This window comes from Ricinus communis, chromosome 10 (genome assembly GCF_019578655.1).
Source record: "Ricinus communis isolate WT05 ecotype wild-type chromosome 10, ASM1957865v1, whole genome shotgun sequence".
Classification (NCBI taxonomy): domain Eukaryota; kingdom Viridiplantae; phylum Streptophyta; class Magnoliopsida; order Malpighiales; family Euphorbiaceae; genus Ricinus; species Ricinus communis.
The window spans coordinates 18,723,219-18,794,462 of NC_063265.1; the positions used below are offsets into that span (position 1 = coordinate 18,723,219).

A 71,244-nucleotide genomic window follows, 5' to 3' on the forward strand; every position below is an offset into this window, starting at 1 on the left:
ACTTTTGTACAACTTACTTGTAAGTACAAGTAACTTGGTATCACATTTTCTTCAAATACTTACTTTCTTTCTTTCTTTCTTCTCTCCCTCTCTCACTTTGAAAATATGGCAATTATATTTTAGCTATACCAAATTGGAGGATTTAACTTGTTTAAATATAAACTAAAGGTTCTTTTCTATATTTATACGGATCACGTTGCCTTTTTTTTTTTTCAAATTAATTTAAAGAGTTATAATATTATAGAAGGGTAACTCGAACTACTAAAAAATTAGGCTAAATATAATTTTTTATGATTTTCAATGTGTATGAATTTTTAATTTAATCTACTAGATACTTGAATTTTATTTTTTTTAATATTTAAATAATTTTAATTTTCAATTAACCTACATACTTATGAACTTTATTTTTTAGTAATATTTAAACACTTTTTTATAATATATATGGACGTATTGAATAAAAATATATTAAAAAGTGTTAAAATATTATAAAAAATAAAATTAAGTGTTTATTAGATCAAATTGAAAGTTATAGTGCTAAACTGATTAAATAATTAAAATTTAAAGACATAAAATATATATTTACCAAAAAACTTTATATTTACTTTAAACACTAGATATTCAATGAGAATATAGTAAAATATACAAAGTTAGTTTTCATTTTGATATTGTATGAAAACTATTTACTTATTTTATTGTATTTTTTATTATTAATTCAAACCTAAAATTATTACAGTTTATTATCATGTAAGATTTGTGTTCATGAGTGTAATATATAAATTATTAATTTACTTAAACTCGTGTACAAATCCAACTATTTAAACTTATTGATAGAGTTGATAGAGTATATGAGATATTCGATTGATGAATGATTAAAAGTATATTCAATTTGTATTCTTTACATTAAAATTTTTAATTAAAAATTATTTTCTTTATGTTAGTGCATCGTAAATGATGAAAGTAATGGTCAGGATTTAAACATCTCCTATATATATAGGATTAAGAGATTGTATAAATTAGTCACACGAGCAATAGGTGAATAATAATAATAATAATAATAATAGTAACTGATCGGTTCAAATTATGTATAGATATTTAAGGGTATTTTAGAGCTTTAATGATATACTTCTATATATAAAATGATGAAAATATGTGTTATTGCCTCACTTAAACTTAATTGTCTATTTCAGGAATATTAGCAAAAAGAGAAAATATGGAGCTAAAAGAAGCTTAATGAGACATATTCGTGTCAAGGCCCAAGATTAAGACGCATGGACTGCTAATTATAAGGCCTGAGGGATATTTTAGTCATTTGTATAATTATTAAAATTTATATTAAGAGTTATTTATGAGATAGTATTTGGTGGAGATTAAGATACTTAAAGTCTTATCTATTAGATAGACTTATATTAGTATACTCATCTCTATAGAGATTTATTTAGAGGAGGACTCCCTCTATATAAATCTCTGTAAAACTCTAAAGGAAGGAAGGAGGATGGGAGTTTTCTCCTACATGCTCTCTACACCTACTACAATTATTCTCTCCATAATTCTCTACAGTTCTTCATAAACATTTAGTTTAGTTATTATTACTCTTTTTAGGATCTAAGGAGCTTTTCAAGAAGTGGAGACTGAGGGCCAATCTTCTTCCTACTTGAAGAAATTCTTGATCTAGAGGGAGTTTTTACTATTTTATGTCTTTCTATTTAATACCATGATCATTGAGTTAAATATGTTAGGCTAGTTTTCATAAGTATTTAGTTTAGTCTTTTTACTTTTGTATAAACATTGTTGTTTCTTTATTTAATGAATGATTTCTTTACCTTCATATTTTTATTAGTTTCAGTTATTATTGTTAGTTAACCATCATATTAATTTAGCAATAGTAATTACTATGAAAATCTTTAGGTTTAAAAGTATTAGAAACATCATCTTTACTTTAATCTATGTTGGTATAAGAAACTTAGGTTACATCATTAGCTTGAGTGACTTAAGGAAAAAGGCACATCACCATCTCATTCATTAGATCTAGGCTTAAAGTAAAACAAGGAGATTACTAAGTAAATGGCTAGACTAAATACTATTTTTAGCATATAGTTTTAGATCATAAGCATTTACATTTGCATTGCATACTGATTTAGAGTGTTTAGATTTATTTTTATTGTTTTGTGTTGATAATTAATCCTTATAATAAGTGGTCTCATAGTTCCTTGAGAAATCGACATCGTGGTGAATTTACCCTTACTATAGAAACGGTTCGTGCACTTGCGAGTAGTAAAAAAGACACATTAATAATAATAATAATAATAATAATAATAATAATAATAATAATAATAATAATAATAATAATAATAATAAACATTAAGATTTAAAAAAAATTATGTAATGTTAATTAAAATTGGATTAAAATTCAACCAACTATTTGTGGTTTTCAAACATTAGATTGGTAAGCCAACCATTAACTGTTTTTATCATTGTAAATCCTGTGGTATAAATTAGATAACACAATTAACATAAATATTATATGATAAATTTTATACAATTTTTGAATTAAATTTCGTATTTGTAAATCTACATTAGATTATGTGATTTCTTCAAATAATGTATCAAAGTTTTTATTATTGCACATCCTATGCTAAAAATTATGGAATTGAAAAAAGGCTATAGAGTTAATATAAAGTTATTTACTAGACTCTTTTTACATAAACTTGAACTAATTCTTATAAGCAAATTATGTAATTATTTCTAATAATTTGTTAAAATTGTTATCATTGCATATCCTAGATGTAAATTATAGATTATAACTACAGAATGATATAGCTAACATAAAAATTATACAATTAAACTTTTTATTCAGCTTTGGACTAATTATTTATAAAATTATGTAACTTTTTGAATAACTTATAATTGCATATTTTTATGTTGTAAATTATGGAATATAATAAAAATATTTAGCCAACATAAAAAAACTACATACTAAAACTTTTTATGTAAATTTAAACTCATTTATGTAAATTTAACTTCTTCATCTTTTTAGTATTATGTATTTGATGGTAAAAATTATATAAAAATATTTAATAGTCATTTGTAGTATCAATTTTAGTTTCAAACTCATCTTCAACTAATCGTTGTACTGACTTAAAAACATTTGCAGTTGCAATATGTATTTGATTTTCTGGTGAGATAGAAATGGAGATGCTACTAGAGAAACTCGTTGTTGATCTATACTTGCTGAAGTTGTAGCATTTGAGGAATACTTGAGGATGACTGCCATAACAATGGCGAGGTAATAATGATTGAATATGATGGTGTTTTTGTGTTTAGGAAATCCACATGAAATGGAACTCTTTTTCATTAAAAATAACATTTCGAGAAATTTATATTGTTCTTGTAGAACTGAGACATTTATAATCCTTAAAAAACTCACTATAACCAAGAAACACATATTTTATTCAGTAAAAATTAAAGTTTATGGGATTGATATAGACAAAGATATGGAAAACAACTATAATCAGAAGTTTTAAGGAATGAATAATGTGAGAATTTATTAAATAATTTTTTAATTGGTGAAGTATTTTAGAGAATTAGGGTTAGTAATCTATTTATTAAGTAAACAACACTCTCAAAGGCTTCCTACCAAAACTTTAATGGCATCTTAGCTTGAGCTAGGAGGGTTAATCCCATTTTGATAATTTACTTATGTTTTCGCTCGGCTCTACCATTTTGAATGGAAATATATGGGCAGGTATATCTGAAAATGATTTCTGATTGTTGAACTATTTTTGAAAATGGAAGATATTTAGTTCCACAGTCGAAATACAATTGTTTTATTTTGGTTCTAAACTGATTTTCAATAAGATTTTTGAAATGGCTAATGGCTTGAACAACATCATTCTTGAGTTTGAATAGATAAATCCAAGTGAAATGACTAGAGTCGTCAATAAAATATATATAAAATTGATATTCAAATGAAGAAGAGAATAATGCAGGCCCCTAAAGATCTGTATGAACTAATTCTAAGACTGACTTAGCATAAGATTTAGAATTTTTAAAGCACAAAGCATGAGATTTTCCAAACTAACAAGTGTTAGAAAATTTTACTTCATTTGATTTAAAATTAATATTACATTATTTTAGAATTTGGACTAACACTCTTTGTGATGGATGGCCTAGTCTTCTATATCAATATTCCTTTGTAGAGAAATTTAAAGAGTTGACACAAGACTTTGAGCTAGACATATTTATAGAAAGAGAAACAACATTATTGCACAAAATGATTTGACTTTTTCACATCAGACTAAATTGGAAAGGGACATCTTCAAGCTTGTACAAACCATCTTCAAGTTCTCTCGTAGCATCATTAGTCCTCTTAGCTTGTCCTTTACAAAAAACCAAAATTGTCAAACTCAACTTTCATTTTATTATCAGACGCCAATCGAGATATATTCAATAAACTCTTTGTGATACTACGCACACATAACATATTTTTCAGTATCAAATTCTTATATTGAGGTACCTATATGACTAATAACAAGCTTTTTTCCATTGCCTACAGCAAGAAATTTCTTACTAGTATATTCTTGATTTTGACGCAGGTCGCCTAAATCACAAGTGACATGATGGCTTGCTCTAGTGTCTGCATACCATAAAGGACCTTTAAGTGTCTGGCGATTGATTTTTGAATTGATTGTTTTGATCAGATGTGTTTCCCATGAAATTACGATCAAATATGTTCCAACACACAGAGGCAGTGTGGCCTTTTTTATTATAAATTTGGCATATAAGTCTGTTGTTATTACCTCTTCCTCCTCATCCTCTAGACATGCTTCTGAACCACTATCATAGCTGTTTGGAGGCCGACACTATCCTCTTCCTTATTTGAAACTAGAGAACTTGATCTCAGTTTTATTTATTATAAGATTGGCAATAGCTTGGCTTAGATTAATATTTATTGTTTGGTAGGCATTGAGTTGTTCTAACCTACTCTCAAATGTCAAAAAGATTATTTGCAATTCAATTAAGATTTGAGTAAATCAGGTAAATATATTGGATTACCTGCCAAGACAAGATTATTAGCAAAGGCTTTTATTGATAAAGTATTCTTCTATCTCCATTCCACCTTTCCTGATTTTCTGCAATTCTCCTTTATAGTAGACGATCCTTAATTTTGTGTGTGCACCTAAAAACTCTTTTGCAACATCCCACAACTCATTTTAAGGTCAATTTTTGCAAAACCACATTTGAATTCATGGTGTTATATAGCCATCTAACAACAGTTGATCATGTGTGATACATTCTTCATACTCTGAATTTGGTATTTTACCTGAGCTACCTACTATAATTTTTAGTAAAAATTTAGGAGGGCACGGTTTAGTGCTAAGGATATAACTGTCCAATTGTGGCCTATAATTATTGGCATGATCATTGCTTTTCATAGAAGATTATTAGTTTGATCAAGCTTGATTGCATTGTACTGAGTAAGTGCAAGTTTGTTATGCGGATTAAGTAAAAGAAATGATTCTTCAGAACTTGGAGTGCTTGGAGGAGTTGTCATGGTTATTTGAGTTTCTTTTAGTTGTTGATGTTAGCCTAGGTAAGGCTCTGGTACCAAGTTAAAATTAGAGATCATATGAGTCAAATACTATATCAGGCTGTAGAGATTTTATTAGTTTTTATATCAGTTTATTATAACTGATTGATATCAGTAAAATAAAATAAAAAGAAAATAGCTATAAAAGAAGCACAACCGATCAAATTTTAGAAATAAGTTGAATATAAAATGAACTATCTCTATTAAATATCTACAACTATCACTTCTAAAAGGTAGGAAAGTAGTATAATTGTGAGTTGAATCAGTCCAAGGCTTTTTAAACAACTCATGTTGTTGTAACTAGATAATATCTCAAAATATAGAAAAATAATTACAGCACTATAAAGTATACTCTAAAGTATTTACCTATATAGTGAGGTTCGAATAAAGCATATGGCTCTTTAATATTAGCACTAATAAGGAATATTAAAAAAAAGTTGCTTTTTTAATTTATTGAAACATCATTTTTCTTGACACATATCAAATGATAAAGTTTGCACATGAGTAATTCTTATATATGCACTATTGGTCATGTATATTTAATAATAATTGGCAAGTCAATTGCAATATTGTGTTTCAAACAGACCATAAAAAGAATTTACTTTATAATGTCTGGTCAAATATAATAATTTTTTTTCAGAATATAGAATTATTATGTCAAAGTAAACTCAAATAACAAGATAAAATTTTATTTAAATTTTCATACAAATCATACTCTATATATATATATATTTTGAAATACTGTGAATACATAACTAATAATATATTGAAAATGTTACAAGGGCCAATGGTAAAGTAATATATTTTTAGATTAATAATTTTCATATTTAATATTCTTTTGAAGCTAGTCGCATTTTATAATTTAAAATTTCTGCTATCCTATAAAATATTAGGAAAATAAATTTTTTATTGAAGGCATATACTTTAATAATATTTTTTAATATTCTTTGCATTTAATTTTTAATTTGAAGTATGTAATTGTATTTAATATTTTTTAAGTATATATATTAAGCTCATTGATAACATAAATAATAAATATTTGAGATTGAATTAGTATGATATTTAAGCTTTCTAACTGACTATTATAAAAGTATTTTATAAATTAATAAATTATCTTACAACTGATTGTATTAATTCATAAAGGGATTACTGTATATAGAATATGAGCTAAATTTAAACTATTTAAGACTTATTAAATATATATTTTTGTTATATATTCAATTTAAAAATAATTTTATTATTGATCAAGTTTTATGTTTTTTTAATGGAATGGAAGATTTGTAGTTTTGTATAAAAAATTTATTTAGTTAAATAACATTGTAGACAAAATTTATGATATATACAAAAATAAACAAAAAGATTTAAATTATTATTTTCAAATAATATTATTTAGAGATTTATCTTATTCCACTTATATTTTTTAATTTATATTTTCATAGAAAATTAATTATTTCATATTTTACATGAATATACTATTTTTCCATCCAAATGAGAAAGTAGAAATGGGATCTACAAATTTGGAAGTTGATTTCTAAAAATTAAATATTTTTGACAAATCAAAGTATCTTTAAGCTATTTTTTGAATGATTTTGCCAATCAAATGCAATTTTTAAGGCTTGTTCGGTACCAATTTTTTTATTTTGTTTTTAAAGCAGAATATATTAATATTTATTAAGAATATTAATATTTCCTGATTTTCTCAGTCTACTAATTAAAACAAATATTTTAATATTAAAAACATAAACTAAAAAATAATAATAGCAAAATAGATTTTTACTTCCACTTAATGAGGAAATTTTTTAGAGATGGTGATCCTAATTTCTTTAGTTTAATAATTTCTGATTTATTTATTTCAAATATTACGTCACAGATTTTGGTTTTTTGTACTCGGTTCTGTTGGTTCTTAGAAATTAGGTCCATGGCATCTGATATTAAAAGCACTGTGGTCCTAACAAATAAATAAGCTAAGCAAATGATAACAGAAATCACAAATTGTAAAATTTTACTATTCACAAATCACAAGCAAATCTGTTACACACGAGAAAAAGGAAAAGAAAAACAAAAATAAAATCTATAAAATTTAACAAAAATTACTTTAGAATTATATATATATTAAAATTTATATAAAATTAATTATATAACTAAATTAGATATTAATAAAATAAATAAAGTTTTTAAGTAAATTTTATATTAATTTATTATTACATTTTATAATATTAAAATATACTTTATTTATTTTATTATTTTTATTTTATTTTAGATAAGTTATTCAATAAATTCTAAATTTTTTATATATTTTTCTCAAATCAAATAAATTACTTAATAATTTCCAACCAGAGATAGTATTAAGGTAAATCCTACTGCTCTAAATATATTCAAGAATCTACTTTTGCATAGGCTCAAAAAGAAAAAAAATAAAAGAGAAGAAGAAGAAGTCGGTTTATGTTTATAACAAAGTAAAGAAAAATGTAAAGGCAGAACTCATGAACAGCCAAGAATCCATCTTCTTTTTATTAAAAAAAGTTATTCACTGATTTATAATTTCTGTGATCGTTTTCTGAATTTATTAAATAGAAAATCTTTTACCATTTTTATCAACTCAAGTTTCCACCTTCCTCAATTTTGCAGCTCCTAAATGTAGAGAAAAGAACAATATTTTGGAAAAGAGAGAGTTAAAGACATCAATCATCAAATTACCAAATCAGGGCACCTGTGTGGACTTAAAAGACAATCCTGCTGCTGCTAAAAATCTGTGGCTCACCAACCAAGAACAAGAATGAAGACGATCAACAAAGAAAGGGTCTTTCTGACCTTTCACAGCATCAAAAATCAAGAAAAGGAAAAAAAAAAACATTAATGTGGGCACCCAACAAACCCAAGAACAGTATCAGTCACTTCTCAACTCTTTGATTCTTGGAAAAAAATGGAGAAAGCAAGCAAGAAAGAAAGACAAACTAAGAAACAGGAAAAAGCTCTCTCCATAAAAAAAAACAGTTGAGAGTGAGTTTTAAAATTAGTTGCTATGTAACCAAAGTTCTGTGCTTTCTTCCTTGAACTCATCAAAGTGCCTGTTTTTTTTTTTTTTTTTTTTTGGTTCTCTGTATTATTGTTCTTGTCTATAATTTTGAAAGAGAGGGTCTTTCTTGGTAAGGCCAGTCAGTGTACTGATACTCTATAACCCAAGCTGTCATGGGCCAGTGTCAGGTGTCTCTGCTTTTCACTACTTTTTATCTGTCCCTCTCTCTATAGTCTAAGCTTCAATCCCTCTCCGTTTCTTTTGTTTTCTTTCTGTACTTTCTTTTTCACTTTCATTTACAATCACAAACACACATACACAAAGAAAAAAAAGAAGAAGTATCCACAAAAAACTGCCATGAATGAACTGTAAGCAACAGTTATGGAAATGGGTTCAGGCTCTTTAAGTGAGTCAGGTAATTCCAGCAAAGCTTCTTCTCCACCATCCGAGTCAATAAATGGGTTAAAATTTGGCAAAAAAATCTATTTTGAGAATGCAGGGTCCGGGGCTCCGGTTAAGTCTTCTTCACCCGGCTCATCATCATCATCATCTGGGTCTGGGGCCCCGGCTAGGAAGGTTCATGGTGGGCAGCAGCAACCACCTAGGTGTCAAGTTGAAGGGTGTAAAGTGGATCTGAGTGATGCTAAGGCTTACTATTCAAGGCATAAAGTTTGTGGTATGCACTCTAAGTCTCCTAAGGTCATTGTTGCTGGTTTGGAACAAAGATTTTGCCAGCAGTGTAGTAGGTCGGTTTGGTTATAATTCTCACTTTCTTTCTGTCGTTCTTTACTGTTTTCTCTCTTTATGCTGTTTACTTGTTACTTTTCGTACATATAGATTTTGGTGGATCTTCAATAATGTCTATTGGTGCCGTTGGAATGTCCTTTTGCTGCATTTGTTGTTTGAATTTCTGTGTGTTCCTTACCATTATTACAGTGTGTTCCCTGTGGTTCTGGATTGATGTTTTATTTTACTCATCTTCTCCAAATTTTTTAAGGAAGTTTATAATTATGCTAAGGTATTTTATCAATTTATTGAGGTGGTAGATTTAGGTAGAAGTGGGGTGTTCACAATTAAGTGGTAAGGTTTTTTAGATTTAGGTAGAAGTGGGGTGTGCATGATTAAGTGGTAGCTTTCAATGACTTTTCAATAGGTTCATGGTTATCTTTCTTTGCCCTCAGAGAAAGTTTGTTGCTGTCAATTTGGAAAGTTTTTGAACTTTTCCTCCCTCTTTTTTATCCATTTCTTTTCTAATCATTGATGGGCTTTTGGATTTATTAGGCTAACAAATTAATTACAATTAAACATTCTTTATGGAATTGGAATGGGTTCTATTTGGGTGTTTACATTGTGCTTTTTTTCTTTTGGTTTGTTTGTTTTGGAAGTTACTATTAGTCTTGAGTTCAGGTTGTCGATTTGTCCATGTCTCAATTATATTTGTGGGTTACGATAGGTGAACTGGTTGGTTTTAGGTATTTGTGTATAATGGAAACTGCTTTGGCAATAGACTCTTGAGGTGAACTTATTCAGCTTTTGGTTACTGCTTTACTGGTAAGGCTTATGTTTCATCAGCTTTTTCCTTCCATTTTTTTGCTGGGAACATCTGTTTTGAATCTTTACATATTAATTATGTTTTAGTCTTACAAGGGGTTTTATGAATCTTCTGACTTCTGTTTTGCTGGAATTACTAGCCGTCTATGGCTTTCACCCTTCCATAAGCTTCCCTACTCAACTAGTGTGATACAAACTTGAGACTCCTAGGCAAAATTTTGTTCATTTGGGACTTGATAATTCCTTTCCCTTTTCTTAAGCTTAATTTTCCCTTTTCTTTTTGGAAATTTTCATAAATTAGCAGAAATTTATCCTTTTATGACAAGTGACAGCAAAACTAATGATTCATACTATATGCTTTTTGCTCGATCTAGAGACCATTGGATCTAAGGCTAAATAGTCTCTTCATCCTCATCAGAATTTGGGATGGTTTAATCCCAAATTTTAATCATTGGGAATCTCCGATAAACAGGGACACATTAGAATGTATTCCTTCTTCTCACAAAAGAAAGAAGATTATACTGTTTTCAGCTTTTTCTTGTAGGTCTGGCGTAGGATTTCCTCTAAACATTTTCGTGTGCTTGTGAAATTCCCGACTTAGAAAGGTGTAGATCTTTTTGTGTTAAGTTGTCAACCAAAAAGGTGAAAATGGTCTCTTGGATCCCATACTTATGTGTCTTTGATCAATGGAGGGAGAAGGGAAACCAAAGGCATAAATCTTTCATACGTTGTACTATGGAATATGTGAAGTACCACTTACATGCAATTTTTAATTGTTATCTTGCTGCACAGTATTGTTATATATTAAAAATGATCCAAAGGATAATACATGCCTGCTACACCTTCCGATTGTCCAGATTAACATTGATAGCTTCCAGATTCATCTGACATGTGGGACCTTGTATTCACTGATGGCTATATGAGGTGGTCCAGAATTTTATATGAAGAAGTCATCCTTCCATCATGTCTTATCCTTTGGCTTTTTCTTTAAATGTTCTGAGAGCATGTGCTTCTGGTATGACAAGAATGACCTGCTGGGATAATTTTTTGTTTCTAATCTATGATGAAGACGAGTGCTTTTAGTACACTTTTCTGTGATAGTATTGGGATCAGCTTCCATGTTGAGATTTTATAAGCTTTGTAACCTCATTCTGAGATTTATTCCTTTGTCTTGTTTAAAAGGTAAATATGGTCTCTATCGCTGGTAAAAGAACAAATTATGATTGTCTCTGGGTATACTATAACCGATATGCCAAACTTGATTTAAAAAATAAAGGAACACAAATACGGGAGTTAGACTTTTTCTTGAGCTAGATCTACAGACATTCAAGAATTTTACCTTGCTTGCATGGGGACAGGTTTCAGTAGGAATTCAAATTTACAGTATATGAGATAGTTTGCTTACTTGAACGAGTTTATGCACCTTTTCTGTATATTTAAAGCTTCATGAAACATGTTGCTACCACCTTTTTTTATGAACCAAAGCATGAGTTCTAAAACTGTATAGATAGGGATCCAGATGATGACTTGTCATTAGATTGGTCTCCTATTTGGAGATTGGCTTTTGGACCACTTGAAGTCAATATATTTTAATGCTAGATGTGAATGCTATCTTCTAGCATTCGTCAAGAAATATAGTTATCGTTCTGGGTATAATGTAAACCTCATCCTTAGCCATTATGGAAGCTCGTCTTCCCCAAAACGTGATGTAAGTTTAGGTGAAAGATTCGGTAGGTTAGATGTTTTGGAGCCTTCATATATAAATTTAACATGATTGGACGCTCTTGTGTTTGCATGCAAGATACTTCATACCATTCAAAGACAAATGTGTCAAAATATTCATAGATGTTGACTTTTGGTATTGTGGGTCCATTAGTCCTGTGCCTCGATGAGCAAGAAATGCACCAAACATCTTGACATGAATATGGTGAAAAGGTTTTATTCACAGGAATTATCAGTCAGATCTGCCAGATAAAAATAGTTGTGTGATGTTAATCCTTACCTTAAAGATTTTATGGAATATTTCAGTATTTATGATTATCCTTGTCTTAAGTTGATTGAAGGATAGGTAGTTCAGATGTGAAATGTACTTAGTAAGGTGCACCAATCTGAAAGAGTTTAACCACAAAAAAAGCTTTTTCTTTCCTCCACCCTTCTCATCTTTAGCCATCATATATCTTGTCAAATATTAAATTAAAATCATTGGGTATGACCATATCTCACCTGAGATGATATTAGAGTCCTTTTAACAAGTATTGAATGGGTGGATGGTTCAAATTTAGATTTCAATAGTTATGACTTGGTAATGTTGTTCAAGCAGGACCTCTATTATGTTTCACATTTATCCTAATGGGATCTGAAGTACCTATCACTTAGCAACTAAAAGAAAGCTGCCTTACATGCCGGCTGGATATTCTTCATGGTATATATGGCTAAACTCCCTAGTAAAATTATTAATACTTAATCACGTTAATTATTTTTCATTAAAAACAAAGTCCTTAATATCTTCAAAATGGGAGTGGAGTGTATTGATTGTGAAGGTGAGAAGTTGATTGGTCAGTAATTTAAACTCAGTGAAATGAATGGAATTGAGGACAACTTGCATGAGTTATCTGGTGGAAGTTAGAAATGTCTGTGAATAAGTTTCTTGCTTGGTTAGCTGTTTACTAAAATATATTGTTGGTAACATTTTGATTTTACTATCATTTTATGTAATATTGTCAACAACTTGTTCTCATTCTGTTGTCGTGTATGATAAATTGTTGTAACTAAGGCCTGGAATTTTGTTTGTTTAGCTATCAGAAGTGAGAAATTTTTTTAGTTCAATACTTCAATTCTTGGTGGCTTTAGTTTGATGTTATTTAGCTTTAGTGTCCTTGAAATTTGTGATAGAAGTGTTTTAAATAAAATGCTAGCCTAGCTTTTGAATATGCACTGAGATGTATTTGGGGTTTACTGGCAACTCTAGACCTTGTTCATCCACATTGTTGGGGATTCTTCTTTGATACCCAACCTGCTCTTGTTCTAGGGTAAATGACTCGTACTTTTCATCGACCACTAGAAAATGGTCATTGATCTGTACTAAGTATGTTAATATGGAGACCTTGGCTGGGTTGAACGGGCAACATGTTTGCTGAAGTTAGGATGGGACACCCTTACTGAGCTATGGGTCTTCATCCTAAAGTTATTGATGGCTTTTCTTTTTGTTTTTGTATAATTCCGGTGCTTAGGCTTGGGATAAAGAAATTTTTGAACTGAGATACTGCTCGACTGCTTATTTCTTGTTTATTCACTTGATTTCCACATTGGCTGTATGCAATATATGGAGAGATAATATTGATGATGTTTCCTATCAGTGTCTGCTAATAACTTACCTATTAGTCTGTAATCAGATTTCATCAACTTCCTGAATTTGACCAAGGAAAACGAAGTTGTCGCAGACGCCTAGCAGGTCATAATGAGCGACGGAGGAAGCCACCGCCTGGATCACTGTTGTCATCTCGCTATAGCCGACTCTCTTCAACAGTTTTTGGTAAGACTTCACTAATAGAAATCACTTTTAGAGGTCCTCTTTACAACTGCCAGAAGAAATATTTAACTTTCTGATGTGCATTATGGTTGTAGTGTTATTATCTGTTTGTTTATGTCATGACAGACAATAGCAGCAGAGCTGGAGGCTTTCTTGTAGACTTCAGTGCTTACCCGAGGCTTTCTGCGAGGGATGCATGGCCAAGTGCAAGGCCATCTGAGAGGGTGCCTGGGAACCATACCACTGGCGCAGGAAGGTCTATTCCTAATCCATGGCAGACTAGCTCTCAGAATCCTCCATCTAACCTTTATCTGCAAGGTTCAGCAAGTGGGACTGGTTTTTCCAGTTCTGAAAATCCTTCAGGAGAATGCTTCACAGGAGTCAGCATCGCTGACTCATCCTGTGCTCTCTCTCTTCTGTCAAATCAACCATGGGGTTCAAGAAACCAAGCATCAGGGCTTGGGGTGAAGAACTTAGTTGATCCCCAAGGAGCACCCCTGGCTCAATCAACAAATCCTCATGGTGCAGCTGTCAATCAATATCCAAATCCCTCTTGGGGTTTCAAGGGCAGTGAAGCTGGTAGCAGTTCGCATGAGATGTGCCCTGATCTGGGTCTTGGTCAAATCTCGCAGCCTCCTAATGGTCATTTCGCGGGTGAGCTTGAGCTGTCTCAACAAAATAGGAGACAGTATATGGAACTTGATCACTCTAGGGCTTATGACTCTTCTACTCAGCACATGAACTGGTCGCTTTAGGCGGCCCTCTTTCTCTGGTTTATAGTCTTTCAGGTATTCAATTACCCTAAATAAGAAAACTGGAATATCCAGAGGCTGGGCAGTAATGTTATACCTGATCTTTTGTTGGGATAAACCCGTTCTAGTTTGGCAAATCAGAAACCAATCGTATTTTGGTTCTTGGTCTGTAATCACCTATTATAAAGACAACGTAAAAACAAGGGATTACCTTTGTTTTACCAATTAGCAACTTGCATCTGCTTGCTGTTTTAATATCATACGATAGATGTGCTTGCATGCCCTTATATTCTAATATAGTCCAAGCGCAAACGCTGTTCTGCATTTATTGCAGCTAATTGCAAGTGGATAGAAAATAACAATAGAATCAATTAGTTTTCCAAGGGTAACTGAATTTTACATTTTTAACGATTTTTTGTTCAGGTTTTAGTTTACATTTGAATGAACTTGTTAATTCAGGAGAGTAATAAGAATAACTTATTCTATTACTATTGCTTAATACAATGTTCAACAGGATAATTTTTTTTTAAGATATTCACTATTTCTTTTGCATGCCAATCATAGACATTGCACACTAGAAGGCAGCGGAGCTGGTTCGTTTAACAGCATATGCTGCAAAAAGGAAACATCCCAGAACAGTACTCTTCTACCCAAAACCAAAATCCTACTTGTGCCTGAATCTCACTGGACCTTCAAATTGCAACATGTTTCTACGGTATACCTTATCTGTGTCAATCTAATTGAATCAGTGAAACACTGGTATAGAATCATGAACATCAATATTTGGACTCAGCTCTTGGAAAAGATGAAACTCCATTGTCTAATTAACTAACTATTGTATGTAACTAGTTGTATGGTACAATTAATGCAGCTATCCAACCCTAATCATGGAAGACCCTAAGACAAACGTTTACAAGGTATACCATGGATATAATCCCCATCTGCAGCATGTGAACTATAAATATAAACAACCTGTTCCCTTCCTGCATTTTCTGTATTTCAAATATGATCAGAACGAAGGCAACTTTGTCCACCATAAAATATGAAAAAGAGCCTGATTTTCCAATCTTATAAAAGAGTTTGCATCTGAAAAGGCACCCTTAAACGGCAAAATTCAGTCTAATGGTCATCTTCGTCTGTTCCAGGGCAGTCAGATAGAAGCGCTTCTTTTGTTTCATACTGGAACAAGCACAAAATCTAACGTCAGGTACTAGTTTTTCAAATTTGCAATGCCTACGGGCATATGCATTGATGCACGATTAATTTGGACTCCTCTGACTTCAGGTAGAAAGTGAGATATTGACATACCTGAAATCCACAAAACAGGCAGTATCTATGTTCATCTCTCAGTTTCATTAAAATTTCTTGCAAATCCTGCATCCACAAGTTTATTGCGAATTACAGTCATAAAGAGTAAAATTTCTTTCAGGAAATAGACAAATATTTACAGAGTGAAATGAATATAAAAGAAGTGAAAAAATACAAGATTCTTAACTATTACTTGGAGACTATTTCACTTGGCCATTGACAAAATAGAGATGCGGCAAACATGTACTTTTTGCTGAAATAAGGTGCATTTATTGTTCAACAAACTTGTTTACTAGAATTTATTATAACCAATTAGTAAAAATAGAAATAAATCTTATAATTTTTACCATGTTTTATGAACTTAATTTTCCTTTTCGGAGTGTGTGTATGTATGTGTATATGACTGGCATGAGAAAGAATTACAAGGAACCATAAAAAGAATTCGCAGACAATTTCTGTTGCCAAAACTGACACATTAAAATGTTAAACGCTAAATAAGCAACCAGTGCAGCCTAGTTTCCTAAAGCCAAAATCAAAGCAAGGGCTGAAAGTTCAGAGATTAATGGTTCACTAAAAGTAATTCAAAAAGAAAGTTTTAATAGGCCTAAAAGATTGAATTTACTTATCCAGTTCCTCAAGCCAATATCCTGTTTATTATCTCCATTTTGACAAGCAAAATTTTTCAGATGCTCAAATGGTCCAGCCCTAATGGCTTCACTGGAGTAAGTCAGGCAACCTTCAGTAGATGAGTGCTCTATAGCTTCAGTGTGCACCTAACCACCAAAGCAAGAAATGAAAGCATAAAAAATGAATGATTCGGGAAGAGTGGTTGGAAATTGAAAGTCCCAACAGCCCTGAAGCTTTGCAATTTACTATCCAAGTCCCAAGTTACCTCCAATCCGATAAAGCAAAGTTTTAAAGGCACAAGGTCCACATGGATTGGTGCAGGCCTTGATGTCTTCACAGAAGTAAGGCAGGTGACCTTCAGTAGGTGAGTGCTTTATGGATTACGCGAGCACCAGTACAACGCACTGGAGAAGTGAAGGCGCGTCTCACAAACCTTCACCACTAACATGCTGACCCAGTCCATAAATGCCATATCAGCTGAACAATGATAAACTTCTTAGCAAACCACCACTAATAGACTAGAAACTTATCGAGCCACCAGAAACTGGTGTTGACATGCCAGTCACCAAAATGACGAATAGTAGCCAACTCTATCTTATATAACTTAAGGGCGTAAAACAAAAATCATCAACATTCAAAATTTAGTAGCCATTTCTTTAACATTTTCATCACAAACTATTACACAAAACATTGAATTTTCACATGCAACCATTAACACTGTTATTAAGTGAATACCAAGTAGTTTGGTGTGTCTACCGCCAACTAGCATGAACAATTAATATATTGGTGGAGCACATCATTGGCACAACCTGAAGACACTCAATGATTCCGATCCCATTTATGTATCAAAATCCATGACTAGCTAAGAAACTTCTAAAGAGTAACAAGAAAAATCCTTTTGAGAACATACCTCCTCTGTTATCTCTTCCTCTTCTTCTCCCTCTTCTTCACCCTCCTCCTCATTCTTTCTTATCTCTACAACTTCTCTGTTCTCCAACTGGTCAAGCGCTACTTTTGCTTTTCGGAAATTTACTACAACCCTCTTACACCGCCATTGTGACTTCTGCCGAGAACCAAACTCTACCATCAAATCCTCTTCCTTCCTTCTCTTCCACTCAGCCTCAATCTCCTCTCTTTTCCTCTTCTCCTTATGTGGATCCTCTCTTCCAATCCCAACTCGTGTCCGCCGAATTTCAATCCCCACTGGCTCAGCTCTCCCTGAGCCCTCCTTACCAAGAGCAGCACCGGGGACATAACCCATTTGCTTTAACAACTTAAATCCAATGTTCGATTGTGGAATCGGAGCCTCTATTTTCGCTAAGGTTTGCTCGTCCTCTTGTTGTTGCATTCTCTCTCTTTCACGTCTACGCTGCTCTTGCCAGCTGAGGGTTTTGGACTTCTTCTTGAATGATTCACCAGCTGAGACTTTATTGCTTGAAATCTGCATAAAATGACAATGAGCACTCTCTGCCTCAGTGGCTAACAAAATAAGAAATGAAAACTACCATAAAATCGAAGCAAATTCTTTGCAAAAACACAATCCCATTGTTAGTCAATACTCCCTACAATTATATGTAGATGCCGCACATGTTCTTATAACATGTGTAATAGATGTGCATAAATTTACGCTACACATAATACAACTATTCAATTCCATTAGTTTTCTTATCTTTTCTTTGTTTTATCATCCAAAATTGCTTTCTTTACTAACAGAACCTTCTTAAAAATCATTGCTAATTTTCAGATACTGAAAAATCAATTCTTAGTTCTTATTGGCCTTGTTAGGAATTATTCATATGCAAGAGCTCAATTGGATTGAATTCTTCCAAAATCATGTTACATTTGGCATGATTTTTTTTTTTTTTTTTTTTTCTAAAAAATGCCTGGTTTTTTTTTTAAGTTGAAACCAAACCATTTTTTCTTTAAAAAAAAAAAAAATTACCAAAACGAAAGAATTCAATTTAAATTCTTCCATTTTTACACGTTCCAAACAACTTTCAGGCTTTTTTATTTAAAAAGACCTGCAATGAGTCTAAAATGCTTAAATCTAGTAGCATATAAAATAGGAAATAAAATTACAGTTTCTCTCTAGGGTTTATCAGAAAATAAAAGAAAACAAACATATGGAGTTTTTAACCAAAAAGAAAAAAAAAACAGACCTTTTTGGAAGATAATATAGGAGAGTTGGAGGTTTCAGGAGGAAGAAATTGAGAGAGGTCTCCCATGTAATCTTCCTCTTCTCCATCTTCTGTTAGCTTATTTCTTGATTCAGCCATTATTCTCATCAAACCTTTCAAGAGACGAAAGCAAGAGAGAATTAGCGCAAACCAAGAGCCAGAATAATAGGCCAATATTGGGCCTGTCAATGTCCACAAAGCCCAACGATGCCAATACGTGTGCACGGCACGAGTCCTAAACGACCATAACGGTTTTCTGCTGACGTGGAAGAGCGATTATATTGTTATACTCATTTCACGTGATCGCAGTCAAAATCAGTCTCTCTCTCTCTCTGTGCAAAGAATGGCTTCTTCAAACAAAAAGCAATTCATGAAAACCCTACTTTTCTTTTTACTGTTTGGTTTCTAAGAAAAACACGAAGGAAAAACAAAAAGAAACTTTATAGTCTTGAAATTCTAAAACTGTAACTCTTTCAACTTTATATTGTATCTTTCTTGAATATAACATTTTGTTTCTTCCGTACGCACGTCATTTTCTCGGCAAACAAACAGGTCGCATTTTTTACTTCTTGTTTAACGAACTTACACTGTTCGATCTTTCGTAGAAAATTAACATCTGAGATAGTAATAATGGCTAAAGAGATACTACAGTTTTATTTCACTGTAATCGTCTTCTCGGCGATTCTGGTTTCACAGGCTTGGGCAGTTACTGATCCGTACGATGGTAATAGCGTTTTCTCGTGATTTTATATTCTCTTGCTTAACTCATTAGGATCTGTATGTTTCTCTTGACTAGAATATCCTTTTTTTTTTTTTTGAGTCGGTTAGACTATACAGTTAAAGCAATAAAAGTTGCACTGGCAATTCTTTAAACTAAAGTGTGTTAGATTATATATTTTTATTAATTATTTAGAAAACTAATCAACAGAAATTTGAATATGATGTTTTGGTTACTGGAAAATGACAAGAACAGAATCGGCTCAAGATTAAGAATGTTCGTTTCTTTTACATATTTTCTATGCAACCAAACAGAAAGTCCACGTATTTCTGAAAAGAGGAAAAGAAAAAAAGAATGTCCACATAGGCCAGGAAAATATCTCTTTTCATTATTTTATTATTATTATTATTATTATTTTTTTTGGTAAACATTGTTATTATTATTTATTAACGCTCTAGGTAGAAGAAATGGCGGGAAAATAAATGAATCAGGTTTAATTGTTCAATCATGGAACACATGCGGATTATTGTATCATTGGCATTACTTATTTATTTATTTATTTATTTTTGCTGGAATTGCTATTGTTATCATTTTGGAGATAGTACATGAAGACCAATTAATCATGCATCATATAACAAGGATGGGATTTTCTTGATCTGCTACTTGCAAGTTATTGATCTGATGCAGTAACTATGCGGGATTCTCATAAATCAGATAGTGGCCGATGGCCAGAAACTTTGATCCTTTTCCAGACATAATTTTGCTTTGACTTGATCTTCTTTCTGGCAATTTATTTTGATCATCTATTGACTATTGCTTTTACCTTGGTATAAACGTTATAGTGTTTTTCTGTGCTTAATTATCTGCCTAATTCTCTATGAGATGATGAGATTTATCTTTATAATAATGGTCTGGTCCTTCAAAATTACATGCAGTCATAGCCCTTGAAAATCTTTATTTGGCCCTGAATAAGCCCCCACAGCTCAAGAGTTGGAAATTGGAAGGAGGGGATCCATGTCAGGAGTCATGGACTGGAGTATCATGTTCTGGATCATCTATAGTACACCTGTAATGCATCCTATTATTTATTTATTTTGTCTATTCTACTGGACAGTTGCCAGCAGTTTTAAGGCCAAATAATATGTTCTTCTACGTTATTCAGTAAAATTCAGGGACTAAACCTTAGTGGGTACCTCGGAACCCAGCTCCATTATCTCCACAACTTGAAGTACCTGTAAGTTTAAGTTTTACTTATTATTTTTTCCTATCAAAGTACTGCTTTCTGTCGTCTTCTCCTTTCTTTTCTTTTTAATCTGGTTTCTTGTTTTAGGGATGTTAGCTCCAATTATATTCTGGGCGAAATACCGTATAGCCTACCTCCTAATGTCACTAACATGTAAGTTGCTGCTTTTGTATTCTGGTCATACTCATGGTTAGACTCTGTATTCCAGATTACTAATTTCGTCTATTTATGAATGGTTTTATTTGAAATGCAGCAACTTAGCATTCAACAACTTGAGCCAAAATATACCCCATTCGCTGTCAAGCTTAAAAGTTCTTCGACATTTGTACGGTGTTAAACTCCCTTTTCCTTTTTGATATCTGAATAAGAGTGGATTCATGAATCCTCTGATTGTCTTTTTCCAGGAATCTAAGCCACAATTTACTGTCTGGGCCCATTGGCAATGTGTTCACTGGCCTAAAGAATCTAAAAGCAATGTATGTTTCTGCACCTTTTTGGGTTTAGCAATTGTAATTAAGCAAGAGTAAGGCACTCATATTGCTACTATATAAGCATTCAAACGAGTGTCTGGCGCTTATTATTATAGGAGGCCAATGCACAACTCTGAACCTTCTTTAATTGGTAATCTGTTACCAGTTTTGTGTAATTAGATGCAGAAGTAACTATAGAACAACTCGTTGAATTTCTTTGTTGCAATATAACATAAGGAAATGTTGTATCTAAAGAGTTGAACTTAATCTTGGGTCGAAACTGTTTATTCTTATCCACTTCTTTGGATATTTGTTCTTTCCAAATTAAAGTGAATATAACAATTGAAAAATCATGGGTTGGGAGGATGGATTCTTTTGATATTCAGTTTATCATGCGTTTCAGTTTTCCTGTTCCTTTTTAAACCCTTCACCTTTTGGAGTTCCTAGTTCCTGACCTTTCTTTGCAGAGAATTTCGTGAAGTGATTCCTCATAAAAACTCAATATACTGTCACAGGGACCTATCATACAATGACTTCAGCGGAGACTTGCCACCTTCATTTGGCTCTCTGAAAAATCTTAGTAGATTGTGAGTTTATACAACTTCCCATAAATTGACCTTGGTCCACGTTGCAGTGTGTTTCTTCTATTGTATGCCATGTGGTTCCTATTTTTGCTTCGGCTGTATTTGCAGGTTCTTGCAGAACAACCAATTCACTGGATCCGTTATCTACCTTGCTGATCTTCCCCTAACCGACCTGTATGTTCCTCCATGTATTTTACGTTTTTTGATTGCATTTTGCTGCTGATATGACCCATTTAATCCTTTCCTTGCTCATTTCTGCTCTCAGGAACATCCAATCTAATCAATTTAGCGGTGTTATTCCTACTCAATTTCAATACATACCAAATCTGTGGTAAGTGATCAAAAGGTTCTAACTGTTGATAGATCTGATTTCCTGCACTAAGCACCAATCATCAATTTTTGGTTGTACTTTTTACTAGGATTGATGGGAATAAGTTCCATATAGGAGCCAACTATCCACCCTGGAATTATCCTCTGGAAAATGTGACCATTGGGCAAAATTTTAGTGGTCCCCCGTCAGCAGAATCAAGTGCCCTTGAGAACTATCCCAATCACAAGGCAGCTGAACACAAGAAGAGAAGGCTAGGTCCCGGAGGAATAGCTTGTGTTGTTGGTGGGACAACTCTTGTGGTGGCCTGTGCTGCAATTTTTTTTGCAGTCCGTGTTAAGCAATCCGTTGATTTTCCAGTTAGAAACAGAGGTGAGACTCCCGAGTATACACTACAAGTATTAATATGACCTAAGTGACTATTGAAAGTTAAAACTGCAGGCTTGATCTTGATGTTCAAATATTTATAAATTACCTCTTGTCTCTGGTACTGTCGTAACTACAAACTCTTTCTTCTACTTAGTTCCCAGTTAATCAGTGTATTTCCTGAATTAATATGAGTGGATATGATGGTGATAAGAATTTATCTCCTATATATGTTCTTATTTTTTAATCCAAATTCACCGACTTCCTTGGGCTCTTTGTTAACACAAAATTCCAGCGTAATTCTCCGAACTTTTCAGCCGCAATGATTAGTTAATGTATTGCATGTACTTTTGAATCTGTTTAGTGTCGATATATTGGACATGCATAGACTTTTCTAATGTTTGAAATTCTATCATTGTAATGATGGCATAAGCATGCTTGAGTTTGTCCTGTATATTTAAAATGCATTGGCTCACAGGTTAATTACTTTTCAGTTCACTGCTTCTTCTGCATCAACAATTCTTCTATATTTCAAATAATTTTTTTGTCCATTTATTCTATTTGCACGCTAGAAGACTGTTCGCCAGCAGCATATGATGCAAGCCCACAGCTCTTGCCAGTCAAATCTCCACCTACTCTTGGACTAAACTATGTACCTCCCGCTTGCCGTACAAGAAATGAAAAAATGTCCAGAAGAAGAAGCTTTGCAAAGAAATACAAAGCCCCTGCAAGTGCTAAAATTTATACCGTTGTAGAACTTCAATCAGCAACAAACAGTTTCAGTGAAAAGAATCTAATCGGAGAGGGATCTCTTGGTTCTGTTTACAGAGCTGAGTTCCCTGATGGCCAAGTACATATTTCAGAATTTTCTGATTGCTTGTACAATTTTCAAAAGTGAATCAAGTATAAGAGGTCTTTGACTCCTAACCAACCCCGCTCCATTTATTTTTTTCAGATATTGGCTGTGAGAAACATCAGTATGGTATCACTATCTTTCCAAGAAGAAGAACAATTCATGGATGTTATCTGGACTGCATCTCGACTAAGGCATCCAAACATTGCGACACTTCTTGGATACTGTGTAGAACATGGACAGCATCTCCTTGTTTACGAGTATATCAAAAGTTTATCTCTAGATAATGTTCTGCATGGTGAAGGATACAAACCACTGCCATGGACAGTTCGTCTCAATATTGCACTTGGTGTTGCTCGGGCTCTGGAGTAAGTATCCAGTAGTTCTCTTAACAGGTTCACGCCTTTACTAAGAATAGATTTTTGCATACCAAGACTCAATTTCATTATATAACAATGATTCTTCTTTAAAGGGAGTAATAGTAAATCTATAAGTAATAGTATATCATTGTGTCCTTCAGAATCATATATGGTTATTTATATATAATATTTTATAATCTTCCCCATGTTTTTAATTTTTGCCCATTTTCAAATTGATGATTTCAGCTACTTGCATTCTACTTTCTGCCCTCCTATTGCTCATGGCAACATAAAGGCTTCCAACGTCTTACTTGATGAAGAACTCAAGCCTCGTCTCTGTGACTGTGGGATTGCAATTTTGAGGCCGCTGACCAGCAACAGTGTTAAAATTAAGGCAAGTACTTCATTAGTTTCTTACTTTTTCTTATGCTTATGCAAATTTGTAATCCAACACGAGAAATTTAAATTGCCTTGTGATGCTCGTTGGCTTATTTATTTTGCAAGGAGATTAGTGAGCTTAAGTCAATTACATGGTCCTTTTACGGCTACGCTGCTAAGCGTAATTTTTATACAAGCTGTGCATTAAGTGCATCTACTGCTGTTAAAAATTGTTATAAACAGGCTTCTGAAATTGCTGTTGGTGATACTGGCTACACTGCACCTGAACATGGGGAACCAGGAACAGATAACACTAAAAGTGACGTTTATGCCTTTGGGGTCTTGCTTTTGGAGCTATTAACAGGAAGGAAACCTTTTGATAGGTACGAGTCGTATGACTAGTACTATTTCTTTCTTTTAAATTTAAATCTTTTCTTAACATGTTCCGTTACATTTTGTCATGTCTACTGATTAAACTTTCATGTCTTCTAACACAGCTCAAAGTCTAGAAAGGAGCAATCACTGGCAAAATGGGCTTCATCTCGGCTTCATGATAATGCGTATTTGGCACAGATGGTTGATCCAAGCATCAAGAGAACACTCACCTCCAAGACTATCTCCAGATATGCAGATATCGTCTCCTTCTGTATTCAGGTACTGCCATACCTATCAGAAGTGCAATTTATGAGAGTAACAGTTGATCACAAAACTCTGAATTTGAATTCATTACATTTAAGTTACTCTAGTTTCCTGTACTGAAAAATCTCAACAGCCTGAGAAGTTATTCCGGCCACCTATGTCTGAAATTGTGGAATCTCTGGCATCTCTTCTGCAAAACTTCACCAATGCTAGAAACGGTGCTGTAGATGGCACTGAAGTTGATCTCCTTGACAGGCCTTTTGATAGAAAACAGTCCTGCTTAGTAAGCTCTCCCACAGTGAGCTTTTACTCCACCTGATATTGCAAGCAGTCAAAAGGCACACAAAACTGATATGCCTGGCGTTCTTGGAGTGTCAACATCGAAAGCACTGGGGAAGTTTTGTAACTCGAATACACTTAGCACAATATATCATTGTCAACATTGTAAATCTGTAACCCTACATTAGTTTTGTATCATGTATCAGCATTAAGGCATAATAATAGGCACTCTAATTCTTCAATCCGGTGAAACTGAGGTTTGCTTACCTCTCAAGCTGAGAGAATTCTTTTGTCTCTCTTCATTATTCATGACCCTACGTTTTAATAGCTTTACCAGTTTTACTTTCTTTACTTTGATAATTTAATCTAACAGAAAATGAATCTGTTTACCGGAAGAAAATAATGCCTAAAGAAGTAGAGAGGTTAATAAAAAGAAACACAGGATAAATAGCCTCCTTTTCTGTGCTGCTCTTATGCAGAATTATGGAGTCATTAAAGTGTACACTCTTTGTATCTAAAAATACATACTTCTGCCAACTGATGCCTAAGCAAATATGTCAGCACATCATATACCTAAAACAATTTCTGATCTTACGAATTATACAAGCATGAACCAAAAACTTAATAATTTCTAGATAGCTTCTGAAGATCAAAATCAAGCTCTTAAAAATTGGGAACATAATTAAATTGTAAAATCTCAAGAGCTTCTATGCAACCGCTGCTGAAAGAGTCATATAAATAGGAAAAAAGAAAAAAAATGGAAAAAGAGAAGGAAAACCAAGGCATGTGCAAGCGTGCAGAAATAGCTTTGAGGTATATGTACAGGCATAAATACATAGCAATGACATTCCCAAAATCATTTCCATGTTCAGAAATTTTGACTGAATGGAACAAACAGAGTACCAATATAATATTTTTTTTATGCTTATGAGTTTCAGTTTACAGTAAGAGTAATTAAAGAAAAGAAAAAAGATGAAAGATTTAACAGCTATTGTCCACCTAACATCTCATTCTAAGAATAACATTCCCCCTGTCTCTCAAGTTCATCCACTTGGGCTGCTGTTCAATAAGGTATTGATCTCGCCTATTATATTAACAGGTCTGCCATCAAACATTGACGAAAGAGTGCCTTCACAAAGCTTCTTCAGCTCCCTGGTTTTTGCAAGAGCTGCTTCCTGCAATATTAAAGCAACAATGATTCAATATATTGTTTTCATGAAATCAACCAGATGATATATGCAACCCTTTGTAATATTTATATTTCATTCAAGAAAGATATTTGATTGCATTTAAGACTTCTTCTTGCTCCCCAGATATAAATAACCTAAGATAAGTTTAAATAATGCAAACCCTCCATTAGACAAATTAATCATTAGAGGGGAACCAACAGAATGTACCATGAATTAGCGACATATAATTTCACTAAATAAAAAGAGCCCATTCAATTAATCTGGTCAGTTACCTATTTATGCAGCAATTGATTCCAAATTAATAACACAATAAGATGTACACGCATATAAGGAGCACAAGCATTCTCTGTCCAATCAACAATCTACACCTAATACTCATTTAGTAAATGAATTCTAAAGCGAAGCAATATTGACAGGCAGACTCTTCAGATCTTACGATATAGTACACAGCAATATGGGAAATCAATAATCAGACAGGTATAAACAAGTATAGTATTCTGTCCGACATATACTCCAGAATATTGCAAGTTGTGTATGCATACAGTTAGTGTATAAGTTAATCAGCTCCAAAAATTCTATAAGTTCTTGAGACTTTTTTTCCATTCTCTTGTTAGGACAATTCAAGTTATAAAACTTCCAACCAAAAAGGAAAAAAGATTCAAAAACCTTTAACGGAATCATGGCTTTTGCTTGAAAATATAATTGTTCGATAAGGGACCAACAACCGAAATTCAAATTTGATTGAGGAGATTATCTCCATTATCCCAATTTTCATTTGTTCCTTAATTTCAAATGTGAATGAAAATAGATGTCCATTCTTAAGAGAGAAAAATGAGTTGCAAGAGAGAAATAGTGAATAGTAGGTCCAAAGCTAAACAACTTTTTTTTCTCCTATTGGGGAGAAATTTGAAGGGCTGAAATGGAATAACACAAGTTTTCTGGAACCAAAAAATTATAATGCAAAGAAACTTGCCTGCTTTGGCCATGAGGAAGATAAAGAATTGTGAAGCTCCATGCGTTTAGCAGCCAAGTCCTTCAATCCCTCTTTTAACTTCAATTCATGGTGCTTTTTTTCCTCCAATGTATTAACCAGTCTGTCCAGAAATCTGGATTCAGGCAGACACAATATATTTAAGTAACAATACAACTCATCACACTTATAATACAAAACAAAAACATTAGATGTTATTTGCTAAAGTTTCCATTTTTCACATTTTTTAAACTTAAATAATGCAAAAACAAGCCACTATTTGGCCTAAGTTACAGTTCAAACATATAATGTCTGATTCCTAGGACTGAGTTGACAGTCAGCTGGAAAATCAGTTTAGCAATTTCAACCTCTCCACTTCAACTACTAGTATTTATGAGATGCACCAAGAAAAAACATGAAGTTCTTTTATCCCAACCAATAACTTTTGTTCACCTAGAAAAGGAAGTTGCATTATAATATAGAAAAGAAAATGTAAGTGGCAAGGGATAAGACAATGTATATTGTCTGGGAGCACCTTTTGGAGTTAAGGATCATGATCAAATCGCGTGTTTTACGATTTGTCAGCAAGGAAATGACCAAGAAAACATCAGACAACATTGTCTCAATTGCATCAGGAGCATATTGCTGTAGCACCAAAGGAGAAACAGACTGAACTTGATGTTGCAAGGATAAAGTCTCTTCATTTCTCAACTCAGCCAATCGTTGATTCAAAAATGCTTTCATCTAATCCGAGACATTAATATCAAAAATCAACAGTCAAATAACGTATCAAACACAAAAGCTCCTCAAATCCATAGATAAATTGATATAATGGGAAAAAAAGGTTATACAAAAAAGCACAGTAATAGCCAACCACGTATTGAAATGAAATAAGGCTATACCTCATGTAGATCATCGAGCAGTTTATTCCTGTACTCAGTCCCCAAAAGCTGGCTCCTTTCTTCCTTCACTCCTGAGTTGTGAGTTAAAGAATCTGGGACATATTTCTGATTTTCCAGGCCAGTATTTGGCGAATCGACATCATCCACCACATCAATTTGAGGTGGTTCAACACTTATATCCCAAGATATTTCTGATACAGAAATCTCCGGATGCAAGTTATCTTCCCCTTTACTTGATGAGTTTAAATCAGATTCTACAGCTTCATTTTGTGATGAACTCTGCAAGATGTCACTAGCATTCACAATTTCATAAGGACCCAAACCATTACTACCATCATCTATTTCTTCCGTAGCACCAATGTCCCAGTCAATCTGAGTGCTATCAACAGAAATATCCCAGTCAATATTATCTGCAGTAACGTCCATGTCCCCTCTCACATGGCTTGTCTCATTGTGACTTAATTGAAGGTTCATGATATCAAGGATTTCTGGGCCAGCAGAAACATTTAAAGTTGGGGGATTTTCACGAATTTCTCTTAAGTTCCATAACACTATCCATGAAGATTTCTGCAATCACATTCATAAGCTGAATTAATTTCATGAAGTAAATTGACAGATTGAATAACTGAACCTTCATTTGCATGAATTGGGTATAATGCTTTATTTCACCCCAAAACTTCATAAGATTTCTCAATCTAGGCATATTTTTCCTTCAAAACTTCAATGTGGCTCCTAAAATATTTTGGTGCATTCATGACAAATAATAACATATTAGGCAATTAATATGCTTGAGTTACCAAAACAGAACAAATGCCATAGCAAAAGCTTAGACAGCACCATCTCCAATAGCTGCCAACTCCTTCAAGATAAAATAACTACCACCTGCCATATAAATCAAGGTAATGGAACCCAGCTAAATCCATTAGATGCATTTATACCAATGAAGAAAGGGCATGTAATGTGCCAAATTAACATTTAATTCAACATAAAGAACGCTAATGAGATGGCCAACTGTTTAGGATCATGCTTTTAAGATCTAACTGAGCACCGGTTATTGTTCAAGTTCATTCACTATCCAATATTCCATTCTTCAAGTTCTTGGTTGGAACAATTATTGTACGTGGACCCATTTAGGGGACAAAAAAATAAAAGAGGACAACCTTATGAAGTTTGAGGGAAAAATCTAGACTTGCGCTGCTTAATCTGGACATAAAACATGCTTCAACAGAATTAATATTGCAATACTTAGAAGAACAAGGGGAAAAAAAAAAGAACGTTGTTCCCTTACATCCTTTTCTGTATGAACATCTCTCACGAAAGTGGAATAAAACTCTATGGCCTTCAACATTGAATCACTATTTATAACTTCTAAAATTTGGTTAAATGTGCTTGGAAGCGATTTTGCAGTCTCTAAAAGTTCAGATCTAACATTGTTTCCCTGCAGAGTGAACAAAATTACTGAATTATGGACCATACGAGCAAAGACCTCCATCCAATTCGGCAACTATCAGTAGAAGGGAAAAAAATTATAACCTGCAATCCAAGCTCTTGACAAGCCTCCATATACTTAGCCGCTGAAAGAGATGCACTTCTTTTAATATCAGTTTCCTTGCGCTCTAGTTCTGCTAGTTGTTGCTGGATCTTTTGTACCTGCTTCTTCTGATATGGTCTTCACCATTCAAAAAAAAATTAAATATATTATCGATTCTAACAATCAAATTGGCTAACGCAAGTATTGAATATTCTCCTTTAAAATCAAGTGGGCAGCTCAAAATCCAAACTTACATTTCATAAGTTACATTTTGAATTATTATTTGTGCAGCCTCACCTAGGTAGATATGATCTTTCTCAAAAGAACGCACAATTGCCTCCCAAGCACCCTAAGAAATAATAAAATGCATTCTTAACAGTCATCAGAAAAATTTGAGGAAGAGAGGGACTAGAGATGACTGTCTTACAGCAGCACCTGATAGCCGGCCAAATATATTCCGGCTTTCTGGAGTTGTTTTCACAAGAGTATCATAAATCTTCTTCGCCTCTAAGTACCCAATCCCTGAAAACAGTAACTGATGATCAAAGTCAAACACCTGAAGACTTCTATGAATAAACAACTCAATGATAAAAGATCAAAATTCTTTCAGTTTTAGCAGAACTTGGATCTAAAAATTCCAAAAGAAATCCAACATTTGCACTATAAAATGAATTTCTGAACTCATCTTTAACAATGGCAGTGTAATCACATGTATTCCAGACCCAGACTATATAACTGACGCAAGAAGGGTAGAATGATTTCACTTATCAAATTGCTTGCAAGAGTTCAATTGAATTAAATTATTGCAATGTCTTTTTCTTATTTTTTGCATGATTTCATTTTTTTTCCTAAATGCTTGCTTTTTTCCTTTTAAGTTGAAAGAATCAAGTTCTAGCAACTATTCACCAAATTCAATTGAATTCTTGCATTTTTTGATATTTCAAACACATTCATCATTCTTTAAATCATGTTGATTCGATTTTAGACATGTAACAAAGAGTTGTAATTAACTTAGCCTTGTTCAAACATAGGGAATTAAATTGAAAAGTAAAATTTCTCCAATAATATAATAACCGAAATGTAAATACAAAAATTAATAGGAATAAGATCAAGAAAGAGAGAGAGACCTTCAGGTTCAAGAGTTTGGATATAGGGATCGATATCCTTAGGAAGAGATGATAACTCTTTTGAGATTCGAGCTCTAATGGCAGCAATCCGTTTTCTCCAATCTGACGGAATTCTTTTCCGATCAACCAGCCATTCTTTCAATTGAAAAAATCGAACAAAAACAAAAACCCATTAATTATTGCTCAAACTGTAAGGTTGAAGGAGTGTGTTTGCTTGGTTATGTGGATATAAAATGATACCTCCGAGCCGAGAAGACGTTATGTCGATTGGGAGATTGCGAATATCCTCTTGACCCTGCATTTTTCTGCACCACTTCAGCTGACAAGAGAGCTTCAAAGAAGAGTTTCGAATTCGCTTGTGTGCGTTTATACTGTTTCTTGTGCTTCTTTTTTTCTTTTTTTTCTGATGGATTTAAAGGAAATAAGAACAATTACATTTTTTTCTTATCTATTACCTCATAAGTGCATTTTATTTTTATTAATAACTACAATATCATTTTTTTCAAAAAAGAATTAGTACTTTTATATTGGCCTAGTTATTTAAAGATCCTCTAGTTTTACACATTTTAATAACTTTAACTCATTTTTTTAGATTTTGACCCAGATTAAAGCTGAAGTCACATAATTAGCAACATCAATTTGATTAATTTTTGGTAGTTTTTAAGGTTCATTTTAGCATTTTGTTTCTTCTTCTTTTTTTTCAATCTTTTAGATAATTATCTGAATTTTAGTGAGTGTGCATTCTATATGTTTTAAGTGAGCTTTCTTATTATCTAAAAATTTAGAAAATATAATTAAAAATTATATATATTTTATGTAGGATGAAGAAAATAATATTAAACATATATATATATATATATATAGAGAGAGAGAGAGAGAGAGATAATTAGGGGATTAAAAAGAAATCTAGATAAATTGATGAATTTGCAATATTCAATTTGTAGATGTACATTATCTTCATATTTTTATGCATAATACAGATAATTGGAAAGAATAAAAGAACATTTCAAGGAGTGTTTGGTTTACAAAATTACTAGAAAAGATGAATTAAAAATGTAACATCCTCGTATTTGAATTGTTAGAAAAAGAAAAACCTAAATATTATTATTTATAAAAAGAAACATATATATTTATTAGAAAACTCTATTTTGAAAATAACTTATTTTATAATAATAATAATTATACAATTACTGTGAAAACGATAAAAGTGCAGTGATTTTTATTATTGTACATATATGTATATGTTTTATTAATTATTACCTGAAAAGTGTTTATTATAGAAGATTAAATGGATTATTATGGTAACCTATGGATTTATTTAATATTCTTATAATATAATTCAACATAATAATTACATATTTCAGAAAAGGAATTCTATGTTCAATAAAATAAGAGAATTTAAATTTCTGGAATCACTTGATTGAGATTTTCAACTTTCTGACTAAAGTGATTTGGAATAGAAAATATAATGCAGGTATAAGACCGTGTAAATGAAAGAATGTCCAAGTAAATAATTAGAAAGAATAAGAGTAATATGGTCAAAACCTTTACAAATTAAGTCATATATATATATATATATATATATATATATATATATATATATATATATATATATATATATTATCCTAGTATTCTTACTTCGTCAATATTTGAAATAAAACTGAAAGTTATTATTTTTATTAAAGATTTATATAAAATAAAATAACTTATAACAATCGAGAGGTGAATTGGTTGTTTATAAAAATAAATTCAAATTAAGAATTTTTATTTTGAAAAATTTGAATTTTAAAACTAATATTAGTAGAAGCAATTAATGAAATCAATTAACCAATTCAATACGAGAATGCAAGCAATAAAGTAAATATAAGTAAAATAAAAGAGCTTAGAAAAGAGAAAATAAAATTCAAGAGTTTATAGTAGTTCGGCCAACTTCTTGCCTACATCCACTTTTTAAATTTTGCTTGAGATTTTCACTATCAATTATTCTTTTTTATGGGTATAAGATCAAATTCAAATGTTTGCAAGCTTACACTCAAACTTCTTACAGGTGTTTCAATGGCTAACACTCAAATCCAAGTATTTTCTATGGATAACACTCTAATCTAATCTAAGATTTTCAATCTTAGTTACAAAAACAATTAATTCCTTACACAAGTGCTCAGCCAAAACTTTTTGAGCTTTGTATATAGAAATCAATTAATTAACTACCCAATAATTTAAGCCCTCTTTTGAATCTTCAATACAAGAAGAATTTATGAAGAAATAGAGGTTGTTGAGAGATATAATAAATAGTAGGCTCAAGTAAATGCTCTTGCTTGACCTATAACACTTAAAAATGATGTTTAAATAGTTTTCGATGAAATAGAACCGTTATACCCTCACTAAATGCAAATATAGCCATTATAACAGCCTTTAAAAATGCAGCTTCACGGGTGGAAAAAAATTTTCATGGCCATGAAGCATTCGTGTGAAAATAGATTTAAAAAACTGGAACCATCATGGCATGAACAATAATACTTCACTGCTGAAAACTCTGGTTTCACGGGTTGGGAACTTTGGTGGTGACCTCTACTGTGACTTCTTGAAGATTCTGGAGAGTTGCCATCATTCATGGGCGTGAAGTTTTTCTTCACGGCGAGAGTTTTTTTCATGGCCGTGAATACTACTTTCATGGTTGGGAATATTGGCCCTGAATGCTTCTGTGGATTTTCTACTTTTGAGTCAAAGGCATGACCATTTGAAAACTCAAAATCTTGAGCTATATAACTCTAAATGGTAAACCATTTTTTTGGTTAAAAACCTTGGTCAATCCATTACAATATTTTAGTTTTGAAAAACTCCAAAATCAGTAATATTCATACTCCAAAAAATTAAAATATTTTATTATTCATCTAGTCTCGATAATTTGGACATGCTTCAGTATTTTGGCTATTGTGTTTTTTATAGACCTCGAATTGATGTAAGACCTTTTCCACGTGAAACTAGACTCCCATGGCTATCAATCTGAAGAATAACATATTAAAATTTCTCTTTTATAAATAATACCACTAATTCTAATTGACATCATCTGCTGTAATCCAATATGACAGCTTGAGCATGATTTACTCAGAAATCTGAAACTCTATTTTTCTAGTTCTAAAAATTATTCTAATTTCTCTTCTTAAAAGTAGATTGATGTAATTATCCATCCATATATAGATTTCTCTCATAAACTCTTCTCAAGTAGTATAATTTATTCTTCAAACTTTAGCAACCGATTCTTTCGATAGAGATCATCTATGTCCACATGAGTCTCTTGACTCCATATGTTCTTTGCATTGCTCTTGCATGTTCTATCATTTTTTCAGTCTTTATTACTTCATGATTTTTATCTTGATGTTCGTATTGATTCAAGTATTTAAGTCTTTGACTCTTGAATCCATCTTCACACTTATGCCTTCATCTTCATTTATATACATAAATGGTAATTAAAAATTACCTACTAATAACAAGAATACTAAACAAGATTGTTAGTAATAATAATGTTTTGTATTATCAAAATTACATTTGAAACCTTGGGGTCAACATAAGATATTGTTAAAATAATAATGTTTTATTCTAATTTTATAAAAGTATAATTTTATATCATTTTATAATATTATCTAATTAATAATTACTTAATTATTCTTTTAAATATTAGAAAAAATATATTAAAATTAAATAATAATACTAACTCAAAAAAACTGATAACTTCGCTACAATTCAATTAAAGAAATAATCTTTATGCAATTTGACATTAGTGTCAAGTTAAAAGACTAAATTGGAATTTTTGCCAATTAAATACTATAATTGAGTAAATTGGACATTTTTTTTAGGGCTTTATATCCTGCACATTGGATCATATTGTAATGTGGTCCAATTAGTACAACACGTGCAAAGAATTTTTTGACACGCGCTTTCTTTTAATTTATGTTTATTAAATCAGTACTAAATATTCATTAACTTATGTTCATTAAATATGTATTAAATGTTTATTGTTTAAACATTAAATGTTCGTTGTTTATTAACTTTATTTTAGTAAAAAGATATTTGTACCACAATATAAATTTTTACAAAATAATTTTAGTTTGACGTTTTAGTTGCTTACTAACTGTAAAAACGAATTATATTTTATCTATATTATATATATCTGTCTACATAAATTAATGAATATTCATTGACAAACTAATGAATATTATGCTGTAAATAATAAATACTTATATCAATCCCAAAATTATTTCAATATATATCACAAAATAAATACATCTAATTTTCATAAAGAATCAACATCATTTTTATCTAAAAATAAATATTTCACGGGGATTTGAGATGCATAGATAAATTTATAATTACTGAATTGGCAATAAAAGATTATTGAACATGTATATTATAAAAGATGAATATTATTCACTAAAATAATGAATATTTAAAAATTAATTGAATATAAAATGAACATCATTAGAATAAATAATAAGTATTATCTTACGAATGTTGAATATTAATGTCCATTATAAAAAGGTAACACTTTTGATTATGAAATTATTAATTACATATTGATGAAATATTTAAATCTTGAAATATGTAAAAAGTTAGTTTCATTCACTAATAATATAAAAAATTAGTATATAAAGAGTTTTTAAAAATTATATTATATTAATTTTAATAAATCAATTATTTTATCATTTGTCGAAAGTATATTGATTTTTTAATTCTCTAAAGTATGATTAACTGAAAAATAAAAGATATGTTACTAATTATATTTTTTTAAATTTTACTTACCTATATATATATATTAAATTTTTTTAATATATGTTACTATATTTCAAACATTTATTTTTAATAAATAAAATTTAAATTTATGTCTAATGAAAATTAAAAAGATATTAAGAATATTTAATTATTATTATTCATAAAAAATTTATATATTTATATTATTAATTAAACTCAAGATAATTATAAAAATCATATAACACATAAATAATTAATTTTTTACAAACATATTAATATATATAATTTTAAATTTTATATAATATCAATTTTTATAATTTACTTTGTAATAATTTCATATTAAAAAAAAAAAATCTAAAACACCTAAAGTGGGAGGCATAAATTGCCTTTTCCCTGCCTCCGGCCCACACTGCATGGTGGACCGGGGTGCAGGGCATAAGTTGCCTTTTTCTGGTTGCTCCAAATGTTAAAATCTGAGCTAACTGCTATTGAATTAAGTTCATGGGGCAGATTGACACTTTAGCCTGTAACAAGTAGATGAAAATGAGCTTCCCAAAATCTTTCATCTCTCGGTGAGCTCTTTCAGTCCCTCTCTCTCTCTTTCTTCCTCACTCGCTCAGCCTTCTCAGGACGTACTCAAATTCAGAGGTAACTGACTCCTCATTGCCCTCGATTATGCATTTTCTTTGATCAATTTCAATCCTTAATCTTCATTTTATACGATCATGCTTTCTCTTTAAAAAGATTTATAATCTAGGGTTAGCTCAAAATCGAATCTATTCCAATATTCTTACCTTTATTCGGGATGTGTTCCCTGTTTTTTGTAATCATCAGTATTGTAAATTTCTGGAGATTTAATAATATTCAGTTCGTGGGTATTACATAAGGTTGCTTTATGTACTTTTTAGATGATATTGGCAATTGTGTCAACTGAGGAGCAATGTGTGTGAGTATGAATTCTGACTTTGTTTTCGTTTCTTGGTTTTATTGTCAGTGATAACGAGTTAATAAAAGACCAGTATGGATCCGTCAGAATTAAGGTATTTGGAGGACAATGATACTCCCACAATGAAAACAATCAAAGGTGCTACTATGGGTTTAGCTGCTGGAACTCTCTGGGGAACTATTGTTGCCACTTGGCATGATGTGCCTCGTGTTGAGAAACATGTTGCACTTCCTGGCCTAATAAGGACTGTCAAGATGATGGGTAATTATGGGTTGACTTTTGCTGCCATTGGAGGAGTTTATATTGGTGTTGAGCAACTGGTTCAGCACTTTAGGATGAAAAGGGATTTTGTCAATGGTACTGTTGGTGGCTTTGTCGCTGGGGCTTCCGTTATAGGCTTCAAAGGTGAGGATCTCTGTCACGTGGGTGCATCCTTTTTATTACTTATAATTTATTTAAAAAATGTGGATTTCAGTTATTTCGTTGCACAGTGTACTGTATTGATGGGATAGACAGCTATATTCTTAAACATGATTATCCTTTAAAAAATGCTAGCTTTCTTGAAAGTCTTACTGTTATTTTAACTGAAGCGCTCATGAATTATATGCTTTAGCCTTCTGCAATTGCTTATACATACACCAAAGATTAAGGTGAAGACTAGATGCAGTATATTCAGTGTATGAAAAGCTTATGCCTAAAGCTTGATTAATACACAAAGGCATAGAGGATTTGATAACTTTCCAGCTTTCTGGACTATATCTCTGTCTTGTTAAAAGTGGGCAGCTGTTAGATATTAGACCACAAACATAATGAGTATCCTTGTAGTTATGGCATGCTATGTTATGATGAGTACTGATAACTGGAATGGACTAACTCTTACTTTTAAACTCATAGATCTGTGTTATCAGTGCCTACATGTTTGTGAGGTTTTCTCATTTCATTTTGCTGAAAGATTACTAACTTCTGTGATCCGCAGAAAATATGTACTTCTGTAAGCCTTTGATGCCCACTTTTCTTTTTATTCTGGGCTAATTTTGGGGTTTATTGCTACAATTGACAATATCTATATATCAGAGATATTTCCAGAATCAAATCTAGTGACAGTTTGGATTTATGAAAATCAAATGAGAAGGAAGGCAAACTTTCTAACAGAGGCAGTTAGTTAAAAAGCAATTGGTTCACACTAAAATACAAAGCTCTCTTTTTTTGGTCTTCGGATGTGGAAGAATTAGTATTGAACATATGTCCCGATGTAAAAACCCATGATCCTGACCTAAGATTTCTTAGAGATATCAATTAGGCTATGCCTGTTTCGTACAGAATGCCAAGTTCTAGCATTAATAGGCAATTCTTCAAAACCTTTACTTGTTAATTGTATTATAATGTAATTGATGGTGTTTACGTCCTTAAAGGATTAAAGTCCTAAGTCTCTCATCTCTTTCTTTGTCTTTTCCTCTCTATATAATGCTCTCTTGGGATATCTTAAAGGAGAATAGGGAAGGATCTATTGATTACATAAACAATTTCCTATATCTTAGTTCTTACTGATGCTCTTGTTGGTTATATTAATGTCTTACAACTATCAATATCTTATCTCCAGTTTCCAGTGATGTTTATCTTGTTTGCTATATATCAGTCTTACCATCAATAAGGCACTCACTTCAGGGTTTTATTCCACACCAGATATAGTTCACCTCTTTCAAAATTATTGACACTTTTGTTTGCTAATTTATCACAATACAGAGACAAAAGTTACCCTGTAAATCTGTGGTCAGAACCTGTCTCCTTACAAGTATGACACAGCATATATCTTGGGAAAGCATTAAATACATTGGGATTTAATGTTCCTTGCTTGCTTTTTGATTGAGAAATAGGGGAAGGAGGAGGATTATATTTACATATTCCCAGAACCATGTTAATTTAAGTAAACCCCTTTGTATTGCAATGAAGCTATATGTTAAGCACTTGGTTCTGAATGCTATTTTCCCTTCAAATTCCAGAATGTTAAATCATGTTTCTATGCTAACCATGGTATCTATGGATCTGAAAAGGCATGTTCTTTTGCTGATGAACATATATGGAGAAGAGTGGAATGCTAGTGAAAGGATGTAGCCCTGGGAAGACAATTTCTTAAGCATCTAGATATTGTTTGTGATCTCTGATAACACCTTATTCCAACTTCAGTGGCTTTTTTAAGTGGACTTCATAATCTATATGGTGTTTGTCCTCTAAAATATCAACTTCTTTTGTGCTTTTAAGTGTAAAGTTGACCAGTAGACAATTGATGTAATATCCTAAAATCTCTCCTATGTTAGTTCTCTTTCCTTTTTCTCTCTTTTATGGCTTCTTCATTTGTTATGGTTGTTAATTTAAATGACGCTGCTCATTTTGCAGGAAGGAGCATTTCAACAGCTATGTCTGCTGGAGCTGCACTAGCAGTCACTTCTGCACTTATTGATGCTGGAGGTCAGACCACAAGAATAGACAATGGCAAGGAGTACTACCCCTACACCACCAAAAAAAGATCCACTGTTGAGGGTTGAAATATTGATACTGTTGGTAAAAGAAAGGAGATGTTGGCAAGTTAATTGATGGAAGAAGAGCCTGCTGTTTCCTGAATCACCTGTATGTTTGTTTTGGAGATGTAATCACACTCTAAGATCTCCTGTCTAACAGTTCACTTCTCAGTGTCAGAAATAAACGAACTTGTCCCTTTTGTTCAGAAGATCTGTTAGATGTTTAATTTTTTTCATTTTGAGACGGTTATTTTGTGACAAACTGAACTGGAAGGAGACCGGAAAGAAAATAATGGTCAAGTTTGAACGTAACAAGGGGGGTACATTGTGCAAACTTATTGATCAAAATTATAAAAAATTTAGATTTCTTGTTTGAAGCAAATGGTTTCTAGTGGAGAGTTTCTGGAGAATGTAACGATACCTGGATTCTTTGAATTTTGATATTATCTGTCTAATCAATGATGATTCTGTTTGGAGCAATACGAATGTCTGCAGGTCTTTTTAAGCTGCGTCTTAAAACCAAGTGCCGAGTTTATGTGGTCATGATTAGTTGGTTATAGCTGTGGGGATTGATATAAATGTAATGAGAGGGGGAACCCTACAAACTTCTGATATCTGAGGTTGCAACTGTATGCATAAACCTCGTAAATCACGGATGCCGTAGATCAATTATTGATTAGGTATGTTTGACATATTAGCTGAAGCATCTTGTTACAGTTTTCCAAAGACACATGTGAATATCATACAGCACAACTTTTTTTTTTCCTCTGTAAGCAACTTGATAAACGAGAGAGACTGGAATCAACAGGGGAATTGGGGAATCAGAAGTGGTGCTTCAACTTCTGGTTCTGTAAAATTTGACCTCATTAGTCAAAAGCTTGGTGTTAATGACTAACATGATTTCCTTATTCAAAGGACTTCTGCATTGAGCCAAAAGCTTCTGTTTAAGTTGATTTGTAAAGAAGTATTAGCTCAGCAGTTAGGAGATGCATATTATCATTTGATGCAATGCAATAACTGGGAAGTCCATATACACATGCACGCTGCACACAACTTCCACTCATTTAAATTCACAGACATTTTAGTAATGCAAACACTATATAAGAAAAAGAAAAGAAGATTTGTTTTGTCTGTACAAAAATACTTGATTAACTCAGTCTTGGGTTTTAATAATGTAATTCATTCAGAAGTCTTTTCCTGTCTACATTCAAATTATTGTAACATTTTTCTCTTCTACAAAAATTTTCTAACCATGCTTTTGTATATATAGAAAAAGACAAATAAGAAAAACAATTTAGGAATTAGAAAACATGAAAACAAAAATCCGTTTTCTGCTTTCTGTTTCGAAACTAATTTGATAAGAGGCTCCACACTTTTATAATTTTCATTTTTAATACTTCTTAATTACAATTTCTTTTTATTGCTAAAAAATATACATTAAAAGATAGAAATACAAATTTAAGAACTTTAGTTAAAGAAAAGGCCAAATGCATATTTTGTCATATGAACTTTCATTATTTTGGTGTGTTGCACACCTAAACTTACACCTTAACCTATCAAGCACCTCAACTTTGTATCTCTATAATATTTAAACACCTTTTGTCCTAGTCAGATCCTTACGTGAATACAAATGTGAGGAGATGCGTTTAGACTGAATATCATATTGTGTGGGACTCTAACTAACGACTATTTTGTTCAAAATAGGAATCTGAAATCCTAAATTTCTTACTATTTAAACAAGTTTTCTATTCAATCTCTATCTCTCTTCTTCTTTATTTTTTATGCACAATCCCAAATCTTAATCTTTAACTATTCTTAATCTGCCACATAACTAAACCTATCTTTGTGTCTAAATCTGTTGAAATCAAGGTAATATGGAGATGAACCCTAATGATTTCGTCAATCCCATTTATCATTGTGGAGAAATAGCAATTTTTGACAGATTGGAATCCAGGTTGTCGTTTCTTTGGTTGCAATCATTTTAGGGTAAGTGAAATTGTTTTAATTTGATAGTGATTTTCTTGATTCATTTTGATTTCTTTTTTTGAATTTCATGAAGTAGGTGCTTGTAGATTTTTTCTGTGGCTTGATTCTCCTATGAACGACCATGTGCAAGATATCAACTTGAGGTTGCTTCGGAGAGTGAGAGCATTTGATATGAAAAGACAAAGGATGATGAATAATTTAAGAAGGCACTATTATGGATGAATTTTCTATTTTTTGTTCAGGTTATTAGTTGGTTATGTATGGTAAATGAGGGCCATTTAGCATTAAAGCAGTTTATTGGTGCTATTAGTGCCAGTGGTAGTAAGAATTGTTTAAGTGCTTCTAATTTAGCAAATTGAAATTAAATGTAAAGAAAATAGAATGCAATGAAATTGACTTTTGTTGCTGATATGTTTTTCTTGGTAAACTGTCATATATATTGACTGTGTATACAATTTACAATTCACATTATTTGTAGTCACTAGTTCACAACAACTGTCATTTGTAAATTTAAGTTGAATTATCATATCATTCATTCACAAGATAGTAAAATACACTTGCCGCAGTTTACAGTACAAAATAAATAAAATGACATAACAATACTTGCCATAGCTAATTGGCAAACATAATAATATAACAATACTACAAAATAAGCCATAAATTGCAGCAAAAGTTCTGCAAGCAAAAAAAAAAAAAAGAAAAGTGAAGTCACTTCTGCTGTGTTAAGGACAAAAAAGTGTAGGTTCTACTGCATTCTAAGTGGCAAGAGTAGTGTTCTTGCTTTTTGCAGATGTGCTTGCTTGTGAAATAGCACCAGTTACTTTAGTTGCTTTATTACTGAATCTCCTTGTCACTGCATCTTGCTGAAGTTGCCTGAAAGTTGCAACATTTTTCTCTTTCCATTTCAAATCATGAGGTTTGAAACCAATAACTCTTATGAAAGTAGATAACTTTAATATTGTACTTGGTGTGTGGACAACTCTTGCAGTTGGTAACCCAAAATTCTCCACTGCAACACTTATTCTTTCATTGATGTACATTCCATAGCTTGAAAATTTATGTCTCTTTGGTGTTCGTTGAATCATTAGAGTAGCTTTAATAGTACTTCTTCCTTCACCTCTCCCCCTTCCTTTTCCTCCACCTATAGCAGTTGGTTGCAATACTTATGAACTTTCCTCACCTATTGGTCCAACAGTTTTATAGGTACTTCTTCCTCTTGTATTAATAAATATATTCCCAAGCACTAATCTGCTGGGTGCAGGTGTGCATAGCATAGCATGTGTAGCTAGCATGATAGCAGAAACACTTGCTTGGGTTGGTAGTACATTTGTGTTCTAAAATTAAATAACACACAAATTAATCTTAACATCACAACAAAAATCAATCCAAATATTTGAGTTTAAGAAATTATATTTAAGAAATTTACCTGTGAGAATGTTGTATTAAATGACATAGCAGGATAGGCAACATTTGTGGGTTTTTCAGTAGCTTTTGAAGTACTGGCAATATTAGCAGCAGACTATTTTAAACAAATAAACACACTGAAATCAGTTAATTAATGAGAATGAAAAATCTAAACACAATTAATCATAAAACTTATTTGAATTCCAATTGCTTTACATCCTCTTTTATTATGCCCTTTTGGACTACACGTTGAACATGTCATTTGTACTCCAGCTCTTCCAAGTTTTTCAATTTTCTTAGGTTCATTTCTTGCTTTATTCCTATCTTTTTTTGGCTTGTCTAGCATTGCAGTCACTTCAAGTGGATCTAATGGAGGTTTTCCAGTCTCATCCCACAAACTCATTCCTCTCATTGGCTGTAGAAGTGACCATATTGCTTGAGATAAGTCTCTTTTGAATACCACTTAGAGACACAATCTTCTGAAGACGATGCATATATACCATGTGCATATGGGATGCCTTTCAAGTCCCATGACCTAAAAGTACAAGTTTGTTTTTCCAAATTAACAGTATGATCAAAATCTCATTCATTCACTTCAAATCCATACTCCCCATTCCATATAACCACACAGTTCATTGCATTCTCTTTATTTTTCTCTAATCTAGATAAAGCCATTGGTGATATATTAGTGATCCAATTCTCTACAAATTGTCTCATTTGTGAGATTTTATTCATGCATTTGATCCTAATATCTTCCAACATAGATACAATTGATTTGAACCTAGAAATTAGAATCCATGAATTAAAAGTTTCTATCATGTTATTCTCAACTGCACCACAACAAGAATCATTCCTAAAATACACTTTTCACCAGGGATGAAAAAAGGAAAGAGAGGGATTGGGTCTCTCTCACTTTTAGCATAGCCGTATTGCGCCTCTCACGGCGTCATTGTGCCTTCTCACCATATGGATAGTTCAATGTGCTCATCAGTGCTTGACCCTGAAATGTGGATCATCTAATGCGCATTAGCATGGCGTACTTCTCTTGTTCAAACCGGAGTTTGAAACCAAACTTCTCCTCATGAGGATAGATGGGGCGATTTTGTTATAATACAATAAATCTTCCAGTATACCATTACCTAACTTACTCAATTCATCAAGCTTTCTTTTAAACAAAACCTCAGATGATGCTTTGGCACATTCCTAAAACTTTTTTCTCCTCTCATTGCCTATCCATTTCTTTCACGATATTGACCATATATGTAACACCACCACACATTCCTGGGCAGATGCACCCTCAATTAAACATGAATAAATAAATGTATAAGGATATAATTAAAACAAATAAAATTATTGAATAATAAAGTTCACATATCTTTTGCATATCACTAATAACTGTTAGTCCAGCTCCAGTTTCAATACCTAAATCAAGTTTCAAAACAACAATGGACCACTTCTAAAACCTCTTAGTCTCATTGTCAACCACCGCCCAAGCTAATGGAAATATTTGATTGTTTCCATCCCTTCCAACTGCAATCAAGAGTTGTCCTTTACACACACTCTTCAAAAAACAGCCATCAAATTCAATGATGGGTTTACAACCATCTTTCCAACCATGTTTCAATGCATGGAAGCAAATATAAAACTTATTGAACCTTGGATTTCCTTTACCAGAATTAGGCTTCTGTTCCTTCACAAAACATGTACTATCTGGATTAGATCTAAGAATCTCATTCACATAATCATGCATCTTTGCATATTCAACCCTATAATCTCTCATTGTTTTCCTTAAGACTTTCAGCTTAACCCTTCTACAAAATGTTAATCCTACTTTAACCTTCAGCTCTTGCCTCACCACCTCTTGTATTTTCTCTAATTCTGATTCCAGGATGTGATACAATTCTTTTATCAAAATGATTTGCAATATATGTAGAAGTACAAAGCCTATTCTTGTTTGTCCTTGTATACTTATGTCTTGAATTGTATGTCTTGATCATAAAATTATTTTATTATTTTGTATTCCTCCAAACAATAGCCAATAACAACATGGTTTTTCACATTTGGTTCTCACTCTGTGATTTTCATTGGGCCTTAATTCTAGTGACGCCCCCTTAATGACTACATATTTTGCTAGTGCTTTTCTAAATTGCACAGCATTCTCAAATATCATACCTAGCTCCTATATTGGCCTAACTATGCTTGGATTATAATACACTTTAGTGCTTTGTTTCCTTACAGTAGCTTCTTCATCACTTACCTCTTCTTTTATACTTTCTGGATCAAAACTGTCGATGTAATGTTCATCTCCTCCAACCTTTCCAGCATACTTGCTCGTTCCAAATTCATTATACTCATACCCTTCATCATCCCATATCTCACCAATAGGAATTTCATCAACATTTTCTTTATGTACAACAGGACATGGTCCACTCTTCTTGTATCTTCTCAGTCTTACTCTAGCTTGTTGCACATCTTCATTAGCATCACTATCTCCCAAATCATGACATCTAACATTATTCTCTTCTCCACTCTCTACACCTTCTGCATATGATTTGGATTTGTAACTTTCTCCTTCTCTGACTTTATTTTCATCTATATTCTCATCTTCAGAACTGCTACCACTCTCTACAATGACATCTTCTCCTGTTTTTATGTCCTCTGTATCAGTATTTTGCTCTTTTCTAGTTTTAATGCATTGTGGTTCATCTATGTTATGAGTAATAAATAAATATAGCACCTCACCCCCACTTAGCCTTTGAAAGAACTCTAAAACTTCATTATCATTCCATAATAACTTAAATTGGTTATTTGATAATTCACCCTTATAGTATACAGCTGCCACATCCAAATACCCAAAATCTTTAGCATATACCCACAAAACTCGCACATAGAAAGCAAATCTATATCCACACACGGAATCTCTTTTACTTTTCCTCCAACATAACTTGGTTTTGGTGCATTTACAATTTTACCACCATGATGCCATCTTAATGTCACTAAGGTCCTCAATCAACCTATATACAAAAGAAACAAAAATCCTAGTTACAAAATTATGGGACTATAGAACCATTTGTTTATTGCTTTTTCTATAAAGAATAGCTTTACATTTCTAAAAAAAAAAGTTTTATTAAAATATTAAAACAACAAATGAGAAAGACAAATAAAACTTTGATTGATTCTCTTCTCCAATTTCTTCTAGATTTAGGATTTCATAATTAGATAAAAAATAAGAAAGACAAGTAGTGATAATTTTAGGGATTTGATAACTTAAGGTTTGGTAATTATGAATAGGAAAAAATATGTTAGATTTGGGGTGAAATGCGACGGTGCCGTTTGGATGTTGGTGTCAACATAGCAATAAACGTTTCAACATGGCACTCTTCTTCTCCACATCATTGCGCGTGTCCTATAAGCATTTGCTGAAAAGGATAAAAGGTATTTAAATGTTACAGAAATACAAATTTGAGGTGCATGATAGGTTAAGGTGCAAGTTTAGATGTGCAACTGATAAAAGAGTAAAAGTCAAGGTCTTAAAATATGTATTTGGCTCTAAAAATTTTAAATTACAGTCATGACACGACATGACTTGTGAAAAAAAAGAAGGTAAAAGCAGATCTTCTTCTTTTAAAAAATACTAATAATAATAATAGCTACAATAGCAGCTCTATTTTTAACACGAGAGCTTGTAGCTGTAGGATTGAAGAAATGCCACATGGCAGCAACCCATTGCTCCTTACAAATTTCATGGTCCATTTATATAAATGAAAGTGATACTCTATCAAGACAGGAGAGCGTCCTAGAACTGCTTTGATGGCTGGGATTGCTACTTCTTGTTTAACTGTCTCTTCCAGAAGGTAATACTAATATATACCCTCTCTATCTTTCCTCTTAATTTTTAATCATGTTTCTGCTCTGCAAATCTATGGCTTCTCCTTGATTTCCTTTTAGTATGGTTTCTTTAATATGGTTCATTTTTCAAGAAATGTTTTGACTCAACAGGTGAGCCTTTTTATTATGGTTACCATGCTTGTATTCTTTAAGCAACAAGTAGATATGTTTCTTGTCCGTGCAGCATAGAACTATGAGAGCTCTCAATTGGTTTTTTAAGGAACACGACATTCTATCTTTCTCCTTAATCCTACCCCTATCAAACACATATTTTCTTTTTCTTTCTTAAGAATCCGATCATGAATATTCATTAAAATATAAGGTTTGAGTTTTATCATTCTTGTTTTCTGGTTCTCAACTTATATGGAATCCAGCTATTTCCCCAAATAATGGGATTGTTTCGATAGGGCCATCTCATCAATTTTGGTAATAGATTTAGATTACATGACAAAGATTTTGCATTCAACATCTACAAAACTGAAATTACATAATTATGAAAATGGGAATAAGGCATTAAAGGGTGTGCTTTCAGCAAGTTCCAGACATGTTGGTTGGAATACGGGACTCATCGTGCAAGAGACATCCCAAGGAAACTAAGTAATAGCAGAGAGTTTGGGATTAGAGCTGAAGTAAATTATGTCAGTGGAGAAGAAGCAAAGAAACTTGTAGCAGCTGAGGGATATGAGATACTCGATGTGCGGGACAGAACTCAATATGATAGAGCTCATATAAAATCGTGTTATCATGTGCCTCTATTTATTGAGAACAAAGACAATGACTTGGGTAAAGTCAACACCATTTTATCTATAAATTTTCTGCAACCTGTGCTTTTATTTTTATGGAACCATTCTTATGCAGGCACAATCATAAAAAGGACCGTTCACAACAATTTTTCGGGTTTGTTCTTCGGATTGGCATTTACTAAACCCAATCCTGAATTTGTGGAATCTGTAAAGAACCAGTTTTCACCCGACAGCAAATTGTTGCTTGTTTGCCAGGAAGGGTTAAGGTCAGTATCAGCTACTGATAGTATGTTCTGATAAATGTACAAATAAATTTCCAAACATTGGTATCTTTGATGCACATCTTTTAGTGCAAATATTCATGAAAATAGATAAACAGCTAATGCATGGAAATTTTATGTTTTATGTGTTAGCATGCGGACTGAGATTCTGAATACCTGTGGCTGTGATATGCCTAAGTAGAACTTATGTTCTTGCTTCTTCTATGATATCTAGATTTTTGTTGTGGGTTTTAGCTGTATAAGGTTTTTAAGTGTGAATTTCCAATACCTAGATTAGTATGTAATAGAACATAGATTAATGTGCAATGATCAATGATTACGGAATAGATTCTATTTCTTTGAGGTCATCTTTTTTCTACCATTGTGACTTACACTAGTCGCTACATCCTATCTGTGATCTTACAGTTCTGATTATAATGGTTTTACTTCCATAACCCTGGCGTCTTGCAGGAAATAGTTTCTGTTTCGCCTGGAAACCATTTGACATCAAAATTGTTGCCTTTTCCAATATCAGGTCTACAGCGGCAGCCAACAAGTTAGAGCAAGCTGGTTTCCAAAATGTGGCATGCATAACATCAGGGCTTCAGTCTGTAAAACCAGGTTACAGTGAAACCCCCTTCTGACACAATTTTTTATATCGGCAACAGTATACCAAAAGAAAAATAAAAGGATGGTTTCATTTCTGCAGGAACTTTTGATTCTGAAGGTTCTAGTGAGTTACAAAATGCTGGAAAAGGTGGTTTGGTCACAGTCCAAGGCAAGATATCAGCTGTACTTGGAACCGTACTAATCTGTGAGTCCTTAAGCATATGATATGCTAGTGAACCCTGCGTAATTATGTGGTTCAACTCTTCAAATGATTCTTCTCCTTCATTGATGCACAGGTGCATATCTGTTCATCACATTCTTCCCAGAACAAGCAGAAAAATTATTTCAACTTGCCCCAGCAAGCTAAATCCCATGTCAGCACATCCGGAGAATGGTTAAATGCTCAAAATACTAGCTGCATTAAAGTTCCTAATAGAGAGATATCTCTGGCAATCTGTAAGCAGAGATGCAGCTATTAGCCTTCATTTGAATGCACTTTGTGCAATCAAATTTGTAACCGAAAACAGCTTGCTTTCATGCAATTCTACTTCTGCTAAATAGCCTTATCGCCACGGCTTGCTAAGCAAAACTTGTGCAGTTAGGGCTGACTATTATTTCCATGACAGGCTCTGAGGACAAGGCTGTCATCTCGTTCAATAGAAACAGTTAATTGGTAGCACGCAAATAAACAATCTTTGAAGAATTTTTCATTAAAATTTAATTCCGACAAAACTAACAGTAATTCTGTTATAAAACTAATTTGCGCAAATAGTTTAAAACAGTGGCCTTCACATCTGGAGAGTACAATTGGATTTTAAAATTTTCGCTTCAGTTTTAATGCATTACATAACGCTTCACTGAACTGCAAACGTGCTCTAGCTATTATTACACCAACAAATTCCCAACATCCTACAGTATCTGATACAAGGCAGCAAATTCCACTTCAATTCAGAAAGAAAGAAATTCATGCCAGAGAATGACATAGAATATTAACAACCAACCAATAGGCAAAACTTGAAAGGTTTGAGATTCATCATATAATTCAAGGTGTTCAGGATTTATAGTTAGGATTGGATTATAATTTTCAAGTGAAGCTATGTGACTTAAATTATTTAAATTTGGTGAGGGAGTTGAATCTGAGCTATTATGATTACCTTGAGGACTAGAAGTATGTTGTAGAGGATAAGTATGGTGATTTTTCTATAAATGTACAGGGTCACCAAGTAATATAGGATTATGAGTTTAGATTATCATCCCAAGAGGAATTATCAAATTTAGCACTAAAATTTGTTATAACTTTATACTAACTAAATTAGAAATTGACTTGATTTGATTCTAAGAATTCTTAAGCAAGAAATAAATAAGCAAAACTTTAATTAAAGCAATTCAATGAAGAAAAATAATCAATATATATAAAAGCTTCCAGAGATAAGCTTCCACTCATTATTAATTCAATTCAATTGATTCCCATAACTTAATTCACTTTTCTTGAAAAACTTTCACCATAAACTAGTAAATATACTATCTCCAGCTATAGCCACCATATCTAGATCAATTCATCATTTACTCTCGTGATCGAATCCATTAATCTAAATCCATTAAGATTTATGGCAAATTAATAAATTTCTCAAGAACTTAAGCATACTCTCACAGTCTTAAAAGCTCTAGTTTAGTTGCAAATTAAAAAAATTCCTACATTACTTAATACCTTAGATTATTGCAAATATTAGGTGGTCGTGACACTTATTTTTGTATTTTTATATTTTTAGGCGTTTAAATGTCAAAATACATGTAAAACAATGTCAAATTGTAAAAAATAGCCAATCGGCACTATGCTCAGTCAATCAGTTGTACGCAGAGCCGATTGGCTTTGAGGGCTAAAAAGTTTGGAAAATTATGGCAATTTGGTCTGTGAACTTGTTAAAACGGCCATTTTACCCCTTAAAGTTAATTTTTCCTCACAATTAAATCTGAATTAATTCTGAAAAAGTGATTTTGATTCAATTAGTCTCAACCCTAACTTGGATTCACCCGTCTTCAGTCTCTCGAAACTCGAGAAAGGTAGTAGCTTTCACCATAGGGTTTTCCATAAATTCCCTCGATATCTATATTTGAATGGCCGCTGACAGATTGCCAAAAGCAGTCCATTTTGATGCTCAGTGACCTTGATACTAGGAAATAATGCAAAGCATCTAAATCTCTCATTGTAGATTCCTTTGATAATTTCTTTATAATAGATTACGCCAGTAATGAATTATTTCCTATGACAATTACATCATCAATGTACACAAGTAGGAAATAAGTGCAGTTGGTTTTCTTATACACAAATAATATGAATCAACATGAGATCCATAAATTCAATAGTCATCAAGAAATTGCCGAGTCGTTGGAACCAAACTCATGGAACTTGTTTAGGACCATAAAGATATTTGTTTAACTTGTAAACATAGTTCGATATATCTTGTCAATAAAACCCTATGGTTGTACTATATAGACTATATCCTCTAATTCCTTATTTAAAAAAGCATTACTTACATCAAATTGGTGAAGTTTCCGTCCATTTGATACAACTACTAATAGGGCAATTTGAATTGTCAGAGGTTTAACAAATGCACTAAACAATTCTTTGTAGTCCAAAGCATACTCCTAAGTCTACCTTCTTACAATTTTGCTTTCAGATGTTAGACTGTACCATCAACTTTCCATTTAACCTTATAGATCTACCTATTTCCAACTGCATTTGCTTTTGACGGTGGTAGTATAGTTCCATGCGTTGTTTCGTTGCAAAGCTTTCATTTAAACCTCCAATGCCTTTCTCCATTCTAGTATTTTATTTGCTTTGGTAAAGGAAGAGGGTTCAATTGTGATGTTAAAAGAGGAATTATTGAGGGTGGTTAAGTGTATGTATAATTTCATTTAAGACATTGAATGTCTTAATTACATGGGATAGGCTCTTTCTTAAGGAAGATTAGGGAATGGGGAATGGGATTTTTTCATTCAGCACGGGCCCGACTCCAAGTTGTTCAAGAATAGTGGCGTTGATAGAGTCCAACATTTAAGCATCACAAGGGGAGAGACTAAGCGGCCAGTACGGAAAGAGAATGGGAGTAAAAAAAATTTCACAATATTGAGAACCTAAGTTAACAAATATTACAGTAAGAATTTTCCTCTCCAAAAAATATTACAGTGAGATTAGCGTAAACCAATGTATTCTGTGCGCCAGTGTCATCGGACAAATGTGTTCGATTCCAAAGTACATAGGGATGATTGTCGGATGCCTCTAGTACCAATGAAAATGGGGCTGCAACAGAAAGAGCACCAGCGACCCTCCCACTACCATCTTCGCTTATGCCGTGCATTCACCATTCAACATCAATCACCTTGTAGGCAGTAAAGCTGTCGGATATTGCCTGAAGCTGCGTAAAACCACCCAACGACTAGTTAACCCCTTTTTAAATTCTTAATCGCAAATGCTGCAATGTGAGTTGTGCAACAGTTCAGGCACAACTTTCTAATCCTAGTTATTTGATTCCAAATTTACATGATGCAATAGGCAGGACATAAAGCAAAAGTATTAAAACTATTGCTCAAGTATTATGCACCAGTAACAACCTAGCCCGAAGTAACCAGCTCACCATGATCACATAAATTGTCAACATATCAACACATCACCAAATTGTCCATCCAATTTACCTAGGATAGAGCCAGAAATTACATCCTGATATCTAATAGCAGAAATCTTCCTAGATGCGGGATAAGGTAGGACTGAGAAGCCTTCAAGACCAAAGATGACATCAATTATAGTTGCCAAATCAAGGATCAAATCATAAGATTTGTATGATTTCTCAGTCACTTAAATATAAAACATAAGAGTCTAAAAAAATTAAACTATATCAGAAAATCAGACATTTTCATAAATTTAGAGTAATAGTTGAGAACACTGAAATCATGTAGAAGCTGCAAATACACACAATAGCAAGACTCGTTTGGTTTGCTTTTTAGTTACATGATGAGTGTTTATTTTTTTGAAACAATAATCACCAAGTATGTTACTTAGAAACAATATATTGTGGAGGTTCAAATGTGTTGGGCCCTATAATCTATAAATTTGTTCAGGTTCATATTTATTCACCCCTAAATCACTCAGTTCAGTCAATATTTGGAATCAAATTGAATCATGTTATTAAATCGAGAATCATAAGATTCTAACAGATACACATAGATATATCTCCTTTATGAGTCTCTAGAAGTTCATGCTCTTTTACATTATCTGTATAGCAATCAGTAAAAGAAATTATTAGATTGGGGTTGCAAAGATAAATAGAGATAAGATCCAATCTGGTATAATCACGGAAAACATTAATGCATAGGCTGATAAGTAATTGCACAATTGTAAAGCAATTTATTATGAAAATACTAGGAAAGTTTTATTGATGAAAATTACCATACAACCAGTCCTTGAATAATAAATGCAGCGCACATGATAGTTCCCGCTTCCGATTTTCTTCAAGCGGAGCTTCCCGCAGTAGTTGCTTTATCTCCCCTAAATTCTTTTGCTGGTCAAAAAAGTAAATAAGGAAAGAACAATTAGGAAAAAAAGAATCTAAAGAAACTGCAAAGCAACATGGCCACACTGAAAATGCAGGCTCATGTACTAGAGGCAGCATGGATTATACAAATACAGTTTTTGGATAATCCTGCTACAATCAGAATCACATACGTTTCTCTCCTGAGATGACATGTACGCTTCTGGTAATGGAAATGGGTTATCTTTTGTTGACCCAGAAGATTCACCACCAAACCAATTTGGAATCTGTGTGCATCAAGAAATAGAAAAACAAATGCCCTGCATGAGATACTAGTTCAACAGATTATAGAAGCATGCTCGGTAATACTCCCGCTACCCAAAAAAAAAAAACATAAGACTAAAGAGAATAAAAAATGGAGGAAAATAAAGTAATAGAGATGACTACACAAAATGTGGATGGTTGAAAAAAGAACTGCTAACAAACACAAAAATTGCCACATGACAACATATATTATACAACCATTATCTGCAAATTAGCACAGTTACATAATGCATACCAAAAAATTAGTGAATTGATCCGGGTCCAGCCGTGCAGCTGACTCAGCTTGAACATCAGAAACACCTGCAGGATGAGATAATGAATCATGTGGATCAACCACTCCCAAGGCCAAGGGATCATCCCATCTGTTGATAGTTGCCTCAATGCCCACTTCAGCCATGTGCTCCTCCAACTCTGAGTAGTATGTATTATAAGGTGCCACCTGATTAAAAACATAAGGATTTCTAAACATTATTTTCCCTCCAAGCTTTACAATTAAAGAGAAAAGGATATTATATTAGAACAAGTAAAATGCTTATCAGATGCAAAGTCAGTCCTGTCACTATACATACACACACAGGAGACATATTAGAAACAAAACATAACAGGACAAGACATTGACGATTCAGCATTTGCCTTTCACACTTGAACCTTTACAAGAAAATTGAGATAAAAAGAAACAATTGTGCTGCTCTTTTAACTGATTGTGTTGATTAAGCTTAGCAACATAACTGGAGCATATAATAAAATTCAATACTTTATATGGTATTCTCACAGCTAAGAAAGTCAATATTTATGTCAAAATGGCCAATCATTGTACACAGCCACCTACAAAATCTAACAACATTATTCATCTATAAATTATTAAACTCAGAAATCAGAACGAAAAAAGCAATAGTCTCTCTATTGAAAGTGACACCTTAGGAACTATTACGAAAGCAACAATATCAAGGAAAATTCAAATAGCAACATGCATGATGAATTTTTCGAGACTTCAAGTTTTGATTGTGAGGAATTTTTTTCTTCAAATTAATTCATGATGTAATCGTATTCCTAGTTCCAATAATTTTCTTCTTCTACAGAAAAACAAAAATTTAGTCTCTCTTTCAGAAGGAGAAAGATTGCAGTCAAAAGATGCAGTCCAAATGGTCCAAAAATTATCCAGTAAGGTTATTCCTCTTTAATCCTAACTGCAACTACTTCCAATAAAATTCAATCAAAACATAGCTTTGCTCCTGGAAATAAAGTGTACATATTCACCAGAGATTGCATGAGTTAGGCACTACAAGCAAGTCTTGCTGAAATACTACCACAGTATACAGTCAACAGGAAATAGTGCCAAACTGACCTGCAGCTTATGGTTATCGCCAACCATGAGTGGTCGCTGGTTTACCCCCAAAAAGAAGACACACTCGCGACAATTGGCAATACAGACTCTCTTTGCTGCCGTAATCACATGAACTCGTTCGCAATGCTCGATCCTCACAGCCTGCGAGAAATCATCAGAGCATATAAGAGGTGTTTTACCATCAATTTTCATCCACAACTGATCAACAAAGTCTTGCATTAGATAGTATTGAAACTTTCCATCTTAAACCAAGTCCACAACTGAAGAGACAAACTTGTAGAGAAAGCATAAAAGCATTTAAAGTCAAAAGCATCTTAAGAACATAAAACCAGCCAGGAGGAAAAAAAAAAAACAAATTCAGAACTGACAAGTCTTGCATGGAATCATCACATGTAGCAAAGTGTTGCAAATGAATTACCCATAAACTTGTTGTCAAAAATAGGGTAACTCATAATAATGTCATTATCTGATTAAAAGAAAAGAAGAACAACTAGATGAGAATGACAATAGATCCTTACTGCATAGAAAAGAAACACAAAACAACTTTAACCGGAGATGAGTGTTATCAAACCACAGCATGCTAACATTTTATACACCTATCTGTTGCCCCTTGCATGAACAATTCTATGATATCATTGTCTAGCATGCTCAAGGAGCAAATTTTATCTCATTAAATACATAAAAGAATCAAGTTTAAAGGGCTTCATCTTAGAACATTTTAAGTCGACTAGCATGTTTGCATACTATAAATCAACTCTTAATAAAGATGTGGGATGCTACTGCATGCTTCCATATGACACCATAGAATAAAATGCCAAAGAGACACAACAAGGTGAAATAATCAATTTGGCAAGATAGCTATATATTAACTCCTCATTTATCAAATGAGCATATTGTAAGCAAACCCATCTACAGTTCCTCAAAATTGTTTGATAGGAAGGGGAATGGTAGTTTTGGGGCTAATAATAAGGGTAACATATGATACATTCATTATGCCCCTTAATTACAAATCAAAATGTCGCAGTTGCCACCATCTTGTTCCTCATTGTGCTCTCCCTCTCAACCAATTAAGGAGAAAAAGAAATCAGTTACTACGTTGCCACTCAAACCAGAGAAAATTTCCAACATGACAAATTAAATATCCTTTAAGTACATAAAAGCATACCATAATGGATGAGATATCAAAAAGACATCATAACAGTCAAACATGAAAAAAACCACAAGTTCAGCCATTACCTTTCCAACAGCTCCAAGAACTATAGTAGCATCAGAGCATCCATAGATGGTGGCATATCTCAAGGGTGCTAAGATGTAAATGACAGAGTCATGGCAATTCAAGACCTGCAACCATCACATACTGTCAATGTAGTAGAAAAGCAAAATAGTGTAGAAACAAGCATTATGATCGAAGAAGCGGAAAAAACTAAAAAGAAACTCAGATCTTCACTTACAATGACAAATAGCCTTTTTAAGGAATAAAACGTCAACAGAAACAATGACAAAAAGTAAGAGATGACATTTCTCTCTAATAAGAGTTGGCATTCTATGACTTGACTCAGATCTGGCCAAACATTCACCCCAAAGTTCTTAGTTTAGCCCTTATCACCACATCCTTTCAGTAAAATTAGATGGTATCTATGTTTGAATAAGATTGAATGTTTCCACATTCAAAGGTTAATCTGCCAAGCATTTCTAACAATAGTGGATGATTCTATGCTGGCCAGTTTGTATCAATTCTTAAGCTAAGATCCTCATTTTATCAACACAAACTACAGTAATTGTCGCATCATAGTCCAGCACCATTGCAGATGTCTTTAATCCAACAATCATCAGAATTCAAATTAAAAAAAAAACAGTTTTTTTTTGGTTTTCTTTTATTTGGCAGAAAAATTTAACTATGTAATATAGTCTTCATTTTTTGTACATTTAACTATGTTATATAGTCTTCATTCAAAAACTGAGAGAAATATGTTAACTGGAGTCCAGCATCAAAAGTAATTGAGATAATACCATGACAGATTTATTACAATTCACAGAAAACCAAAAATGGTTCAGCCTCAAGCAGGCCAAAGTTCTCATTCTAGTGAACAATGCACAAGATCATGCTTACAGACTGGCGCTATAATAATTCAATCAATAATATTTGATAATTTTACTGACATCAACCAGGGTTTCCACAAATGAATTATGATAATTGGGAGCTTTAGTGGCATTGAACAGTTTTCTTGCAGCAAGGCCCCAGCTTATTGTCCTCAACTTGAGAGCAAAGCAAACAGCTAAGCATTTTGGCATTTACAGCTACTAATTTTTCAATACTTATTAATTAAATTCTTCTCTCTTTTAGCCTGAACGTCCTAGCAGTCTCCAGACATTAACTCAAGAGTAGAACTGGTTATGGACTACAGGGAATATAGCAACACTGATGTGATGAACACAGGGAACCCACCTCATATAATAACTCTAAACTCTCTTATATATACATGATTTGATCCATTAACTGTGGGTCCATAGTCACAATTTGAATCAAAATAACTCCTTCAGGATGACCTAACTGAATCCATCATCTGGAGTTACAATGCAAATCTGAAATTATAGATATACTAGTGCCTTCTAACATCACAAATCACTATTTCAAAAAAATCAGTGAGCTATTAAGTTAGACTAAAAGTTGGACATGCTTGATCTATCAGTAGGACAAAATCAGCACAACATGGTGCTGATGGGACAATTGCCCAATGATTGCATGTGTATCTAGTAGTACAGGAGGCCAATCAAACCAATAAGTCCCCATTTCCTCCTCTATTAACAGTAGAAATCAACCATCCTAGAATACATTACAAGTGAACTGACAAATTATTTAAAATTTCAGAGGGCAAGATAAAACAGAGGCTTGGTGCTTCCCTCAAGATCCAACCCAAAGCCGTGGAATGCCTTGACACATGACACTATGACATTGACATGTTAACTTAGCAGTCGCATCACATGCACTTAATGGTACCAGAACCTATATGCATAACATTTGCAAATACACTACTTATTTGCAAATTCTTTGCGAAGCCCGCCAAACCATTGATAAAAAGAAACAACAAAAAAATAATAATAAAGGCAACTTATATATCTTTCAAGTTAGATTTCCTTTTGATTGATGTCGACTTCAAACAGCCTTATTCCAAGACTCCAGCTTCATCTTTCAAAGGCCGTATTTACAACAAATTTGCCGAATGTCACCATGCTTATATAAAAGGTACAGACAGAGTCCAATTTAAAGTATGTTAACAATGAATTAGATACATAATATTGAACAGCCAAAAGAACTCAACATAAAAGTAACAGGTAATATTTTATCCATGCAGCTACAAAAGGTAACATATCAAAGTCCACAGGAAATATTACAATCTTCAAAAACTGCAATCACGCATATATACTTCCACACCACAATCTTGTGAGATTATGACCCAGTAACTCAGGCTTTTCTAACTCAAAATCACATCTAACAGTACACAATATTACTTTGTAGATTTCACAATTAATTTGATAATAATGCAATTCTGTGTCATAATTTACTTCATAGTGAATTCAGAATTAGTTTATCGATTTCTGATATATCTAGGTACTGTGGCTCTATTTTTTCCATCCATTAAGAACCCAAATTAATAAAAATAGAATTAACCATGAATTTTTTTGTGAAACCAGCATTTCAAGTCACAAATTCTACATGAAAGAGAATTACATTTTAACAACAATGTAAGTTCCATAGCTTATAGCCACAAGGAAAGATGAAAATGCATTTCAAAACTAACCTTTACAGAAGAACCTTTAAGATCTGATGCTTGTTTTACATACGAAGATTTAGAGATTCCCTCAATAAAACTTGATCCCCTAGAACTTGGGGCAGGCTTGACTGAACTTGCACAGGCATCAGCCATGGCAACATCCTGATCAGATGCACTTGGTGGCCCATTTTCTTTTGCTGAAATTCTTTCAGTGATGTGTTCCAAAGCAGATGAGATATTCTGTGAAATCCAATCATGGACTTGTGCAGCAGGAACAGGGACAGCAGGCATGTCAGGATCTGAGTTGGCAAAAAAAGGAGCAGCTTGACTTAATGGAACCCCTTCAGATCCCTTATCCCCAAATTGAATCAGAAAGCCAAGGTGCTCAAATCCTTCCATGGACAAAACCTAGAACATTGTGACAAATCTTAGAAATTAAGATCAAGATGAAGAAATTACCAAAATGCATAAAAAATTTCATGTGATAAGAGATATGCATACAAAGTTAACATTTCAGTTTGAAAATCTTCAGAAAAAAACATCATCAACTTTCCTACGCAAACATGTTGACATACTTTACATGACAGATGTGTCCAGCTACCCAATCGGAACCTTACTTCAGTAATTGGTTAGACCTATAGAGACTTTAAGCCCAAAACAAATCAACTAAGCTTAATCCCAAATTAATTGGGGTCAGCTATAAGGATTCTCTTTCTCCACTCTAAATAATTGTGGGTTACATCTTTGGAAGATGTAAGACCACTAGATCATCTTGGACCAATTTTCCCATGTTAGTCTTAAGTCTACTCCTTTCTTGCTTCGCTCCACCAACCTTAACAATGATCAACCTTTCAAGCCTGAGCATCAATAGGTGCACGACTCATATGCTCAAATCATCTCAGTATAAATTTTCTCAACTTCGCCTCAATGGGAGCGAACCCTACCTTTCCCCTATCCACTCATTACAAGCTATCAATTTTCATATGCCCGCACATCTATCTTAGCATCCATTACCTGGAAACTTTAAATTTTCTTTTTGTGAAAAAAAGAAAAAAAAAAGAAAAAAACTTCATAGAAATAAACTATAAAGATCTAAATTTGAACAACAATTGTCAAGTCCATTACAAAGCTACAATATTGCTAGGAAACTTAGAAAAGGAGAAATGTTCCAACCCATACCTCCCTGGCTGCCCAGATTATACCTGTATAAATAGGGGAAAAAAGGGAAAAGAAAAAAAGAAGATTCTCACCAGGAAGAGACATTATGCAAAAATATCCCAACTCAACTAAGCTTTAATCAGTAGTTTAAAAATATATATATATGATGAAAATCAGCAATTACATAAAAATTCATTGCAGTTTTCTGCTTTAATCCTATAAATAACAGGAAAGTGTACTACCTTTTCCTGTTAAAGAACTAAGTAAATAACCAAAAAAAAAAAAGAGGATAAAATGAAAGACACAGAAAGAATGTTATCCAAAACTACAAAGGAACTAATTTCACAAACCAGATACTCTTCCCCTTCTCCTTCCACGGGCTCTGCCAAAAGAGAGAGAATGTTAGCCATGTGCTTTTGCAGATAGGATAGTTGATGAGCCTCTTCATCAGCTTGTGATGGCATAAACCGACGGCTGTTGCTACGCACAAGCTGTGATATAATAAACCACAAACCTTAAGTAACATTGAAGTTAACATAACTAGATTGCTCAAATCAAAAATGTAAAACTACTACAAAAAACTGAAATGCTAACCCAATCTTCAAAAAAATCATTGAAGTAGATACTTGCACTGTTCGGAAAGTGCAGAGAACTCAATTGATGCTTGCAAAATCATGCCAATTTTGGCATGATTAATTTCTTTCAAAATGCCTTATTTTTTGCAAAGTTCAAAGTTGAAATCAACTATTAATTTTCCAAACATGTGAGCGCAATTGACTAAACAGAGTTCAATTTAGCTTTCCAAAAGGGGGGAATAGGAAACGCATCCTAAATGAGCTAAGAAAACAAAACGAGGTCCTAACTGTTTAAGTTCATACATATTAATATTTTTTTGCATTGACTGATAGACAAGCACAAATTTATCATGTCAAACCATTGCCATGTATTAAAACCTAAAATGCACTCGAGACGTGAAGTTCAGGAGCATCCCCACTGAGATATGTACTTCCATTGGAGTCCATCAGCGGTGGAAAAAATAGTTTGCTGCTGCTCTCCTAAAATATATTTCTAGGCGAAGCCAATCATTCCATATCCTAAAATACCAGTAATTCAACCAAAAAATGTAACCAAAATAGTAGCACATCAAAGATATTATACAAATTCAATCTACATATGAAATTACACTTGATACATTTTAAAAATTAGTTTCACTTTCACCGATTCTGGTGTCATACAAATCAACACTCCTCACACAAATAGTAGCAAACCTGCCCATAAGGATTAATTAACCAACTCAAAAGTATCAGCATTTCTCTTCTTAAAAAAAAAAAAGTATCAGCATTTCTAAATTTTAATGAATTACTTACTTACTACTTGCAACCAAGATTCATTAATCATAACACGTTTGTGATACTTAAAAACCAAACTAATCAAACAATAAGAAAATACAATCCGTCGAAACAATCAACATTTAAATCATCATCATTTAATTCGCAAAAAAAAAAAAAACAAACGCACCGTTAAACCTAATTCAGAACATATCAATTAAACACAAAAAAAAATTAACCTGAAGAGGCGATAACGCGGACAAGTAGCCGTCAAAAGCTGACGTGGAAGGCCAAACGTCAGCCACAGCAGCAGAGTCTTTATGAGTCCTAGGCAATAGCTTCTTATAAGACTGTATATACAAAAACAATATCAGATCACGCAAATCAGCACCGACCAAATCAATATCTCCGGGTTGTGCCTTAACGAGCGGGTCAGCATCAGAATGAAGAATCGATGCGAGGGTGTCTAAAACAAGCCTAGCATGGTCGGTTGAGATCTGGAGCGACTCCGCGAGAATTGCAGTGTCAATTCGACCGTTATGAGATGCGAGTTTTTGTTTCAATTGAGAGAGTGCTTGGGTCGGGTCGGGAAATATTAGTTTAGGGATCGGGAGAAGTCCGTGCTCGAATGGTTCCCGCCGTGGATGGATTAAGGAGTTTGGGTTCGGGTTCGGGTTTGGATTTGGGTTATTAGGATCGTCTGTTGATGTCGACGGTGGTTCAACGGAATCCGTCATAGCAGTTTTTAGAAAGATATACTAGAGAGAGAGAAAGAGCGAGGGCTTCTTTTCCCTTTTTAATTTTCTGGGTTTCTGTTTTCGGTTTGCAGATCTTTGAGAGAACAATGAATGTCATTTTTTTGAGAAAGAAGGCGAGTGAGAAGAAATGGTTCGGTGTGGGTGGTCGCATGGGAGTGATGGCGTGGCGGGATGCTATTGGGCACTATTGTGGAAAGATTGTGGATAATTGGTGTTTTGACACGGCTGAAGGTAGTTATGGTGTAATCAGAAGTAACTTTATTCTATTAAATTTTGACTCTTTTAAAATCTAAAATATCAATACTGTATTAAATATAAATGGCACTATACTGAATTGATTAATTTTTTAGTTTAATACAAATCGGTTTGATGTTATTTTCGGTTCTAACATTTAGAGAAAATATAACTTTAAATTTTTTATTTAATCAAATACATTAAGAAATACAATTAATATTTGAATGAAATTAATATGAGAATTGGAATTAGATAGAATTGCAATCATATTTTTGAACAAACTTATTTTATAATTTAGTCTATTTATAAATATAGTAATTATTAAAATATCTATTATTGCTAGCATAATAATATTTGATAGATGGCTGGCATTAAAATAACAAATTACAAATTTTATATAGTATTAAAATATAAGTCTAATTTTAAGTGTGAGAGATGCGGCTGGTTTAGAATCCGTGAATCGAGAGCTTAAGTGTGAGAGAATAGCCTATGAATTGAGATTTTAGACATACTGGCTGTTGAAGTATTAATGAAAAGAAATTAAAGTTTAAGTATATATTAAAGTTGTAATATAATATACATTATACAATAGATATTATATAATATATATATATATATATATATATATAAAATATCATTTTTTATAGAATACAAAGAATATTATAATATAGTTTATATTTTATAGGTATTATTTATATAATATATATAATTATTAATAATTATATATATAATTATTAATAATTATATATAAAAAGATTTGGTTCTACGGTTTGGTTAGGATCAATAAGAAATGGTTCGCCCGGTTATTATTAAAGAACCAGTACCATACTGTAATAGTAAAATATTATCGGATCAGTTCAGTTTGGTTATAAAAAGTTCCGATTGTTTCAATTATGGTACTTTTCGGTGTAGTTATTTGATCAAACGGAAATTATTGAGATCTATACTCAACTCTAATGGTAATATATGGATTATGAACTGTGACTTATGTTTTAAAGAATAATTGATCTTCTTTTTTTCCTTAATTAATTTTCTACGAACATTTATTGACTGGATTATAAATATTTTAAATTTATAAAATTCAATTAAGTATTTTTATTTAAAAAAAATATATGGAGTATATAGTTAATAATATATATATATTGTTCACATGATCAATAACTTAATTAATTGTGTTCTAATAACAAAAAATAATAATAATATTTTACTGTATATAAATATATTTGGAGATATAAGGATCTAAATGCTGCGAGAGGCAAATAATATATATATGTTTTCGAAAAAATTCATATTTTTTCATTTCTTTAACATTTCAAATTGGCTATTTTTTTCAACTCTTTTATTTTAATATTCGTTTAGCTTATTATAAAAAATATATATAATCAAAATAAATCTATTCTAATAAAATCTCCGCGAGTCTTCCATATATTTGTATTTTAAATTTTAATTTTTTTTAATTTTCGTGATAAAATGTTATCTTAATATATCAAATGTCACGACCCCACCCGTGGGCCCGTGACCGGCACTAGGAAATGGGTAGGCGTAAGGCCACCGAAACCCGTAGTAAGCTTGACACTCACTCACTTAAACAAATCTCATCTCAAATTAATATTATTAAAGCCATAAATTATCTTAATAGTTACATTCTACATAAATATTTCGGTCCGCCAGAAAAATTAGGCGAGACCCGAAACTCATAAAATTTACAACTGATACCTCTACTATTGCAACTGCGGAGAATCTAAGATTTTTACAATTTGACATATCAAATCAAATACATCACCCGATGATGAAGGAGTCGGGTTACTGAATAAGAGTCGCGAGAAGGCTAACAGTCATTAATCTGAAAAACAGTAAATGGAGACTGTCAGTCTCGAGAGTGATCAAATAATCTAGAGACTATTGCTTTCTTCACAGAAAATATTAATAATTCGAATCAATATATCAAACCATGCACGTAAATACAACTCATATTATAATCATACCATAATAAATAAATAAATAAATAAAATATATTTTTACTTTTACGGGACGAGTGGCTCAGTAGAACCCTAACTCCAAATTCTAATAGCCTTGGCTCTTAATCCAACAGTCTGCCGGCCCCAGAGCAAGCTCGATCGGTCATTACCTCAAACAACACTTGACAATTCTTAAATAATGCTGGAGAGAGCGTTGCTCGATCAGGGACCTTAACTCCGGCAATCAACTGAACTCAGCCTAGAGAGCAATGCTCGATCAGGGCAAATAAATCCATAATAATCTTATGTCATGATCACACGGACAGGGACGATGTAACCCACTGAGGTAGCATGTTCTACGAAAGCCACATTTCCCAAAACGCAATCATCACATTTAATAAATATCATTGTCTAATGAAATCATTCAACACATATCAAAATAAAGATTAAAAATTTAGGATAAGACAACGTGCAATTCGTGTCGAAAAATATAATAATATATGTATTATTATAACGTTACTAATAATAATATTTATATTATTTTTAATAATTAATAATCAAGTGAAATTATTTATTTTGCGATACTAATAATCATATTAAGCACAAATTCTAAAATAGCATATTAAAATCGGACTTAGCAATAGTGCAATGATTAAATGACTTTAACTCATGAGGTTTTGGCGACCTTCTAGCTCTGTCCGATGCCTTGGTTGGGCGGAATGAGCGAACAAATCATCTAATCACGGAAAATAATTTATCAATTATGCTGAAACAATCGATCATTAATCCTAGTCTAGACTCTTGGACCGGTCGTCTAAGAATCTCGACTCGGAGAATTCTAGAAAATCCGGCGGAACCTCCCTACAACACGGACATTACCCCAGCAAAAGCGGGTCCGGGACTGCCGGAAAAATACTACAAATATCCAACAATCCAGGAGCAACGGTCGGGTCCCGGACTTCACTATTCCCGGCCCAACAGAAGGCACAAAACACGAGGCGTAAACCGACAAACAATTATTTATGACTCACAAATATCATCAAATAATCAATATAAACCGAGTAGACACACAATTAAACCAAGAATTCCAAAATTAATGGGCGAGAGATAATTATCGAGACTTGCTCGGTCGCTCGACTTGCCTCCGTACGGAATCCGATCGACGATCCGAACACATCATCGGACTACACAACGGCACCGATGGCGACGATCCCCGCTCGACACCGATCATCCGAGAGAGATTTTCGGACGATCACGGCCGCTAGTTAGCATACGAGCAGATCGCCACGAAACGGTGCAATCGCGTTGGGAGAGTCGGGAGCTCCATCCTCGGGAGCTCGTGAAAAAAGTCGACAAACGCCGGATGCCACTCTAAATTTCACTTTGTCGGATCTTGAACTCGGCGTCGCCACCCAAAGCCCCGCCGAGAAGCCCGAGGAGCGACGCCACGGGCTTGCGGCCCTCCGCTGAGGCTGCTCTACCGTGATTCCCATTGGCGGTCGTGACGCCTGTCCGCTCCGACATCGTGACGCCGACATGCCTTCCGACTAGACAGGCAAGACACGCAGCGGCCTTGCACTGGCATGACGTCAAGCGTTCCAGTCGTCGAGCTCGTGAGAATCGCCATGCATGGAAGACGATAAGCTCTCTCTCTCTCTCTCTCTCTCTCTCTCTTCCCGGCACCGCACTCTCTCTCCCTCTCTTCCTATCTTCTTCCCCGATTCATTTCCTTTCAATATCGACACTAAGCCCCCAAACTTTTTCTTATTACATTTTGGTCCCTCAACTTTCTTAATTACTTAAAATTTCATCCAGAGAAATTCCAATTCAATCCCTAAACTTTCCTTTAGCCTTTCAATTAAGCCCCTAACTATTCAATTTGGGCCAAATTAGAATTATTGAAAATACATAATTACAAAAATACCCCTGACCGACATATTTATTTACAAAAATAGCAAACTCATAAATTTCCATTAAAAGCCCATAAAAATAAAATTATACTTTCAATCCTTATTCCAAAATAAATTTCCAATTTAGTCCTAACACAAAATTAATTTAAATAATAAATTTCCAACTTAAAATTTAATACCACTAATCAATTAAAATACCAATTTTCCCAAAATTCTTTTATAAAAACATCCTTTACAATTTCTTCCAAAAATTTTCAATATATATAATTTTATTTATACATATACATATACATATACATTGGGGAAAAATTAGAATAACCAAAAATATATTCTACCCTTCAAATAATTTACTTAATTAATTCTTAAAATTTAAAACTAATTGGATATAGAAAAATAATTCATTTAATTGACTAATATTAAAATTTCCATGAAATCATTTCAAATTAAACCAAATAAAAATGAAGTTAAAATTAACTTAAATAAAAACTCATTATTAAATATATAAAAATTCCGGGTATTACATCAAAGGCTAATTTTCTTTTAGTCTCTTAATTTTATCTAAAATATCGTTTTAATTATGATAACTAATTTGTGCATCACAGTAGCATATATCTAGTATCACTACTATATTCGTGATTATTATTTGATAATTTCCATGAAGCATGAATAAATAATTATAGACATTCTAAATGCTACTTACTTCAAAATTAAAATCTATGTCATATTAGTTTTAATATATGTCATTTTATGATTTGGCAAAGATAATAAAAATAATCATTTTCTTCCAACATGAATAAGATTTTTAAATATATTATTGCTTACTAAAAGTTGTTAGTAAATTGTGTTATAATAGTTTTAATGAATAATTATTTGTGTATTTGTTAAAAGTATGTTGATTAATAATTTATTTAGAATGATAATTGACTGAAAAAGATTTTAATACATACAAATACATAAAAAAAATTATTTAATGTTTAAATGTTTAATATAATTATAGTTTTTAAAATTAATTTAAATAAGAAATATTTAAAAATATTATTATTATTATTATAAAATTCAATCGTATTAAAAAAATTAGTATATTATTTAAATTTATATCTTTATATAATAATAGAAGACAAAACCTTATGAACAGCAATTCTAAAATTAATGTCACCAAATTGATTTACCAGTGCTCTCTTTTCCTCGCATGGAACCAACTTACAGAAACGACGTAGCTTTGATTGGTCCTTTATTCCTTTTCGCAAACAACTGATTTCTGCCAAATTACTGGTGTGCCCTGCGACATAACGGTATAAAAACGACGGCGCATGTTTATGGTGTCTTCAGAGCTATTTTTGATGTATGGTGCGGCCGACAAACGCATAAACTCCTAATTACCAGATAACCCTTAAAACACAACACCATATGTAAAAAAATGGTGTCCTCCAATATACATTGCTAACATTTCAGATTATTGATTTATACAATGACTCTCTAGTAAGTAGTAACTCACACTACCTTCTGTATTTCCCTCTCATCTATCACCAACTTCAGAAAGACATTTAGTTGATTTGCTAACCCCTTATTTGGATCCATAGACTTTTTCAAGCCTTTGCTTACCCTGGACTGGTTTCGATGGAAGTCTCTATTTCCATATAACATTTTTTATTCCCTTCATTTCCATCTATTTCTGACAAAAACCAAAATACTGCATTTTCTTAAATCTTTATTCTTATTTTTTTCTATTTTACTTTAATGTCAACTTCTTTTCAGTTGTCTATAAATCTGCATATATAGTTTGCATGTTATTATACAATTATCCCGTTGCTATTGGTTTATTCATTAACCCTTGCAACATTTTTTTACATGTCATATTTCGGTTATTTAATATACACATATTTACGCTTCTACCCTATGCATATGAGCTTACACTGTAGATTAACCCCAAGCAAATAATTTATTTAGTTATTGTTAATAGAAGTCTAGCCAACTTTAGTATTTCTTTTATAAAGTTAACCCACATTCATTTGATTTGATTGAATTATGACATGCTTATTTAATCTTTTTATCAAATTAGATTAAAATATTTCTGGTAAATATAAAGTTTAGTTATATTGTATACCAAATTAATAATAGAAATAATATCTTTTAACTAAAAATAGTATTTTTTATTATCATAACTTAAAATTAATTATATAACAATGCAATAATTTTATTGCAAATATAATTGATTTATAAATGTTTAAATTTTAATCAGATTAAATTAAAGTAAGAACAAAAATTAGAGCAAAATAAGTATAATTAATTATTTTTTAGATACTGAAGTAATTTATGCTAAGAGATAGATTTTATTCTAAATTAATAAAAAAAAATTTGTACGAGTTTGATACTTGATAACGAACTTAAAGGTTAAATTGTAAATTTAAAATATTAATTTTGTCTTTTAACTGTATTGACTTTACAGCAACTGATACGAACCTTGTTAGTTTATAACAAAATACGATGATGCAAAATTGGAATTCAATCATTCAAGAAAGCTAAATATGATTTAGTTAGATATAAATGACTCAAAGATAACTTGTATTTTAAATTTTAGTGTAGAAATACTCTAGATTCCACACTAAAGAACAAATACAAGACGAGTGATAAGTTAATCAAACGCCACAAGAACAAATGATAACAAGCTGTCAAAAAAATCTTAATTAGTGAAAATCAAATATTATTAACATTTAACCTTTGCTCGACTAACCTAAACTTATATAAGCCTCATTTTTCAACCCTAAAAATAAAAAGAAAACAAACAACAAAAAAACACTATAATTAAGACTCCTAATTAATATATGACTTCTTTAAAATGTAAAGACTCTTAAAGTAAAGACTTTTTTAATTAAATTTAAAAATTTATAATATTAACAATTCAGTAAGCCTCATTTTCTATTTTTATATTATTTACTTGAGATTGTTATAAAAAAAATTAAAAGAAAAAAGGAATATCAGCAATCATTATGTGGGCAGCTGTTTCGGGCACGCACTCAAGTGTTTTTAACCACTATGGCACTGTAAGACTTTTCAACTTAATCGGGTACACGCTAACTAATCATTGAAACTAGTGCAAAGATGAGAGCCGCCACCCGGGTAATCACCGAGACACTTTTACTAATAAGTGGCATTTTTTTAGATTCTATAAGGAAGCTTACACCACAGAGTCTAGAGTGGATCCGAAAACCAATTTTCTTATTTGTGTATTATTAATATTTAATTTATTATTTAACAAATTATTCCTTATAAATGTAAATAATTTATACACATGTATGATAAAACAACAAACATGATACACCTAAGTCTAACCTATTCAATCCAGCCCGTATTAGAATAGTTAGCCTAGCTTCCTAATCAATTATGCGTAAGGCCCACCTAGTGTAGCTTAATAACATGCCACACTCTTAATTTCCACCATTTAGACCTAATAGATTACATATTATGAGAAGACTCATTTAGTGTAATCCTAATTCTAATTAGGTCCAAGCCCTAACTAAAATGTGTCAAAGTTTGTTAAATCTACTTAGATTTTAGGATTTTAGGCCCAGTTAAAATTGATTAGCATATTGGACTACCAAATTTATATTGAATCAGTTTTTAACCTAAGTTTATGTGGCCTATTTTAACTAATCAATCATGTAATTATATAATTAATTAACATGCAATAAATAGAAATAAATAAAATATAGCAGAAAGTAAAACCTAGTTATTACAACCCGCCTACAACTACGATTACGAAAAGGAAAAAACCTAAAAGAACTATACAGAAGCCGAAATACATCAGAAAAATATCTGAAAATCAAAAGAATGTGGGCTGGGCACGAACAACTGATCGACTCTATAAGAAGATTCGATCGACTCAACACAGAGCCAATTGACTCTACATTGAGCTGAGTAGCTTTAGAGTTTTTTAGTCTATTTTTGTCGTTCTTCAACACGTTTTCACATTTCCAGAGCCGAAATTTCACGTGCATAGACATTAAAATCGATTAGAATAAGAAAAGGATAGAACATTAAAATAAAAGCAACAAAAGTCGATTAAACAATCAAAACCATAAATTACTAAAAATCCTAAATACTGTGAACTACCAGAAGGCCAACCAAAACAAGAAGATCATGTTTACCAGGTTTAATTACCCAATCATAATGACAAATAAATCTAAATATTGATCCTATAACATGTTTCTAATTGGCAAAATGTCAAATCTCAAAACCCTAAGTTCTTATTATCAAAATCAAACCCTATTAACATGCATATTCATCGAAAAATTAATCTAATCATACTTATCATAGATCAAAATCCTAATTATGTTTCTAAGAATAGATAATAGAAGAAAACAAAAGAATGAATGAAAGGATTGATTTTATGATGAATATGAATGTATGGTTAAAGGAACCCTTAGGTTGTCACTGTAAATACTGGATCTGCGAGTCTCAGGTGACGAGAATGTACTTGAATCGAAGACCGAATAGAAATCTAGTGCTAGATCTGGCTTAAAGAAGCCTTTTGTCGATTTAGAAAAAGTTTCAAAAAATGATATTTCTTCAGTGGCTTGTTTCCTAAAATCGTTCTTTCTTAAGTAGTTTAAATCTTCTAATGATGAATAAGATCGGCAGTGTTTTTCTTTCTTTTCTCTCTAGATTTTCTCTTTATTTTTTCTTTCTCAATGTCTCTCAAATGGCGATCCATTTACTGCCAATTTTCAATTCTTGATTCCTCCTCAAAATTCTAAACACCTCTTTTTATTTATAAAGGTAGGGTTTCAAAGAAAACCTAGAGAAAGCAATACAATTTTAGAAATATCGATAAATATCTTATTTTATTTTTAATTTAAATAATTATCGATAAAACGATGGTTATCGTCAATGAAACTTTCTAGAATTTGTATGTGGACATGTAATCATCACAAAAAATGATATTGGCATTGCCAAAAACCCAATTGGCATTATGTAGAGCCGAATGGCTTTACGCAATAAAAGTTTATGAAAAACTAATAATTATGTCCATGAATTTATAAAAATTACTATTTTGATCCTCAAACTTAATTTTTTTTGATAATTAGGTCCAAATTGATTTCAAAAAGGTAATTTCAACTGGATTAACCTCGACCCTAGCCTCGGGCTCATCTATCCTTCCCCCCCCGAGACACAAAGGCAGTAACTTTCATCATAGGATTTTCTATTTTTCTCTCGATATCTAGATCCGGAAAGGGAGTGTTGATATATTGTTTATCATTTTAATATGATTTAAATATTTATTTTATATTTATATTTAAATTAGGTCAATTTAATTAAAATCAAATATATAATAGATGGATTAGAATTAAAGTTGGGTATTGAACGGTAAATGCATCAATTTATTTTATATTAATTTATAACACTGAACATGTGTCTGTTATTTTAAATATAGTAGTTTATTAATTTATATTATATAAATAGTAATGAATCTAACTAATTAATATTTACGTATGTGGCACTTGGAAAAATGCCTAGTTTAATGAAGGTATAGCAAATAATAATATCATAAGAAGAAAATAATGAACTATTTTTAGGATCAAAATATTAATTACTTAGGAAACTAACTTATTAGTTAACACGTTACTTTTATACTAGTCTTAAAATTAACATAATGATAATTAGTATAGCATATTAGTTAATTTGTAGCATAATAATATCATCGATATAATTTAAGTAAATATAAAGATCATATATATATATATATAAATTTAGATTGGGTTTTACTTACTGTTTGAATAGAACTGCATTTCCCGAGCCCATAGCACACTACCTTGACCCAAACAAAGATGTGAAGTCTAACCTCATTCAATCTACAATTTATAGACTAAGGGCCATCCACAAAAAATAGGGCCCATGTCCATGTATAGCCTACTAAACAAACCCATGACTTTATCCCTTTGTACTTTTGCCTCCGTTTAATTGCCATTTTTTTTAGAGAAATTATCAATTACTACCAAGTCATTTATAGACTAAATTCATTGTATTGTGACATTAATTGAATTTTAATAATGAGATGTTAATAGTAATAAATAAACTAATCAATGAAAATGCAACATTTAATAAATGAAGCTATATATTACTATGCAATTGATTTAATGTGATAGACTGAGTCTACCTAAAAATTTCTTATTTTTGCTTATAGTTGAACATGAAAAATTTACATTAAATGAAGAAACTTGTTATATTGCAAGATCTAAACGTAAACTATTTGATACATCCAAAATTCCGCATCTGCCAAAACAAACTCAGAAATTACTAATGTGTCGACTCTATTCTTGGAATTGTATAAATTTGATGAAAAAAATTTTG

General features: G+C 32.4%; 7 protein-coding genes and 1 long non-coding RNA gene across 11 annotated transcripts; 5 read left to right on the forward strand and 3 right to left on the reverse strand.

Annotated features, from left to right (window-relative positions):
• The first annotated feature begins 7,985 nt into the window (after positions 1-7,985).
• On the forward strand, positions 7,986-14,660 carry LOC8277452 (squamosa promoter-binding-like protein 9). Its single transcript, XM_015727314.3, has 3 exons — positions 7,986-9,349; positions 13,547-13,686; positions 13,810-14,660. The coding sequence occupies exons 1-3, from the start codon at positions 8,985-8,987 to the stop codon at positions 14,436-14,438; spliced, it is 1,134 nt and encodes a 377-aa protein (XP_015582800.1). The 5' UTR covers positions 7,986-8,984; the 3' UTR covers positions 14,439-14,660.
• Positions 14,661-15,172: 512 nt separating this feature from the next.
• LOC8277451 (G patch domain-containing protein 11) lies at positions 15,173-18,699 on the reverse strand. The gene is made up of 4 exons (XM_002532296.4): positions 18,530-18,699; positions 17,281-17,811; positions 15,744-15,809; positions 15,173-15,614 (listed from the first exon to the last, which is right to left on the reverse strand). Exons 1-4 carry the CDS (start codon positions 18,653-18,655, stop codon positions 15,555-15,557), a joined length of 783 nt encoding a protein of 260 aa, XP_002532342.2. The 5' UTR covers positions 18,656-18,699; the 3' UTR covers positions 15,173-15,554.
• A 196-nt stretch (positions 18,700-18,895) lies between these two features.
• On the forward strand, positions 18,896-25,091 carry LOC8277450 (protein STRUBBELIG-RECEPTOR FAMILY 2). Of its 3 annotated transcripts, none has more exons than XM_048379808.1 (16): positions 18,896-19,271; positions 20,201-20,333; positions 20,428-20,499; positions 20,596-20,661; positions 20,762-20,833; positions 20,913-20,984; positions 21,494-21,565; positions 21,671-21,736; positions 21,828-21,893; positions 21,982-22,262; positions 22,829-23,106; positions 23,212-23,477; positions 23,715-23,862; positions 24,090-24,229; positions 24,344-24,500; positions 24,593-25,091. In XM_048379808.1, the coding sequence occupies exons 1-16, from the start codon at positions 19,178-19,180 to the stop codon at positions 24,710-24,712; spliced, it is 2,103 nt and encodes a 700-aa protein (XP_048235765.1). In that variant the 5' UTR covers positions 18,896-19,177; the 3' UTR covers positions 24,713-25,091. The 3 variants fall into 3 exon arrangements, with proteins under 3 accessions (XP_048235765.1, XP_015582794.2, XP_048235764.1); XM_015727308.3 differs by having other exon boundaries at positions 18,901-19,271; positions 24,619-25,091; XM_048379807.1 differs by having other exon boundaries at positions 18,902-19,271; positions 22,832-23,106; positions 24,619-25,091.
• Positions 25,092-25,661: 570 nt separating this feature from the next.
• On the reverse strand, positions 25,662-30,885 carry LOC8277449 (CDK5RAP3-like protein). The gene is made up of 10 exons (XM_002532294.4): positions 30,725-30,885; positions 30,485-30,619; positions 29,785-29,879; positions 29,612-29,706; positions 29,360-29,495; positions 29,115-29,264; positions 27,827-28,393; positions 27,460-27,668; positions 26,928-27,060; positions 25,662-25,939 (listed from the first exon to the last, which is right to left on the reverse strand). The coding sequence occupies exons 1-10, from the start codon at positions 30,783-30,785 to the stop codon at positions 25,808-25,810; spliced, it is 1,713 nt and encodes a 570-aa protein (XP_002532340.1). The 5' UTR covers positions 30,786-30,885; the 3' UTR covers positions 25,662-25,807.
• A 4,833-nt stretch (positions 30,886-35,718) lies between these two features.
• LOC8277448 (outer envelope pore protein 16-3, chloroplastic/mitochondrial) lies at positions 35,719-39,074 on the forward strand. Its single transcript, XM_002532293.3, has 3 exons — positions 35,719-35,878; positions 36,225-36,581; positions 38,571-39,074. Exons 2-3 carry the CDS (start codon positions 36,251-36,253, stop codon positions 38,717-38,719), a joined length of 480 nt encoding a protein of 159 aa, XP_002532339.2. The 5' UTR covers positions 35,719-35,878; positions 36,225-36,250; the 3' UTR covers positions 38,720-39,074.
• A 1,183-nt stretch (positions 39,075-40,257) lies between these two features.
• LOC125368673 lies at positions 40,258-41,087 on the forward strand. Its single transcript, XR_007214427.1, has 2 exons — positions 40,258-40,678; positions 40,755-41,087. It is a non-coding gene; the product is annotated as an uncharacterized LOC125368673 (long non-coding RNA).
• A 4,692-nt stretch (positions 41,088-45,779) lies between these two features.
• LOC8268290 (rhodanese-like domain-containing protein 9, chloroplastic) lies at positions 45,780-48,154 on the forward strand. 2 transcript variants are annotated; one of them, XM_002532290.3, is made up of 6 exons: positions 45,780-45,936; positions 46,503-46,753; positions 46,829-46,979; positions 47,509-47,594; positions 47,683-47,787; positions 47,879-48,154. In XM_002532290.3, exons 1-6 carry the CDS (start codon positions 45,893-45,895, stop codon positions 47,947-47,949), a joined length of 708 nt encoding a protein of 235 aa, XP_002532336.1. In that variant the 5' UTR covers positions 45,780-45,892; the 3' UTR covers positions 47,950-48,154. The 2 variants fall into 2 exon arrangements, with proteins under 2 accessions (XP_002532336.1, XP_048235974.1); XM_048380017.1 differs by lacking the exon at positions 45,780-45,936 and adding an exon at positions 45,977-46,081 and having other exon boundaries at positions 46,513-46,753.
• Positions 48,155-50,690: 2,536 nt separating this feature from the next.
• Positions 50,691-60,952, reverse strand: LOC8268289 (TBCC domain-containing protein 1). The gene is made up of 9 exons (XM_002532289.4): positions 60,276-60,952; positions 59,059-59,199; positions 57,578-57,958; positions 55,014-55,118; positions 53,778-53,918; positions 52,668-52,871; positions 52,303-52,395; positions 52,027-52,138; positions 50,691-50,998 (listed from the first exon to the last, which is right to left on the reverse strand). The coding sequence occupies exons 1-9, from the start codon at positions 60,771-60,773 to the stop codon at positions 50,955-50,957; spliced, it is 1,719 nt and encodes a 572-aa protein (XP_002532335.1). The 5' UTR covers positions 60,774-60,952; the 3' UTR covers positions 50,691-50,954.
• Between the last annotated feature and the right edge of the window lie 10,292 nt (positions 60,953-71,244).

Bases quoted from the DNA above. Each gene is read 5' to 3' on its own strand.
- LOC8268289 (XM_002532289.4), bottom strand. From the start codon at position 60,773: ATGACGGATTCCGTTGAACCACCGTCGACATCAACAGACGATCCTAAT. The intron at 59,200-60,275 runs GTTAATTTTTTT...ATTATATCACAG, and splicing joins CCGCGTTATCGCCTCTTCAG to CTTGTGCGTAGCAACAGCCG. The intron at 57,959-59,058 runs GTTTGTGAAATT...ACAATGTTCTAG, and splicing joins GAGAAGGGGAAGAGTATCTG to GTTTTGTCCATGGAAGGATT.
- LOC8277449 (XM_002532294.4), bottom strand. From the start codon at position 30,785: ATGCAGGGTCAAGAGGATATTCGCAATCTCCCAATCGACATAACGTCT. The intron at 29,880-30,484 runs GTCTCTCTCTCT...TACTGTTTTCAG, and splicing joins CCAAACTCTTGAACCTGAAG to GGATTGGGTACTTAGAGGCG. The intron at 27,061-27,459 runs GTGCTCCCAGAC...GCCTGAATCCAG, and splicing joins ATGATCCTTAACTCCAAAAG to ATTTCTGGACAGACTGGTTA.
- LOC8277450 (XM_015727308.3), top strand. From the start codon at position 19,178: ATGGCTAAAGAGATACTACAGTTTTATTTCACTGTAATCGTCTTCTCG. The intron at 20,662-20,761 runs GTAAGTTGCTGC...TTTGAAATGCAG, and splicing joins CCTCCTAATGTCACTAACAT to CAACTTAGCATTCAACAACT. The intron at 24,501-24,618 runs GTACTGCCATAC...AAATCTCAACAG, and splicing joins TCGTCTCCTTCTGTATTCAG to CCTGAGAAGTTATTCCGGCC.
- LOC8277452 (XM_015727314.3), top strand. From the start codon at position 8,985: ATGGAAATGGGTTCAGGCTCTTTAAGTGAGTCAGGTAATTCCAGCAAA. The intron at 9,350-13,546 runs GTCGGTTTGGTT...GTCTGTAATCAG, and splicing joins TTTTGCCAGCAGTGTAGTAG to ATTTCATCAACTTCCTGAAT. The intron at 13,687-13,809 runs GTAAGACTTCAC...ATGTCATGACAG, and splicing joins ACTCTCTTCAACAGTTTTTG to ACAATAGCAGCAGAGCTGGA.
- LOC8277448 (XM_002532293.3), top strand. From the start codon at position 36,251: ATGGATCCGTCAGAATTAAGGTATTTGGAGGACAATGATACTCCCACA. The intron at 36,582-38,570 runs GTGAGGATCTCT...CTCATTTTGCAG, and splicing joins TTCCGTTATAGGCTTCAAAG to GAAGGAGCATTTCAACAGCT.
- LOC8277451 (XM_002532296.4), bottom strand. From the start codon at position 18,655: ATGAGAATAATGGCTGAATCAAGAAATAAGCTAACAGAAGATGGAGAA. The intron at 15,810-17,280 runs GTATGTTCTCAA...TTGTGGATGCAG, and splicing joins AGGAAGAGATAACAGAGGAG to GATTTGCAAGAAATTTTAAT. The intron at 15,615-15,743 runs GTATGTCAATAT...TGCTTGTTCCAG, and splicing joins GCCTGTTTTGTGGATTTCAG to TATGAAACAAAAGAAGCGCT.
- LOC8268290 (XM_002532290.3), top strand. From the start codon at position 45,893: ATGGCTGGGATTGCTACTTCTTGTTTAACTGTCTCTTCCAGAAG. The intron at 45,937-46,502 runs GTAATACTAATA...GTGTGCTTTCAG, and splicing joins TTAACTGTCTCTTCCAGAAG to CAAGTTCCAGACATGTTGGT. The intron at 47,595-47,682 runs GTTACAGTGAAA...TCATTTCTGCAG, and splicing joins GCTTCAGTCTGTAAAACCAG to GAACTTTTGATTCTGAAGGT.